The sequence below is a fragment of the Megascapheus bottae genome, chromosome 1 (genome assembly GCF_031878675.1).
Source record: "Megascapheus bottae isolate mThoBot1 chromosome 1, mThoBot2.hap1, whole genome shotgun sequence".
Classification (NCBI taxonomy): Eukaryota; Metazoa; Chordata; class Mammalia; order Rodentia; family Geomyidae; genus Megascapheus; species Megascapheus bottae.
The window spans coordinates 81,126,895-81,198,983 of NC_143509.1; the positions used below are offsets into that span (position 1 = coordinate 81,126,895).

The 72,089-nt window shown below is 34.6% G+C and overlaps 1 protein-coding gene across 1 annotated transcript; it reads left to right on the top strand.

The window, feature by feature from the left end:
* The first annotated feature begins 11,458 nt into the window (after window positions 1-11,458).
* On the top strand, window positions 11,459-39,460 carry LOC150069529 (calmodulin-regulated spectrin-associated protein 2-like). Its single transcript, XM_090331113.1, is given in 9 exon segments — window positions 11,459-11,465; window positions 14,048-14,138; window positions 14,448-14,508; window positions 23,158-23,343; window positions 28,934-29,598; window positions 29,600-30,137; window positions 30,139-30,715; window positions 34,182-34,229; window positions 39,363-39,460. Coding segments are annotated over 9 exon segments (2,271 nt in total).
* Window positions 39,461-72,089: the final 32,629 nt, after the last annotated feature.

The following is a 72,089-nucleotide window of genomic DNA, read 5'->3' on the forward strand; positions in this document are numbered from 1 at the left end:
CAAATCATTGAACTTAATTGTCTATCACTATGCCACTTTACCCACAATCATTCTGGCTTTTTAATATTTTAGAATAGACACTTAATGCTTCCTTGGGCTAGCTTAAAACTTCAATCCCCCAGTGTCATACTTTTTAGTAACTTAGATTATACTTGTGAGTCATGTATACTTGGCCCTCCTTTTCTTTTTGAGAGTTTGTAGTAGATGATTTTGTATCCTTACGTAACATCATTAGCATTAGGAGGTTTTTAGTTTTTGTGCTATTTCATTACTCTACATTTTGTGTGTTCATGTACAACACATGTATACCCATTTTGACATCTGTACTTTTCTTCATTTACTTTTTCGTCTCCCTCTCTTCACACTCTTTTCACAATCAAATCTTTCTGCTTAGGTGATGATATTTATTAAAATTTTGCAGCATACAGATAATTATTTTACTCTAAATTTGAATTTGGGACAACTCTTTTTCTCTCATAGGCCATTCTTTTCATTGTTTTACTGATCTTTCTATATACTATTTAGATTTTTCAAGTAAACTTTCTGCATTAAGTGTTGTAATTATGAGCTTCATATTTTCACATTATTATTTTTTGTATTTGGGTATTGACATTTGATGAGATGCCAGTCTTATTTATATTTAGTTATGTGGATATATTTTCACTGTAGCTTCTTGAGCATATTTTAAGTATATATTTTGATACAAATTGTTAGTCAAGTATTTGAATTTTCATGAAGGACAATTATTCTTTTCAAAAGATTTTTTTCTTTTGTCAGTCCTGGGCTTGAGTTCAGGGGCCTGACTGCTGTCCTTGGACTTTCCTCAAGATTAGTGTTCTACCCTGAGAACAACTTCTGGTTTTTTCTATGTATGTGGTACCAAGGAATCCAACCTAGGTCTTTGTGCATTTTAGGCAGGCACTCTACCATTAGGCCAAACTCCCAGCCCTCCAAAGATTTTTATAGTCTTATAAAGTTGTTTCAGTTCAAGATTCCTATGTATGCACACAATGCATATCACTCAGTTTTCACCCCTTCCATCATTCTCCCACTCTAGCATTCATAACTATTCGAGATACATTAAGTGGCAAATTGAGAAGTTTTGTTTTATGCACTTGTTTCATAGAGCAGGAAATAAGTTTTACCTTTATCTTTAAATAGCTTAAATTAGTTCAAAAATGTTTTGACATAAGTGGACTCTATTTGATTCCCTCAAGTGCAGATGCACATAAAGGTTTGAGGTAAATTATACTGTTTAGAAAGGAATAGTGGGAAGATATTAGGTAATTAATAGCCAAGATAGAGAGGAATATATATATATATGTATGTGTGTGTGTGTGTGTGTGTGCGTGCGTGTGTGTGTGTGTGTGTGTGTGTATGCACACATTACTGGAGTGAGAAAATGAGACTGATTGCCCTGGTAACTTTGTGGATAACTTTATGAAATACGCCTTAATGTAATATTGAAGCATGAAGAAAATTAGACAAATTAATCACTAATACTGACCAGTGAAAATTGAGAATTTTTTCTCTGCATCAGTATTTACCTGATATTTCAAGACAGCATGGGGTGGAGGCATACTCAAAGCTAATTATTTTGTCAGAGAGGGGTCAGAGAGAGAGGGAGAGCTAGAGAGATAGACAGATAGAGAGACAGACACAGAGAGAGTCAGAGAGAGAAAGAGAGAGATACACAGAGACAGATACAGAGAGGAAATTAAGGAAACAGCATTTTCAGAAATATAAAAATTTAGCATGGCTAAAATACTAAATTAAAATAAATTAACTCCAAATGGGTCAAAGGGCTTGAGGTAAAAGTAGATACACAGAAAACTTTACAACGAGGAATAAGAGATACACTAGTTCTCCTTGGACAAGTCCAAACGTTCTTAATAAGGACCCGGAAACAAAACAAATCACAGAAAGTCTGGATAAAAGGGACTGCATTAAACTGCAGAGCTTCTGTATAGCAAAGGACATTGATAGCAAATCAACTAGAAAGTCTATAGAGTGGGAAAAGATCTTCACTATCCATACAACACACAAAAGCCTCATATCTAAAATATATCAACAGCTCAAAAAATTGAATCATTCCAAAACTTATCTCCAAAGAAACAACCATGTCATTAAAAGATGGGCCAAAGACTTAAAGAGAGTCTTCTCTGAAGAAGAAATAAAAATGGCCTATAGACACATGAAGAAATGTTGACATCTCTGGTCATAAAAGAAATGCAAATCAACACAACTCTAAGATTCCACCTCACTCCAGTTAGAATGGCCAGGATCAAGAAATCTAACAACAACAGATGGTGAAGGGGATGTGGCCAGGAGGGATCACTACTATACTGTTGCTGGGAGTGCAAACTCCTTCAACCGCTATGGAAAGCAGTATGGGGGTTCCTCAAAACACTAAACATAGAGCTCCTCTATGACCCAGCAATTCCACTACTTGGCATTTACCCAATTGTCCAGAAACAAGGACATACTAAATCCACTAGCACAACAATGTTCATTGCAGCAGTATTTATCATAGCAAAGATATGGAACCAACCCAGATGCCCCTCAGTTGATTAGTGTATTAACAAGACGTGGCATTTATAAACAATGGAATTCTATGCTGCTGTCAGAAAGAATGACATTGCCCTATTTGTAAAGAAATGCAAAGACTTAGACAAAATCATATTAAGTGAAGTTAGCAGACTCAAAGGAATAAAGGCTCAATAGTTTCCCTCATTTGTCATAATCAGTAGAAACCTTGGGATCGCCTAGCAGAGATTTACAATAGAACAAAACCTAGATACATAAGGCCATATTGGATGACGCTAAATGAAAGGACCTCCAAGATATAGAAACAAAAACCATATAATGAGTGAATGTTGTCCTTAATGTACTATGTTAACTCTTATCTCTTTTGCTGTCCCTTGGTTATCACATATTGCTACTGTATTTCACCTTGATATCTGATATACTGTATATATGCTTATTGGTCATTTGAAATAGGATAGGGAAGGGGGCAAAATAAGATGAGGGGTGGGGGTGAGGGAGGGAAATTGGGACCACAACATGAGAAAGGGTATCGATGTTTGTGAAGTAATGCACCTTCTATCTGGTGAATATAATATAACCCTTCTATTAATCACAGTCAGAAATATATGGGAAAAATTCACAAAGAGAAAAAAGAAAAAAAATTAATCTTGATTTTAGCATTAAATATCACAAATAATAATGATATAAAATCTATTGCTCTAGCAGATTTCCGTCATCAAAACTATAACCTACTGAGGGGCATCTGGGTTGGTTCCATATCTTTCCTATGGTAAATAGTGCTGCAAAGAACATCATTGTGCTACTGGCTTTAGTATGTCCTTGTTTCTGGACCATTGGGTAAGTACCAAGTAGTAAAATTGTCCCAGCGACTTTCTTGTAGCTTCATAGCTTCCAGGTGCTGAATTTATACACAATGGAATTCTGTGCTGCCATCAGAAAGAATGACATCGCCCCATTTGTAAGGAAATGGAAAGACTTGGAAAGAATCATATTAAATGAAGTAAGCCAGATTCAAAGGAACATAGGGTCAATGGTTTCCCTGATTTGTATTAATTAATACAAACCTAGGACTCTCCTAGCAGAGGATCACAATAGCTCAGACCTTGGATACATAAGGCCATATAGGATGAGGCCAAATTAATGGACCTCCAAGACATGGAAACAAGAGCTTAATTATGAGTGACTGTTGTTCTTAATGTATTGTTTTTTTCTCTTCTCTTGTGTTGCCCTTTGGTTAATCTCATATTGTTACAGTATCTGACTTTGTTACCTGGTATATTATATATATATATATATATTTATATATATACATTAAAATAAAAATTAAAAAAAACTAAAACAAAACAAAACAAAACAAAAAAACAAAAAACTGTTACCTAGATATTTGGTGTGTTAAGGAAATTAAAATTTCAAGAGACCCTGACAATATAATTAAAGATCATTTCATTCTAGTATAAAACTAGTTCAGCAGGTTCTTACTAGGAAGTTCACTATGAGAGGACACTGAATGCAATTAAATGATATTGACATTTGGTTTAATTATATAACACCAATATTTCCATCAGATAACCCAGTACTTTCGAGTTATGTGTAAATGATGTTAGCAATTTTACTGTGTAAGAAATGTTTCAAATTGTTTCATTAATTTAATGCTGAAAAGAGATCTAAGAGCAAAATCTAAATTTTTTTGGTCACACTGATATCTTTCTCTATCTCTCCACTCTCTACACACAGTTTCTCTGAGCTCTCTCTCTCTCTCTCTCTCTCTCTCTCTCTCTTTCTCTCTCTCTCTCTCTGTCTCTCTGTCTCTGTCTCTGTCTCTGTCTCTCTCTCTCTCTATATATATATATATATTATTTTAAAATGCTTGAAATATCAGCTTTGAAAAGGTAACTTATAGGTCAAATTAATATCTCTTGAAGTATATATATATATATATTCTATTTCTCTGATTCTCATGAGTAATTTTTAGAGGTTTATGCTTAATGAAACAACAGATTTGGAATCACACTTTCCATTCATGACAAAACCTAAAATTTAATTCAAGAGTTGTTATGAAAATGACAGAAAGGATTTTTCTTGTTGTTTTATTGATTTCCCTTTCAGTCTTATTCTAAAATGTCTAGCCATACTCTAAACAGGAGAATCTCAAAAATAATATTGTAGAAGTTTTCATTTTATAACTTGGAACTGCCATCATATATAAAAATGAAATCATTAGAGCATTAGGGAGAATCTTTGCAATAATATTTCAGACAATCTATTCCTACATATTTCTCTTCTTATTTAATTTATTTGTAATAATATTTTTTTTGCCAGTCCTGGGCTTGAGCTCAGGGCCTGAACACTGGCCTTGGACTTTCTCAAGGCTAGAGCTCTACCACTTGAGCCTCAGCACTACTTCCGGCCTTTTTTTTTCTATGTATGTGGTACCGAGGAATCGAACCCGGGTCTTCATGCATGCTAGGCAAGCACTTTAACCGCTAGGCCAAACTCCCGGGTGTAATAATTATTATAACTGCAAATGACTCTGGCAAACGTTAAATTGATGCCTATCAGTGACTTTCAATAAAGTGAGGCAGTTATTGTTTCCATCTACTTCCTTAAAAACTAAGTCATATTTTATTTGCTTAGAGTATGTAATATTTTACTTATATATAAATATACCTTATACATTATATATGTATATACAGAGATATATGATAGTTGTCCAATGTTTCTAGTGTTCTGAAGAAAATCATCTTTAATTATAAATGTATATGTGCACATGTATGTGATTATATGTATTTGTATTTATGGCATTTATAACACAATTATACCTTTGGAACTCTTTAGATGGTTAAGAAATTAAAGAAATTTCAAGAAGTTAAAGAAAAGCTGAGAAGGAATAATCGTTACATACATTGCATCTGTGTACAAAGATCTGATAATACTGTAATAATATTTGGTTATTTGAAATTGGATAGGGAAGGGGGGAAAACAAGATGAGGGATGGGAGTGAGGGGAAGGAAATGGGGACCAAGACTTGAGAAAGGGTATCAATGTGAAGTAACGCACATTCTGTCTGGCGAATATCATGTAAACCTTCTATTAATTACAATAAAATATATGTACATAGTATGGGAAATATAAACACAACTACATACTCATAAAGACTTATGACTCTATAGATATAATATTTTATTACATTAATTAATAGGTGTCTATGATATATAAGACCTTATCCTAATTTTGATTATGTTTTAAAAATTAAGAGCCTGTGATTGTATATAGAAATTCCCTTCTTGAATACTTGTTTGTTAAACATGTCATTTGAAATATGATGTAAAAATCAATGTTAAATTCTTTAATAAAAAATTATACATGAAAAGAAGATCTCATAAGAAGTCTCAATTAAAGGTGTTGATCATTAGGAGTTTGGTGAAAGGAGGAAAAACAATAGACAGGGTTTTTCTGCTCAGAAGAAAAGTAACAATCTTATAAATGGGATGATGCGGTGAAATAGATGGATAGAGAGGGATGAGTTTGTTTTGGATATATTGTGTATATTGATGAAATAGGCAGAAATGTATCATACTGATGTTGTGTGCTAGAAACATAGGAAAGTGATAGTTTGATTACTCAAAAAAAAGTTTAGATATCCTTTCTGTGGGCCAGAACTGTCATCAAAACCCTGTAACCTATTATGCAAGTGGCTGCTTCAGTAGCTAAGTCCTAAAACTATATGGAAGTATGTGTGGCTGACAATGAAAAGAAATAAAAATCAATGCTCTTTCTCATTGTTCTTTGCAACAGTAGTCAGGAAATTTGCAACAGAGATCAGGGAAGTAAAGAATATTTAGTATGAATTTAGGTATATTTTGGAGATTTGCCACATAGGTATGCAATCCTTAATTTCCAAAACATAATCCTTAAATAATAGCATATGCTTCTTTGGGGGAAATGAAGCTAACAGGACTTTTTCCACAGTGAGCAAATCTACACATAGCTACTAGACTACTGCATCTAGGCTGAATGCCAAGCTCAGTGCTGAGCCCTCAGGGACATACTGGTGAACAAGCAGCTCACAGGCTGATAGCAAAAAAGAAATCATGAAATAACCAAATAGGGTGAAAAGTGATGAGAGTATGGTAGGAAAAAATTAAAGAATACTATATCATCAAGACACCTAAACCAAGTGTAAAGATCTTTCTGAAAAAAAATGTAATGAGATCTGAAGAGTTTTGATGCAACATTCAAAATTTCATATGGAATAATAAAAGACCCTGGACAGCAAAAACAATTCTTATCAGAAAATGCAGCAAACTTTAAACTTTATTACAGAGCTATAGTAAAGAAACAGCACAAGAACAGGCCTGAGGACAAAAGGAATAGAACTGAAGATGCAGAAATCAATCCACAGACCTACGGCCACATAATCTTTGATAAGAGAGCCAAGAATGAAAGAAAGACAGCCTCTTTAACAAGTGGTGCAGGCAGAACTGGTTAAGCACCTGTAGAAAAGTAAAGTTGGATCCTTCTATGTCACCTTGCACCAGGATTAATTACAAATGGATAAATGACCTCGAGGTAAAAGCAGATACCCTGAAAACTTTATAGGAAGGAATAGGAGAAAAACTAGGACTCCATGGCACAGGATAAAACTTTCTAAATAAAGACCGAGAAACACAACAAATTAAAGAAAGTTTGGACAAATGGAACTTCATTAAACTGCAGAGTTTCTGTGTGGCAAAGGACATTGATAGCAAGCTAAATAGAAAGCCCACAGAGTGGGAGAAGATCTTCATTAGCCATACAACAGGCAAAGGCCTCATATCTAAAATATATCTATAGCTCAAAAAATTCAATCTCTCCAAAACAAATTTTCAAGGAAATAACCATCCTATTAAAATATGGGCCAAAGACTTACACAGAGACTTCTCTGAAGAAGAATTAAGAATGGCTTATAGACACATGAAGAAATGCTCTGGCCATAAAAGAAAGACAAACCAAAACAAATTTGAGATTCCAACTCATTCCAGTTAGAATGACAATGATCAACAAATCTAATATCAGATATTGGTGGGGATGTGGCCAGGAGGGATCCCTACTACACTGTTGGTGGAAGTGTAAACTCACTCAATCACTCTGGAAAGCAGCATAACGATTACTGAAAAGACTGTACATACAGCAATTCCATTACTTGGCATTTACCCAAACATCCAGAAATGAGGACATACTTAAGCCATTAGCACAATAGTGTTCACTGCAGCACTATTTATTATAGCAAAGACATGGAACCAACCCAGATGCCCCTCAGTAGATGAATGGATCAAGAAGATCTGGTAATTATGTACAATGGAATTCTATACTGCCATCAAAAGAAATGACATGGCCCCATTTGTAAGCAAATAGAAAATTTGGAGAAATATCATATTAAGTGTTCCAAAGAAACATAGCTCAAAGGTTTCTTTCATTTGCAATAATTAGTACACATCTACCACTCTCCTGGCAGAGGATTACAATAGTTCAAAACCTTGGTACATAAGGTCTTATAGGAGGAGGCTAAATGAAAGGAACTCTAAGATATGTAAACCAGAGCTTTATCTTGTGTGATTTTTGTTCTTAATGTACAATGTTATTTCTCTTCTCTTTTTTGCTCTTTGGTTAATTCATATTTTTACTGTATCTGACTTTGTTACCTGGTATATTGTATATACATTTATTTGTTTATTTGAAATAAGAATGGGAAGGGGTGGAAACAAGATGATTGGGAGGGGTGGGGGAAGGGAATGGGGCAAAAACATGAGAAGGGAAATCATTTTGTGAGACTACTCCTGCTACCTGGTGAAGGTAACTGCAACCCCTCTATATATTACCTCAACAATCCAAAAAATTAAAACAAAACTCCAAACAAAAAAATCCAAAAAAAGAAAAAAAAAGAAAATAGCAGAACAAAGGCCTACAGCTAAATTCCTTGTGTCTAAAACAAAACAAAAACCATCAGAGATGTCTGATAAGTTGCTTGAGAGAGAGTCAATCATCTGGGGAGTGACAGATAATGCAGTCTGTCAGGGAGCTTGGAAAATGACTGAAAGGGAGCTATGTTACTTTCCAAAGTCAGTAGTCTTTAAATTAAGATAGGGAAATCCTAGAATTCATCTTGTGTGATTGTTGTTCTTAATGCACTATTATTTCTCCTGTCTTTTTTTGTTCTTATGGTTTATTTCATGTTGCTACTTTGTATCTGACTTTGTTCCCTGGTATATTATATACACTTTTCTTTGTTTATTTGAATTAGGAAAGGGAAGGGGGAAAAACAAGATGATTGGGAGGGGGTGGGAATGGAAAGGAGGGTCAAAAACATGAGAAGGGGTATCAATGTTCAAGAAGTAATGCACCTATTACCTGATGGATGAAACTGTAATTCCTCTCTGCATTATTCCAACAATAAAGTTTAAAAAAAAAGAAAAGTTTAGATATCTCTCAGTCAGTCAAATGATAAGACAGCAGTGTCTCTGGAAAATTGCATTGTACTTTTATATAGGATGATGTTCTAAAGTTGGTTGTTGATTATGGTGTGAATTGTATAGCTCTCAGATCACACTTACAGCTATTAGACAATCTATATTAGACTGACAAATAGTATGATGTATAGATTATATTTCAGAAAAGCTGTTTGTTAACAAAATCAACTGCAAGGAAAATTGAAACAAAGGCTCAATACAATTATTTGCAGTTTTGTAAGTGACTTCCAATTGTATTATATAACATTCTTATCTATAACTGTCAATTTGTCACTATAATTTACAGGACAACAATGTTACAAAAATATTATCAAAGCCAGGATCTAAGATAACAAAGCCATAAATAAAAAGCCTATTTTATATGCTTATATTAATCTGAAAACTGTGATCTGATAATGTGTGGTCAGGATAATTTTGAACATGAAAAATATGTAATTTCTTAGGTGGAAATATGTACATAGACTTCTCTTTTGGTAATCAATAGAATAATTACTCAGATGAGATCCCCTAAATTGGCTCCTTTTCTCTATACATAAAAACTTAATATAAATTAGTAAAGAAGCTTGGGTTAACTTCATTATAAATAGCACTATTGTCTTTGATTTTGCATATCATCACAAACACTCATAGACTTACAGAGCTATCTCTTTAATGTTACTATCTATAGGTGTCATCATTTATTATATTTCATAATGTAATAATAATGTTCAGAATATTTAAGAGTTTATTATTTTCTTTATCGCCTGAATAGTGTCTTGTTACAAAGCTTTTACTTTCATGCACTCTCTGAAAAGACTTACAAATTTCTTAGTATTTGTGGTGGGATTCCTCAACTCAAGTATATGTATGTGTTACCAGGTTTTGGATGATGAGGAATAATACATGGTTTATTTATATTTCCTTTGGCTACATTAGCAGCAGCTGGCAGCCTGTGGCTTTTCTGTAGCTTTTGATTTTTACTGTTATTTGGTGACTCATGTCCATTTTCAAGATGAGAATTACTCAGGCAATACTTGATGAAATGGAAAGAGTTTTCCAATGACTGATGATTGGAAAAATGTGCAAATATGTTGTTGGATTCAGTATTCTTATTAAAATGACTATTATAACACATGAGATAGAATGGAATGAAGTTGTATAATTATTGTCAATTGTATCAGAGTTTTAAAATGAAGAACTTACTAGTCATGTAATTAGAAAACCTTATTCTGTTTCTATTAACAAGTTATTATTTATGAATATGACCAACAATTAGCATGGAAATTGCTATGTCTAAACTTTAGTTACTTTAATATAATTGAGAAGCTTGTGAAAGACCAATAGAAAATGGGAAAGGAAATACAAATTATAGCATACAAGAAAAAAAACTCCTCAAACAATTTTATTTGGATTTAAAACTGATAATTTCTATTTTCTGGAAGAACTGAGACTCGAACTCGAGATCTAGACACTGCCACTTAGATTTGTCACTCAGGACTGGCACTGTACCACTTGAACTATAGCTATAATTCCAATTTTCTGTGGATAATTGGAGATAGTCTCACAGACATTCCTGCTTGAACATTCCTGCTTTGGATGATGATTCTCACATGTTAGCCTTCTGAGAAGGTAGAATTCTAGGCATGAGCCATCATCAATAAGCTATGGAAACATAAAAAAAATCTTAAAAGTAATCTTTTGTAATCATCATTAATAAGAAAGTATCTTACTGTCAAAATATATGATACACAAAACTATTCAGATAAAATGTCACACTAGAGATGATCCAGCCCAGAGTCAGTACACAGTTCTAGCTTTACCTCTTTAAGAAACATTTTAAAATGTAGTTTTACTATACCATGTATTATTTTATTTACAGTATTATAGCCTTTCTTATTCTGTCAGATTATATAATGGTTAGAACAAATTATTTATACAAACCTAAGAGGCAGGAAGGAAATAAAAGTGATAAAAGATAAAAAATATTCTATAAATTATGTAAACATGCAAAGAATAATATTGTACTGATAAAATGTACGTTTGGCAGCATATTTGCAAAACTAAAGTAAATCAACCTAGTTATTTGAAATTACATAATTTAATGCCCCCAAAGGACACATTAAAAACATCTACTTCAAGTGGGGTGCCAATAGCTCATGCCAATAATCTTAGCTACTCAGCAGGCTGAGAGATAAGAGGATCATGGTTCAAAGACAGCCAGAGCCCAAAAGTCCATGAGACTCATATTTAAATCACCATAAATGGGTTGTGGCACTGGATGCAGTGCTAGAGCATTAGCTTTGAGTTGAAGAGCTCAGGGACAGTGCTCAGGCCCAGAGTTTATTTCCATAACTGACAACAACAACAACAAACTTGTATTTCAATGTATAAAACCAAGAGAATATCTTACTTCAGTTTTAACCGCGATGAACAGTAAGACAAGTATTAATAGGGATTTACTTTTTGTTGACTTTAAAAATCACCTACATTATTTCTGTAAAAAAAAAAGACATATTCATTTATTCTGAAATACTTGCCATGTACTTAGTACATGTAATATGTTAATTGTAGAAGACAAAATACAGAATGTAAAGAAAAACAATTAAATTAGACATAGTTGTACCAGTAAATCCTGAAGGGACATACAAATGCAGTAGTGTTTTACTTCTTTAAGTTCAAGTTTACTCACTAACTAAATGATCCTTAATGTTCATAAAATCAAGTCAAATTTGTTGGCAATTGTCAATTTTAGGTAAAAGCTTAGAGCCAATGGCAATTCCTTACTGAAACTCATTTGTAGCTGTTTTCATAATTGATAAAAGAGGCTTTTTTAAATTTATTTTTGCCAGTCCTGGACCTTGAACTCAGGACCTAGGCACTGTCCTTGGGCTTTCTCATACTAGAGGTCTACCACTTGAGCTACAGCACCATTTCTGGCATTTTTTCTATGTATGTGGTACTGAGGAATTGAACCTGGGTTTTTGTGCATGCTAGGCAAGCACTCTACCACTAGGCTATACTCCTGACCCTGAAAAAGAGGTTTTGAATACTACACACAATTTTGCTAAGAAACACTCTCCTTCAAATGATGCTGCAAAAAAAATGATACTGAAAATCAAAGAAAAAACAGAAAGATTAGAATCACATGAAATTCTCTAGTTACCAAGTAAATTAGTAAGTAAGGTTTAGAGCCTTACAATTATGTGTAATCATAGATTTCTTTTCAGCGAGGCTACAAATAACTAGAATACTTTCATTGAGTGTTTCTTATGAAACCTAGAGTTTGGTTAAGTTAGGTTCATTCTTCATATTTCTAATATATATTTATATATTATAAATATATAAATACATTATATAATACATGTTATAAATATATGTACACATATATGTATATAAACATATACATATATAGAAATGTATACATATACTCTAATATGTATTTTTAATGTATTTGTACACAATGGAATTCTATGCTGCTGTTAGAAAGAATGACATCACCCCATTTGTTAGGAAATGGAAAGACTTAGAAAAAATTATGTTAAGTGAAGTAAGCCAGACTCAAAGGAACATAGGCTCAATGGTTTCCCTCATATGTCATAATCAGTAGAAACCTTGGGCTCTCATAGCAGAGATTTGCAATAGAGCAAAACCTAGATACATAAGGCCATATAGTATGATGCTAAATGAAAGGATCTCTAGGATATAGAAACATAAGCCATATGAGTGATTGTTGTCCTTAATGTACTATGTTATCTCTCATCTCTTTTGCTGTCCCTTGGTTATCTCATATTGTTACAGCATCTCACTTTGTTATCTGATATATTGGATTTATTTGTATTTGGTTATTTGAAACTGGATAGGGAAGGGGGGAAAACGAGATGAGGGGTGGAGGTGGGGGGGAGGGAAATGAGGACCAAGACATGAGAAAGGGTATCAATGTATGTGAATTAATGCAACTTCTGTCTGGCGAATATAATGTAACCTTTCTATTAATTACCATAAAAAATATATGAAAAAATATATAGCCCCAACAATGTGAACATTCAATTCAATAATGTTTTCCTAATGTTTCTGAGTAACATTAGAGAATATTTTCTGGCTGTAACCGAGGACATTAAACCACTTCCTCCTAGTTGTGGAAGATAAGAAGGGGATCCTAGTCAAGTTATGAGATTTCTCATACAACTAATTCTATATATAGTAATGCAGGGCTCAAAGTTGTGTGAACCTAAATTATTGAAATTATTTCTTCCCTAATACCAGGAAAAGCAGAAAGATGGGCTGTTCTTGATAAAAAAGCAATAACCATGGTTCGTGAATTCTAAATTAAGTGAGTCTCATTCTAATACCCTTAGCTCATTGCATTAAAATCTGCACCTTACGAACTGCAGGCTCAAATGACATATTAGGGTTTTATTTTATCTTCAGATCTTATCAAGGTTGAAAGTAATTATTTTCAAGTTGAAAGGAGAATTGAGTGATGAAAATTATGAATTCCCATTTATTAGGGGGAGCCTTTAATTGCCACCTTCCTAAGTGGCCTGGGAAGTATGAAAAACTCTAGTGCATATGCTAATTAAGACTTGAAAATAAAAACACAATTCGATTATGTGTTTTAAAATATTTTATATAGAATACGTGTGTTTATGTTTATATACACAATGATCTTTGCACTACTTATATATGCATTTAATATTGTACTTGTAATATAAATATTCATATTAGACTTGTGCTATTGGTATATACTTGTGATCATAATTACATAGGACTCCTTACAACTTACAGTCCAGCACGAAGCAAAACCCTATCTGATAAAGATCTAGTAAAATTCAGGACTAGAGGTATAGCTCATCTATAGGAATACCTGAGCACCTTAGCTCAAACTCCAGTACTATCATAAAATAAATTAAAAACAAAAAGGAAGAAGAAAAATCACACAAATTACAGGCAAAGAAGTATTACTTGTCAAGTTTCTTAGTGAGTTGTCTTTCAGTCCCTTGTTTATCTATATTCAGTGAAGATAAATGCCTACACAGCCATAGACACAGCCATAGTCATTAGTCTGCCGAAAGGAAACTCCACACAGTTCAGAAGATGGTTTATTGGGTGAGGAAAGAGCAGACTCCTGCCACCCAAGATGGAGTCCGGTGAGCAAGAGAGCTTAGGGCAAGAAGTAAGAAATTATACAGGAGAGGGGTATAGACACAGAGGAAGTGGATGTGATCTCAGAGGATGAGGAAATACCTCAATGGGGACCTCCCACTGCCCCCAGGCATACCTGTTGCCAGGGTTACAGGTGCTGGGTGGGGATTTCCAGGGTGCAGGGGAAGAGTCAAGGGAAGAAGTCGTTGCTTCCAGTCAGGCCTAACAATAATGAATATACCATTTTCATTTAATGTTTTTGTGTTGAATTAGTAAAACAGGCAGTGAATCATATAAGAAACTACAGCTTCTCCTAGATATACCTAGGTCAAAGGTAATCAAAATTGTTTTCTGAATAATAAATATTTAGGGTTTCAAAAACTATACCTTGGCAACAATTAGGAAATTTTGTCATAATGACCAATACACATATATATATATATATACATTTATATATATATATATTCTTAATATAAGTTACATCTATGAACATATGTGGTTGTGGTCCCCATCTGTCCAGCTCTATCTCTAGAAAAAGTCAGTGATGTGGATATATTTCTTTGTACCACAGTTTTTCAACTTTCTTTTATTCTGTCTAAATTTAGTTGGTCTTTAAAATATAACAAAATATGAAACTACAAATATCTTGATGGTATGAGATATACAGACTATAAATGTGACTTTTATAAAATTTACAAGATTAAAGTTTAGTTTAATACAAAAATGGACAAAAGACATTATTGACACTGCACAAATAAAAAAAGACAAATCGTTGATAAATATAGAAAGTAACAAGTAGTGAAACTACTTAAGTAGTTTTAAGCTAATTACCATGTAAGTTCATTATCTTAGGTTTATTTTTTTTTTTGTAATGAATGCACTCATGTTACAATCTTTCCTTCCACAGCAAAATTCTGGTAAACAAACATAATACCCATTATTATTTCTCCATTTACAGTCTTGAATTTTATTTTTAAGTTAGTTTCTTTTTGTGCCATTCCTCTGGATCTAATTCTGGGCTCTCTCCCTGAGCCTCTTTGTTCTGTGTCTACCATAAGAGACACAGCTCTACCTAGAGCTTTTGTGTGGTTATTTGAAGAAAGGGGTCTCACAGACTTCCTTGTATAAACTGGCTTCCAATACAACCCTCAGATTTCAGCCTCTTAAGGGGCATTACACACACTAGCCACAAGGATCTTGTTACTTCTTACATATTCAAAGTTCTGAAAAGAGATAGTGAGATTCTTAATTAAATATGCAGAACAATTTCACTTGATGATTTCTTTCTTTATTTTCAGTTACCATTTTAATAACCACAACAGTTATTAAAAGGCTGTTTCTCAAGGTTAGCACTCTACCACTTGAGCCAAAGCACTACATTTGGCTTTTTCTACGTAGTATCAAGGAATCGAACCATGATCGTCATGCATACTAGACAAGCACTCTACCACTAGGCCAAGATCCCAACTCCTACAACTAGATTTTTATTTATTTATTTATTTTTTTTGCCGGTCCTGGGCTTGAACTCAGGATCTGAGGACTGTTCTTGGACTTTCTCAAGGCTAAAGTTCTACCACTGAAGCCACAGTGCCATTTCTGGCTTTTTCTACGTATATGGTACCGAGGAATCGAAACCAGGTTTTCGTGCATGCTAGGCACTAGCGCTAGACCACTCCCGGCCCCCACAACTAGATTATTTAAAGGTGTTCTAAATGGTTTTTTATTTTTTTTTTAAGATATGTAACCTAAATCATAAAATCAAAGCTGATCTGGGCCCCAGTGGTGGAACGCTGGCCTAGCATGCAGGAAGCTCTGGGTTCCACTGGTACCACATACACAGAAAAAGCCAAAAATGGTGCTGTGATTCAAGTGTTAGAGAACTAGCCTTGAGAAAGCTCAAAGGACAATGCTTAGGCCCTGAGTTCAAGTCCCACGACTGGTTAAAAGAAAAAAAAATGAAGGAAGGGAGGAATGGAGGGAGGGGGGAGGAAGAGGGGAAGGAAGAAAGGAGAGAAGGAAGGAAATCAGTTTGTTACTGTAAGGTGTAAAGAAAAACTTCAACCAAACTCTCTCAATTGTCTGTATTTATCAGTGACTCATTTAAAGCTGTTAAATTGCCAAGACTAAGACTCCAGAATAGGTAGAAGTTTAAAAGAGATATCAATCAACTATTGGTAGTCCAGTTCTCAAGAGAAAGAGAAGACAGTATGGCCTGAAGGAGAAAGATTAAGAGATTTACTTATTGAACCTGGTTTTCTAAATTTAGACATTATATTGAATGCTGATTTACATTCAAATCAAATATTCACCCTTGAAGAAAAGTCACAAAAAATAGCTATGTGCATATGATTATGTAATGTAATATTTTATAAAATGAACTCCAAGGAAGAAAACAATATTTTAGTTGCTGTCATTTCTGATTTCTGTTTTCTTTTATCTAGTTAGTTAAATTTTCTTTGCTAGGGGAGTAAAGTGGGGTGCAGAAAAGGTAGAACAAAAGTTGGACAAATACACCATTATACTTACTAGACACTATGTGTATCTTGTGTGTGTGGATGTGTGGGAAAAACTGGAAGAGAGAGAAGGAAGGGGAAAGATAGTTCAAAAGAATTGCACTCATTACCTGACTCATGTAACTGTAACCTCTCTGTATATCACCTTTTCAGTGACATAAATACAAATTCATAAAATATAAATTATAAAAAATAATTATAAATTTAAAAATAAAATATAAATTAATAAAATAAAAACAATTCTTTGCAATAATATGCAAGCACGTGAATGTTTGCAGCTGGTGTATCTGAACCACTGTATTTAACATTATCAGCAAGTTAGCCATGCATGTGCTGACATTTTGAGACACAGGTAAAACCTGTGAAAACTTAATAATATTTCCTATTTCACCACAATATTTCTAGTATTATGGCTTATATTGAAGGGAATCTAATGACATGACTTATAAGCTTAAATACATAAAACATATTTATATATGTTCTTATATTTCCATTTTAGGCTTGGTACATATTGAGGATAATAGAAATTATATGATGTGGCAGATGACTTTATTAATGTCTTTATTATTTACTTTTGCCTGTATTTCTACATTTTTCACACAAACTTGTAATGCACTGCTATTCTGATCTTGATCTCTATTAAATATTTTTCCTTGGTTACTGGGATCAGAAGAAATATCTTTAAAAAGCTATTTGTGTTTTTAGTTCCTTTGTGGGTTTTTTTGCCATTATCATTAAAAGAATATATATCAAATAGACTGCAAGAGATGAGATCCAGGGAGAGCAATCTAATTGCCCTCATCATCCAGCCAAGGCTTATTAGATAAACCAACAGCTATTTGACCTGCAGACATGTGAGCAAGTCAAGTCAACAGCAGCAGATACATATATCCAATTATCCAGGCTTACCAACAGCTTATTCCTTTTTAGATCTCATTGAGGTTTTTATTAACATAAAAAGGACTATGGTGTTAAATGATTAATGTAAACAATAATTAGCCATGATCTAAATATTGTGTATAAATTTAGTTTTCTGAAAGGAATACATCAGGAATAGATTTGGATTTAAATAGTAGTGGTAGTCATAAATAATGATAGTTATTTATTTAATATGTTTGTGTAATATGTATAAACAATGCTTTCCAGTTTGCCTTAAATGAAAAATTGATCAACCTTCTGTGTTATATCTAAAATCTTTCATTAAAATCTTAATTTTTCATTCAAATAAATTTTTAAATTTCCATCGTACATATTAATATAATATGTCAGAACACAGATTATATCACACATATATATACATATGCACATACATATGTATTGTCTTAACTGTACAATTAGATTATCAGATTAGTAAGATTCCCTACCCGTAATCAAGTTGGATATTATAATTTATATTTCCATGTAGTACAATCTAAATATTCCTTACTGGTTAACATTTTTCCCAGCTCATTACATTGGCATTTCAAGAAGCCGAGAGATTCTGAGACTATTTTCAAAATAGTTGTAGCCAGAGCTGTGTTTGGATCTGGGGAGTCATTAACCAATCGATAAGGATATTTTCCCCAGTAATTTAATAGCATCAATCAGTTTACAAGGATGTTTCCTTTTGATATGTTCACATGTTCATATGTTCATATGATATAATTCATGCCCTCATTGTGCTCCCTTAGCCCCTCTCTCTTCTTTCTAAACCAATCAACATGCTTCATATGACCCATTTTCATGTATATATAAAATATATTTTCACCATATTTATCATGCTTCTTCCTCTGGACTTTATCCTTTTCCTCTTGAGCCTCTTTGTGCTCAATGTTAGTGCTCTACCACTTGAGCAACAGTGCCACTTCCAATTTTTGAGTGATTGGGTCTTACAGGAACTTTTCTGTTGAGTTGGCCTCAAAATGCAATCTTCAGATCTCAACCTTCTGAGTAGTTATCATTACAGATGTGAGCCACCAGCACCAGTTCAAATATTTTTTAATAGTTTTATTGTAATTAATAAAAGGGTTACATGATATTTGCCAGATAGAAGATGCATTAATTCACATACATTGATACCCTTTCACATGTCTTAGCCCCTTTACCCTCCCCCCCACCCCCCCATCTTGGTTTTCCCCCTTCCCTATCCAATTTCAAATAACCAAATACAAATACATCTAATATATCAGATAACAAAGTGAGATACTGTAACAATATGAGATAACCAAGGGACAGCAAAAGAGATGAGAGATAACATAGTACATTAAGGACAACAATCATTCATTATACGGCTTTTGTTTCAATATCCTGGAGGTCCTTTCAATTAGCTTTATACTATATGGCCTTATGTATCAAGGTTTTCCTCTATTGCAAATCTCTGCTAGGAGAGCCCAAGGTTTCTACTGATTATAACAAATGAGGGAAACCATTGAGCCTAAGTTCCTTTGAGTCTGGCTTACTTCACTTAATATGATTTTTTCTAAGACTTTCCATTTCCTAACAAATGGGTCGATGTCATTTTTTCTGAAAGCAGCATAGAATTCCATTGTATACAAATACCACATCTTGTTGATCCACTCATCAACTGAGGGACATCTAGGTTGGTTCCATATCTTTGCTATGGTGAATAGTGCTGCAATGAACATTGTTGTGCTGGTGGATTTAGTATGCCCTAGTTTCTGGATGGTTGGGTAAATGCCAAGTAGTGGAATTGCTGGGTCATAGGGAGCTCTATGTTTAGCCTGTTGAGGCACTGCCATACTGCTTTCCATAGTGGTTGAACGAGTTTGCACTCCCACCAACAGTGTAGTAGTGATCCCTCCTGGCCACATCCCCTCCAGCATCTGTTGTTATTCGTTTTCCTGAGACTGGCCATTCTAACTGAAGTGAGGTGGAATCTTAGCATTGTTTCAAATAATTTTATTTAAACAAAATTAATAAGAAAAATAATCTACTGTGCATCCTTGTAAATAGACTCAATCAAAATATCTTTTTCCATTTAACATCTGGTTAAAAGGGTAGCTCTCATGTGAAGTGCTGTTTTAACCATGAAGATTATCCATAAAAGAAAGAAAAGAAAATATCATTCAATATCTGTCAATTAAAAAAATATGTAGTCACTACTACATAAGCTCCATTGGTAGACTCATGCTCTTCTTGTGTATTATTCTGTTGATTGTGCAAAGCACCATAGTATGCAGTAGAAATAATAAATATTCAATACATAGGATAATGTAATTTCTCAGTAAAAACTGAGCATTTTAAGATTTACTCGCATTCTTTGAAATTCCTTTCTATTTACTGATATTGTGGTATGTTGAAAACCTAGCATTAAAGAGTTTAAGGCTGAAAGATTGATTACAGCCCAACCTAGACTATATCACAAGTTCTAAAACAGCTTAGGGAAAAATGATATTTTGGTAAAAAAAAAATACAGCGAGTAAGAATTTGTCCTTGAAGCTCTTTTACTTTTGAATGCTGTAAAACAAACAAGCAGATCCTGTTTTCTGCATCTTTAGGGTAGTATTAACAAAGTATTTTTAACACTTGGTAAATAACGCAGTAACATTCTTGCCCATGATTAGTTTAGATTGATTACAAAGTTTCATTAAAAATCTGGGAGAGTTGCACAAGTATATAAGAAATATGATCAAAGAGACTGGCATTCCTTCACTAATGGTTGTTCCCAAGGAGAGAGCATTTCTTCTCAGCCTGTGCTGGTCATGGGTGAACTCTGCTCTTAATGGTCTGTGAATAGCATCATGGGAACTCTCCTGGGGACAGGCCTAGTTGCTAATAATTTCTACCATGCAAATGCGTGCATTGACCTACAATGGGGATGAAAGTACAGCCTTCTGGAGCTGTTTGTTGCAATTAAACTCAGAGTCCAGGGTGGATAATTTCCACTGTAAGAACCTAATGCTATGTGCTGCCTTTGTCTCACATCCTATAATTTTTACTGCCATTCTCCTTAAACTGCCAGTGTCAAGTTGCGTCTTCAGGGTTTCTAGCACAATGTGTCTACGTTGTCACATGTTTGAAATTAAGCAGTTCATAACATAATAGGGCTAATGGGAGGACAAGGGAACTTTCCTGTGCATTAATGCCTGTTGTTTTTTAAATATATACTTTCACTAGAATTGTGATAGATGGAGGTGGAAACGACAGCTGAATAGTGCCATATATGAAATGTAACTTGGGAGTCAACTAGAAAGGAAGTTAGAGTTCATTTCTCATACCTAGTGCATTTGCTATTGTGCCTCCCTGAGCTGCACTAATATGAAGTATCATGAGTGTGTATTTTGAGAGATCTAATCAAGTGATAGCCGACCTTTCTAATTTAAACTCTAAACTGGAGAATGAAAAAAACCTGGGCACTAGTAAGACAAGATTTAACATGTGAATGAAAGTTGTTCTACTTATAGATATTTAATTTTCTTTCTATTTTTGTCATTTTTCATGTCATATAAAATATATTTTATATATCAGGAAAATTAGGAAATTAAACAAGCTGAAATAATGCCAATTAGATACTAAGAAGTCTGATGAGAGAGTAAGATAAGAGAAGGGAAAAAGGAAAGAAAAAACGAAGGAAAACCAAAAGTAAATGCATAAGAATGGCATAAAATCAATGAAAACTAGAGAAGAGAGAAATCTTAAAATTTGAATTGGAAGAATTTCAGAAGAAAAAATATCTGAGAATAAATATCTTCATAAATAAAGAATTGGGGTCACAGTGTCAGCTCCCGAGTCTGCACTGTGTCCCTGGCTGGTCAGTTCTCCATCTACTTCCCCAGTAAATTCACCTTTTTATATGAGACTGTCTCTGTGTGGTGGACTCTGGTGGGACGTGGAATCCCCACCTAGAGGTGTGTGGATCTCCTCCTCTTGACCCCATAACATTTTTCGTGCGTTGGCCAGGAAGAGTTCTTAACCACAGGGTAATGCGTGGGTTCGAGTCTCACTGGTGGATGTGGAATCCCATCGATAACGTTAGACCCAAGAGAGTCTGTGATTATCCTCGAGGAATTCTTAATCATTTTTTGGGGGAAAGTTGCTTGGGTGAAAAGTAAAGGCCTTTGGAGGAATTAAAAGGCAAAAAGAAAATGTGGCACCTATACACGGTGGACTTTTACACAACCATTAGAAAGAATAAGGAAATGGATGGACCTAGAACAAATCATGTTATATGAGGTAATTTCATTGGATTTCCTACTTGAGAACGAGTGGCTGAAAGCATGGATGCAGAAGCCTCAACGCAAGGGATCAAGCTTGAGGGAACTGGTGAGCAGGCCTACTGGCTCTGTCTTTCATGGCCTTCAGGCCCTTCTGTCGTATGCTGATTTTGGCCTTAGTTGCCATCTTTTCTTGCCCTATGTGTACTATCCCAGCCACTTTGGGGGGATTCAACACCCCCCCCCACCCAGCAACAGAGTCACCAGCACTCAGTGAATTGATCAAGGAGTCATTTTACTAGCATCATAGTCACTGCTCCCTACCTTTGGGCCAGTAGACAGCAGCCCGGGGCCTCAGCGGGGCTGAGTTTTTTAAGTCCTCCCACCCCCAAAGGTGATCAGAACTATACTCAGGTGGTTGTCATTGTATGACATCACCTTACCATGCCCACAGTCAATAACCACAAGGATTAAACCATACGCAGGTGGTCGAGCAGTTAAGTATTTTTACAAAAACAAAACCAGAATTTGGTGGCTAAGATTGACATGTTATTACAATCTACGGTATGCAGACTATCGTATTCTCTATCTCTTCTAAGACCATGGGTTTATTGCAAGACATGGACTTCGGCCCAGAGATAAATTAGGGGTGAGAGAGGGGCTTCACATAAGTACCCCAAAAGTCTGATGGTAGAGTGGGAATGGAGCTAGCTTAGTGCTTTGGTGTACTGGTCTATGTAATAACCTGGCAGGCTTAGCTGCCAAGTTTAAAACTCAGCCCTGCTGAAGGTCAGGGCCGTTCTCTAGCAGCCTGAAGGTATAGAGTAGCCGCTGCACTGCTATTAAACTGACTCAGTTCCATTGACTAAGTGCTGATGACTCTATTGTTGGGGGGGTTGGGACGCCCCAAAATAGCTGGGATATTACAGTGTATGGTCACTAGATCCTGGACTCACATTTCCTCACACTTTTTTTTTCCCAATCCTGGGGCTTGAACTTAGGGCCTGAAGGCTGTCCTTGGGCTTTCTCATGGCTAGAGCTCTACAATTTGAGTTAGCCTCACATTATAAAACAAATTTTAGAGACTTGGTGAAGATGTCGCCAAGACAATAGGGACGCTGCCTAGCTCTCTCTCACAAAAAGAGAGAACCAGGGAGTCCCACGAGCCAATTAGCTTAAGAAATCCACAACAACAAACTCAATAAGCAATGGAGAAGGACTCAAACTGGAAAAGAAATCCAGATAAAGCTCACATCCAACTTTCTCAAAGAGCTTGGAATGCGAGGACCCCTCCCCCACCCCTTGCCGCCAGCTTAGCCACGAAAAGCTCTGACGGAAGGCGCCAGGCCACTGCAGAAACCAGCACAGGACCAGGCCAGTGAGCCACGGAAGCAGCGGAACCCAGACATGGAACACAGGCGGCGGAGGAGACCAGAGAGCAGTGAAAGACTCCCCACCACCGTGGAACACTCGCAGATGGAATACAGAGGCATGAGTAACACAGCTGGTCCCCAAACACATCTGGAAAGCAGAGCTCGTGCCAAGCAATAGAACTTAACTCAGACCCCAACACCCTGCCAAGAAAGACTGGCAGGAGCAGGGGGCCAAGGAATTTAGAATCCTGTCCCTTCCCTCAACAGCCCCTTCCCTCAGGCCATTGACTGTAGATTGACAGACGGGCCACCTAAGACCCAGTACCCCACCAAGGGAGGCAGAGCTGTCCCAAGTCCCACCCACCCAACGGGCTCAACTCCCAGCCCTCTGACTGGAGACTGACAGGAGGGCGGACCCTAACACTCAGCACCCCACCAGGGGAGGCAGAGCTGTCCCAGCTTCCACCCACCCACCAGGCTCCTCTCCCAGGCCACTGGATCTGGAGAGTGGAGGGCGCTGGGACCCTGCCTTACAACAGCGGGTGGGGTGTGCGGGAAAATAGGAGCCAGCATCTGTCCCCCCTCAATTCTTGAGCGGGGCATCCTCCAACTGGGAATCCTGAGCAAGGCAGCACCGAAGGGCCCCCCATAGTCACAGACTCTCTGACAAAGCAGTGGAAACACAGCAGGGATCTGAAGGGCCGACCAGCAGCCAAGCTTGCCTTCTGAGAATCAAAAAGGCATGGCTCCACCATTGGAGCCCACATCCTCAGCTGGGCACCGCCCCTGGGAACAGAGAGGTCTCCTGCTGGTCCTGCTGAGAGCCCCCACTGTGAGGCCACAGGGTGGGCTGAGACCTAGTCATGTAGCAAAACATAAGTTTTATTCTAATACTTTCCAAACTTTGTACTCAAATACCCTACCTACTTATCAACTAAGGTCAGTTATCCTTACGCTATACCTTTTCTTCATTACTATAATAATCTTACACTCCTACGTTAATCCTCTTGTACCTCCCCTGATCTCTCTCATTCTATTTTTCTATCTCTGGTCCTCTGTTCGTTTTTAAACCTTTATAATGCATGGACCAACACTTGATGGCTGTTGAGCAATACTGTATATCTAAGTGTTCAATCATACTCTAGGCTCACAGGGACTTAAAGACAATAGGGATTGGACTGAGAGGCTTATTGTTTTGGGTATAAATCGCTTATCAGTGGTTGTATTAGACTGGTCTGTAAGTGCACAAAAAGAAAGAGTGATAACACCAATCAAAAATTGTGAACATCTAGTGTCTGCCAGCTACAGAGGTCTAGGTTGGTTATATCTGAAAAACTATAATCGTGTTTAGTATTAATCTCGCTCCCATTTTCAAATGGGCAGAACAAGAAACTCAAGAAAAATGTCAAATCAAGAAACAACATCCCACACCCAATATAAACAGAAAATGCAACAGTCACTGGCAAACCTAGAGGAGACTCTTCCAAGTGCTATACAAATGTAATTGATAAACATCATTAATGAAATATGTGAAAATATAAAGGAAGAGATAAGGGAGGAAGCCATAGCTAAACAAGAGGAAACCATAAACAAGGTGATAAGTGAAAAAGAAGAAGCCATAAAGGAGGCCATAATAAAGGTTTTTCAAAGAAAGATGGATGAATTCATAGAATCCACAAATAAAAAGGTGACCAACCTCCAGCAAATGTCCAAAGAAAATAAAGCTACTGAGCTAACCACTCAAATTGAAATCAAGGAGGTAAAGAAATCCATACATGATCTAAAAGAAGAGATGCAAGGCATCAAAAATGAGCAATTAGAAGCAAGGGAGATGAAAAATAAAGTAGATAGCTTTGATAGGAGGTTAGACAATGCAGAGGAGAGAATTTCTGGGGCTGAAGATAATTTAGTTGTTATAGAGAAAGAACAGAAAATGAGTCAATCCAAATCTAGGAAATATGAGAGAGCGCTTCAGGAGGTCCAAGATACAATTAGGAAGCCTAATTTAAGGCTAATTAGTATTGAGGAGGGTCTGGAAAAAGAGTTCAATGGTATTGGAAATATACTTCAGGGAATCATCTCAGAGAACATCCCAAATATCCAGAAGGAGAGGCCCATCCAGATGTAAGAAGCTTTCAGAAACCTAAACAGACCTGACCAGAAAAGAACATCCCACCGCTACATCGTAATCCAAACTGGATCAATAGAAACCAGAGAAAAGTTCCTAAAGGCAGCCAGGAAAAGGGATCAATAACCTATAAAGGCAAACCAATAAGAATAACCCCAGATTTCTCAGCAGAGACCATGCAAGCAAGAAGTGACTGGAAGCATATATGTCATGCCCTGAAGTCAAATAACTACCAACCAAGAATACTGTACACAGCTAAGCTCTCATTCACAACTGAGGGAACAATAAAAACATTCCATTCCAGGGAAAAGCTGCAACAATATGTAGAAGCAAAACCAACACTACAGAGAATTCTCAAAGATGTTCTATACATAGAAAACCAAAATAACTGCAATATAGGGAAAGAAATGGCACCTAAACAGCATACCATCTAAGGACCACAAGAACTGTCAAGATACAGGCCCTAATAAAAGCTTTTAAAAATGGTAGGAACTAAAAAATATCTCTCAATCCTAACTCTAAATATCAATGGACTTAACTCTCCAATTAAACGGCATAGACTGTCTAGTTGGATCAAAAGGCAAGATCCATCGTTCTGCTATCTTCAAGAGACACATCTTACCCAAAAAAACAATCATCTTTTGAAAGTGAGAGGTTGGAATAAACTCTATCAAGCTAACAGCCCCCATAAACAGGCTGGAGTTGCCATCCTCATATCAGACAAAATAGACTTCAAACTAAAATTAGTAAGAAAAGACAAAGAAGATTACTACATACTACTAAAGGGATCTTTCCTTCAAGAAGACATAACGATCCTAAATAGCTACACACACAATCCCGGAGCTCCGAACTTCATCAAGCAAACTTTACTTTCACTGAAACCATACATAGATCGAAACACAGTGATTGTTGGTGACTTTAACACACCACTCTCATCTATGGACAGATCAACAAGGCAAAAACTCAACAGAGAAACTTTAGAACTGAACAACTATATAGACCAACTAGATTTAACAGATATCTGCAGAATATTCCACCCAGCAACAACACAATATACATTTTTCTCAGCAGCACATGGAACATTTTCCAAAATAGACCACACCTTAGGCCATAAAACAAACCTGGACAGATTCAGAAACACTGAAATTATTCCCTGCACGCTCTCAGACCACAAAGGCATCAAACTGGAACTGAACACACATCTCCACCAACGAAAACGCTGTAACTCATGGAGACTGAACAACACATTGTTGAATTACCAATGGGTCATCGAAAAGACCAGAACAGAAATCCAACAGTTTATGAAATTTAACAATAAGGAGCACACAAAATGCCAACTGCTTTGGGACACAGCAAAGGCAGTACTCAGAGGAAAATTTAGTGCTGAGTGCCTACAACAACAAGTTGGAAATATCACAAACCAACAAGTTAATGTCCCACCTTAAGCTCCTGGAAAAAGAGCAACAAACCAACCCTAATCCTAGTAGAAGAAAGCAAATTATTAAAATCAAAGCAGAATTAAATGATTTGGAATCCAAAAAAACTAAAGAAAGAATCAACAAAACAAGGAGTTGGTTCTTTGAAAGAATTAACAAAATGGACAAACCCTTAGCAAATCTTACCAAAAAAAGAAGAGAGCATATCGAAATAAACAAAATCGCTGGTGAAAATGGTAATATCACAACAGAAATTACCAAGACCCAGAATATCATGAGGGAATACTTCTCAAACCTTTATGCCAAAAATTTGAGAATCTAGAAGAAATGGATGAATTCCTAGCCATTATTAACATACCCACACTGAACCAAGAAGAACTAAGCCAACTCAACAGTCCTATTTCAAGCTCTGAAATAGAAATGGCAATTAGAGAACTTCCACCTAAGAAAAGCCCAGGGACAGATGGATTCACAGCTGAATTCTATAAGGTCTTCAAAGCAGAGCTCACACCAATACTCCTCAAGCTCTTCAATGAAATTGAAAATGAAGGTTCCTTACCAAACGCATTCTATGAAGCCAGTATAACCCTCATCCCCAAACCAGACAGAGATTCATCGAAGAAATAGAACTATAGACCTATTTCTTTGATGAACATTGATGCAAAACTTCTCAACAAAGTACTGGCCAACCGTCTACAACAACTCATCAAAAAAATTATACACTATGATCAAACTGGATTCATCACAGGGAGGCTGGTACACCATACAAAAATCAATTAACGTAATTCAACACATCAACAGGAGCAAGGACAAAAATCACATGATTGTCTCAATAGATGCAGAAAAGGCATTTGACAAGATCCAACACTCCTTTATGTTAAAAGCTCTGGAGAAACTAGGAATCCATGGAACATTCCTCAATATAGTAAAGCCTGTGTATGACAAACCCACTGCTAGTATTACATTTAATGGTGAAAATCTAAAGCCATTCCTTCTAAAATCAGGAATGAGACAAGGATGCCCACTCTCTCCACTTCTCTTTAGCATAGTATTAGAATTCCTAGGCAGTGCAATAAGGCAAGAAGCAAGCATAAAGGGGATCCAATTAGGAAAAGAGGAAGTAAAACTATCCCTCTTTGCAGATGACATGATTCTGTATTTAAAGAATCCTATAGACTCTACTCCCAAGCTCCTTGAGCTGATTCAAAACATTGGAAGGGTAGCAAGGTATAAAACTAACCCTCAAAAATCAACTGCCTTCCTCTATGCCAACAGTGAGAGGAATGAGGCAATAATCAGGAAAGCAAGTGTTGGGAGCCAGAGTGGAATCAAACTGTACCTTGACTTGCATCAGAGGATGGCTTTATTGTCTTATTGTTTTCTGGCCCTATTCTATGTAAATGACCTGTGAATTACCATATGAATGTAACACCTGGAGGTTCCCTGGGTCTGGAGGAGGGAAGAAGCGGGAGTGAAAAAAAAAACAGGCAGTCTTTACCTGGACTGCGGACATCCCGGACCCGGTGTGTCTGTCTCTCTTCTATTTCTTCCTAGTCCTTGCCCCTGATTTTCAGGAACCCCAATCTGCGAACCCTGGTTTGCTGCCGGTTGGCCCCGGCATCTGGCGCCCGAACAGGGACCCTGAAAATCTGGGATGAAGGTGAAGGACCCCTCCCTGTGGTGAGTAACACATCGTAGGACTATTAAGAGAGGATCTTAAGAGAGTGTATAGTCAGGAGTAAAAATTATGGGTCAAGTTAATAGCCATAGGTTATATCTACCGATCTTAACAGGCCTACTTGAAGCCCACGGAATGTGGGTGGATAAAGGGGTGCTTCAGAGCTTCCTACAGTTTGTCGAGGAGGCATGCCCGAGGTTTATAGAGGAGGAATTCCAAAAAACCTGGCAGCGGATAGGAAAAAGAATTCAAGAATATTATAATGTATATGGCCCCGAAAAGACCCCAGTAGAAGCTATTGATGTATGGAATTTAGTAAGTGAATGCATAGATCCTCAACATGAGAATGCTGAACTTAATCTTGAATTAAGGGAACTTTATGAGTTAAAGGACCCTTCTGAAAAACCTGAGGCTGAGCCATATGCCGCAGCCCAAGAGAGTCTAAGTGAGATCTTGAAAAGGGAACAACAACCAGTAGATATTGAGTATCCTTAACTCCAATCTCAAGCTAAATCAGTCGAGTCCTGACAATGTAAATGACACAAAAGGTGCCTTGAGTCCTGTGACTGACACTACAGAAGTAGACACTGGAATTCATGTTCCTTCTGAAGACATTCCTGAAACAATGGACGAAGACTCTTCTTTGCGGGATTACACTGTCAGCTTGGACTCTGACATGGATGACGCATCTAAATTTCTCCAGGATTATGACATCAGAGCCAGCAACCCCAGGGAAGCCCTGAGTCCTTGTCCAAGTACTGTAAGTACCAAGTCTCAGCCGGGAAGCAGTGCTTCTTCCAGTTCTGGTGTTAAAATGACCAGCTTTGCTGAGCAGAAATTCAGGAAACTGAATCATACCGATGGGAAGAGTAGTGGAAGCAGTTCTCAGAAAACCACACCAGAGGGCTCTGAGCTGAATATCCCTCACGTGGTTGCCTGGGCCCACATCCCTGAGGAGTCCAGCCTTCCACCAGGACGGGATACCACGCAGCTGCTGGCTTCAGATATGGTGCATCTTAGGATGAAACTGGAGGAAAAGAGGCGAGCAATAGAAGCCCAGAAGAAGAAAATGGAAGCTGCTTTCACGAAGCAGAGGCAGAAGATGGGAAGGACAGCTTTCCTTACTGTAGTGAAGAAGAAGGGAGGCAGCAGGTGCCGAGGACGAGAAGGTCTACACGGACAGAGTGAAGGAGAAGGAAGCACACAAACCAGATGGACAGAGGAGCAAGTCCCTGGCTGATATAAAAGAAAGCTTGGAGAATCCCCCAGCCAAGTGGCTGAAGTCCCCAACCACGCCGGGGGACCCTGAGAAGCAGTGGAACCTTGCAAGCCCCTCAGAAGAGACTCTCAGTGAAGGGGAGATTCTAGAATACACTTGCTCCATCGAGAAGCTGAACTCCTCCCTGCATTTTCTCCAGCAGGAGATGCAGCTCCTGTCCCTTCAGCAGGAGATGCTAATGCAGATGAGGGAGCAGCAGTCCTGGGTGATTTCACCGCCACAGCCCTCGACACAGAAACATGCTCGGGATTTCAAGACTTCCAGGCAGGCCAGCCTATCATCCACCACAGCACCCTTCTCATCTGACTCTCCCCGCCCTACTCACCCCGCCCCGCAGGCCTCCAGCAGGAAGAGCGCCTCCTTTTCTGCTAAGAATCAAAGGACTCCCAGGCCCAACGAGTTAAAAAATAACTCCTTTGAATCGAACCCTGACACCCCCTCGCTCTGTGGATAGTCTTCCCCGACTAAGAAGGTTTTCCCCAAGTCAGGTGCCCATTCAGACTCGGTCTTTTGTGTGCTTTGGAGATGATGGGGAGCCTCAGTTAAAGGAACCCAAACCCAAGGAGGAGGCTAAAAAGGAGGACTTGGAATGCAGAGGGGCCTCAGGACCACAAGAGCATAACCCCGAAGAAAAGGAGCTCAAGCCTCGTGAGTCCACGGTTTCTGAAGTCCTATCCCAGCCTGTCATGGAGACTGTGTGTCTGACAGCAAATGAGGACCAACTGAAGCAGCCCACAGACCCCTCGCCTAAGCCCACCTTCCCACCCACCGCTCCTAAAAATGTTAACCTGATTGAAGTCTCCCTGTCGGACTTGAAACCCCCTGAAAAGACCCATGTGTCCATTGAAAAATATGATGGAGAAAGTGATAAAGAACAGTTTGCTGATGATGATCAGAAAGTGTGCTGTGGCTTCTTTTTTAAGGATGATCAAAAGGCAGAAAACAATAAGAAAATAAAGCCATCGTCTGATGCAAGTCAAGGTACAGTTTGATTCCACTCTGGCTCCGAACAAGCAAGTACTTTCACAATAGCCTCAAAGAAAATAAAGTACATAGGAATTAGCTTAACTAAGAATGTAAAGGAACTTTTTGATGAAAACTTTAAAACCCTAAAAAAGGACATTAAAGCAGAACTAAGGAAATGGAAAAACCTTCCATGCTCCTGAATTGGAATAATCAACATTGTGAAAATGACAATCTTGCCAAGGGCTATCTACAAATTCAACGCAATACCCATAAATACCCAATGGCATTCTTTAAAGAAATAGAAGAGGCAATTCAAAATTTCATATGGAATAATAAAGGACCACATATAGCAAAACCACTTCTTAGCAGAAAGAACAGCACTGGAGGAATTTCAATTCCAAACTGTAGACTCTATTACAGGGCTATAATTATCAAAACAGCTTGGTACTGGCACAAGAACAGGCCTGAAGACCCAGATATTAAACCACCGAACTATGGCCAAATAATCTTTGACAAGGGAGCCAAAAAAATAGAAGGGAAGAAAGACAGCTTCTTCAACAAGTGGTGCTGTCAGAACTGGTTAAGCACCAGCAGAAAACTAAAGTTAGATTCTTCTTTGTCACCCTGCACTAGAATTAACTCCAAATGGATCAAAGACCTGGAGGTAAAAGCTGACACACTGAAACCTTACAGGAAGGAATAGGAGATACACTAGGCCTCCTTGGCACAGGTTGAAACTTTCTTAATAAGGACCAAGAATCACAACAAATCAGAGAAAAGCTGGATCAGTGGGACTGCATTAAACTGCGGAGCTTTTTTATGGCAAAGGACATAGCTAGTAAATTAATTAGGAAGCCTGCAGAGTGGGAGAAGATCTTCACCAACCAAACAATGGACAAGGGCCTTATATCTAAAATATATCAACAGCTTAAAAAATTGAATCACTCCAAAACTAATCTCCAAAGTAACAACTATCCCATTAAAAAATGGGCCAAAGACTTAAAGAGAGTCTTCTCTGAAGAAGAAACAAAAATGGCCTATAGACACATGAAGAAATGCTCAACATCTCTGGTCATAAAAGAAATGCAAATCAAAACAACTGTAAGATTCCACCTCACTTCAGTTAGAATGGCCAGGATCAGGAAAACGAATAATAACAGATGCTGGAGGGAATGTGGCCAGGAGGGATCACTACTACACTGTTTGTGGGAGTGCAAACTCATTCAACCACTATGGAAAGCAGTGTGGCAGTGCCTCAAAAGGCTAAACATAGAACTCCCCTATGACCCAGCAATTCCACTACTTGGCATTTACCCGACCATCCAGAAACAAGGGCATACTAAATCCACTAGCACAACAATGTTCATTGCAGCACTATTCACCATAGCAAAGATATGGAACCAACCTAGATGTCCCTCAGTTGGTGAGTGGATGAACAAGTTGTGGTATTTGTACACAATGGAATTCTATGTTGCTGTCAGAAAAAAACAACATTGATCCATTTGTTAGGAAATGGAAAGACTTAGAAAAAATCATATTAAGTGAAGTAAGCCAGACTCAAAGTAACTTAGGCTCAATGGTTTCCCTCATTTGTCATAATCAGTAGAAACCTAGCGCTCTACTAGCAGAGATCTGCAATAGAGCGAAAACTTGATACATAAGGCCATATAGTATGAAGCTAATTGAAAGGACCTCCAGGATATTGAAACAAAAGACATATAACGAATGAATGTTGTCCCTAATATACTATGTTATGTCTCATCTCCTTTACTGTCCCTTGGGTATCTCACATTGTTACAGTATCTCACTTTGTTATCTGATATATTGAATTTATTTGTATTTGGTTAATTGAAGTTTGATAGGGACAGGGGGAAACCAAGACGGGTGGAGGAGGGTGGGGGGGAGGTAATGGGTACCAAGACATGTAAAAGGGTATCAATGTATGTGAATTAATACACCTCTATCTGGCAAATATCATGTAACCCTTTTACTAATTACAATAAAAAATGCAAAAAATAGTAAAAAATAAAGAATTGAATCAAATATAATAATGAGAAAGACTAAAATAATGCTATTTTAGATATTTTATATTCTAAATAAATTCCAATTATTCTTGGCACATTATTTATATTTCTAAAGACCTACGCATTTTACCATTCTTTTTTATTGTATTTTATTGTTATGGTAATGTGTAGCTGTATGTTACAGCTACATTTGTTAGGTAGTGGGTTGTTGGGGCCTGACCTTCATCTCTGAGTTCTGGTCATCATTCCAGCTCAGCAACCATTAAAGAGCTTTGGCCAGGCATTCCTCGCTTTCCTTGCATACCTCTCTTAAGGCATCTCTGTGTACATTATCCGACTGAGCCTCCCCCTTACGCCCCCCACCCCAGGTCTTGTGCACTTTCTGGCACTAATCCAGCCCAGTACCTAAAAGTTTGCCCCGGACCCTTAGTGATTGCATTGTGGCCCTCTTCCTATTGGCTGTCTTCCCAGTTCCCACCTTCTCTTTCCCCAACAGTATATAACTAATTGCCTGACACAATAAACCTGAGATCTGCTGCGCTTTCATGGCTGACACAGCTCCTGACTCAGTGTGGTTTCTTCCCCGGTAATTGGGGGAGGGCTGGGTCATTGATACTTACCATCTCGCTCTGCTCCAAGGGACTTCAGGCTGGCCCTGGATGTCCCTCCCTATACACATGCTGCTCCACAGAAGCAACAGTGGGTATGTTACTTCTTTTTTTTTTTTTTTTTTGTCAGTCGTAGGCTTGTGCTCAGGGCCTGAGCCTGTCCTTGGGTTTTCTCAGAGCTGGAGCTCTACCACTTGAGCCACGGCAGCACTTCTGGCTTTTTTCTATATATGTGGAACCAAAGAATCTAACACAAGTCTTCATGAATGCTAGGCAAGCACTCTACCACTAGGCCAGACTCCTAGCCCTACATCACTCCTTGAACACTGATACCTATTTTCATGTTTTCCTCCCACCATTTTTCTCCCCATCCCTCCCAATCATTCTGTCTAAATACAGCTATCAATACCAAGTACATCCATTTTGTCTCAATACAGCTATCAATAACATAATTCATTCTGTTTTTGATGCATAAACAATTAAGCAGTACTAAAGTTGATCCCATTCAACTGTGCAGTACATTTTAAGCATTTTCCTTCTCTCGAAAATCTTCCTGGGAACTTTCTTCATATCAAGTCTTTCTTTGACAAAATATCTATTAAAATTATTTAATAGAAATATATGCATATTGAACTCATAAACACTTGTACAACAGAGCTGTCAACATTATCCATTGATTTTCCTTACCTGTATTTTAGAAAGATTTTACTTCATAATGAATACAATGGTATATTAGAAATTGTACAGTCATATTTTCTACCCCAATGTGCTTTTTAGCTGGAGGGCAGGGTATCTAGGTAGAATTCATCTTGCAGATGGCAACTGAATGATTTTGTCTCTGTCTTCTAGGTAAATTTGACCAAGGAATCAGAATCATTGCAGAATGGAGAGTTACAGGTAAGCGTATTATCTAATTTCATTTTCAGTTCTGCATTGTAACAGTTCCAAAACACACTGTGACTCCAAATGTTTTCTACCAAAAAATCTTTCTTACACTGTAATGCCTTCGACTGGCCTCAAAGTGACATTCTCCTTTCTCAATGCTTATTTAAACTTAAGGAGGTAGTTTCTCATTTCACTAGTCTCCCATGATTTAACATGCTTACACAGTCATGATATTTTGCTTTTTTGTACTATGTAGTCCTTATTAATTTATCTTCTAGTAGGTTGATTGTAACTTATCAGGACACAAATGCTATATAACAATCAATTAGTTTTACCTGTTGAATTGCATGATAAGTTGGGATTAACTAACAAGATGGGGGGGGGAAGTCCAAGACCAAATCCAACAAGAAAAGAAACAAAATAGTTTTCCCTTTTTAATTTTATAGTATCATTGAGAAAAGAAAACCTTATAGAAGTGTGTAAGCAACTACGCTTAATGAATTATTTTAAAAGAAAAATTGATAGAAAAATTGTCAAGGTCTATCGAGGTTAATTTAAATGTTACAATTCAGTATAGGGGAATAAGTATATGAGTATTTGATTTCAAGAAACATTGCCAAGTCTATCGAGGTTAATTTAAATGTTACAATTCAGTATAGGGAAATAAGTATATGAGTATTTGATTTCAAGAAACATTGCTTGCCAGTAACAGCTACTTTTGTTGTTATTGATGGATGATGGTTGTGGTGGTAGTGGTCAGGGAGTTTTAACTCAGGGCCTAGGTGTTGTTCTTGAGGTTTTTTTTTGCTCAGAATTAGGGGTCTATCACTCTGAGTCACAACTCCTCTTCTGGATCCTCAAATCTTAGACTCTTAGGTAGTTCAAATGGATTACAAGATTGAGCCATCTGCCCTCATTTCTTTTACATTTCTTTTTTTTTTACTTTTGATATCTTAAATGTAACAATATGCAGACATTTGGTTGATATTTTCTAGTTGGTAAGACAGTTGAGAAATACTTAGAATACACATCAGTCCATCCATTTATCCATCCATCCATTCCACAATTTTTCTCTTGCTTTCTATCTCTTATTTATCTCTCTTTTTCTTTAATCCTTTCTTCCTTATCTTCTGCTTTTCGTTCTACCTCTGCTCTCCATTTTTGTTTTTTGTTCTTCCATTCATATTCGGAAGCAAGAACTGAACATGTCTTTTTTTTTTAAATCTCAGATCAACAGTAATTAAAATCACTGTAATCTCACCATGCCTAATGTGTCCAATCATTCATTTTGCTTTCTCCCAGTGACTGTATCACTCCTCTGTTTTTCCTTCTACAAAGATTTTTTTATTGAAATCTGATATTTATGCTATCACCATGTGAAATTATTTATTGCCCTTTGAGTTTCATTTACATTAGTTATGATGTAGGATAATAGCTATGTTTTTGTTTATATATTAAAAAGCAAAGTCTAACTATGCTTGGTTGAAAAAATATTTTAATATAGTAGACCAAACATCCAAAATTTCATAAAAAATCTATTTTCTTTCAAACAATCATGTATTACAACTTTAAGTCCACTAAAATCAGTTTTTGTAGGGTGATAGGATTTCCAAAAAAATCAGGTGAAGGCTAGGAGTTTGGCCTAGTGGTAGAGAGCTTGCCTAGCATGCACAAAGACCCGGGTTCGATTCCTTGGTACCACATGCATAGAAAAAAGCTGGAAGTGGTGCTGAGGCTCAAGTGATAGAGCTCTAACCTTGAGAAAGTCCAAGGGCAATGCTCTAACTGGAGTGAGGTGGAATCATAGAGTTGTTTTAATTTGCATTTCTTTTATGCCCAGAGATGTCGAGCACTTCTTCATGCATCTATAGGCCATTTTTGTTTCTTCTTCAGAGAAGACTCTCTTTGTCTTTGGTCCATCTTTTAATGGGATGTTTGTTTCTTTGGAGATTAGTCTTGGAATGACTCAAGTTTTTGAGCTGTTGATACACTTTAGATATGAGGCCTTTGTCTGTTGTATGGTTAGTGAAGACCTTCTCCCATTCTGTAGGCTTTCTAGTTAATTTGCTAGCTATGAATTTGTAGATAGCCCTTCGCAAGATTGTCATTATCACATACATGAGGATTTATTTTTTTATTTTCTATTTATATCACTGGGAAATTTCCTTCAAAATTTCAGATATCTCAATAGAAAAATAAATGTCTTCCAATCATGTATTGTTCAGTTTAAATAAATTCATAGGGTATTATGAAAGAATTTAGAATTATAGCTTGAATTATTTTTAAATAAAAATCAGGATCAAGAAATCCAGTAACTACAGAGGCTGGAGGGGATGTGGCCAGGAGGGATCACTACTACACTGTTGGTGGGAGTGCAAACTCCTTCAACCACTATGGAAAGCAGTATGGCAGTGCCTCAAAAGACTAAACATAGAGCTCCCCTATGACCCAGCAATTCCACTACTTGGCATTTACCCAATTGTCCAGAAACAAGGACATACTAAAGCCACTAGCACAATGATGTTCATTGCAGCACTATTTACCAAATCAAAGATATGGAACAAACCCAGATGTCCCTCAGTTGATGAGTGGATCAACGAGATGTAGTATTTATACACAATGGAATTCTATGCTTCCATCAGAAAGAACAACATCACCCCATTTGTAAGGAAATGGAAAGACTTGGAAAAAAATCTTAGTAAGTGAAGTAAGCTAGACTCAAAGGAACATAGGCCCAATGGTCTCCCTCATTGTCATAATCAGTAGAAACCTTGGGCTCTCCTAGCAGAGATTTACAATAGAACAAAATCTAGAGACATTAGGCCAAATAGTATGACACTAAATGTAAGGACCTGCAGGATAATAAACAAAAGCCATAAAATGAATGATTGTTTTTCTTAATGTACTATGTTATCTCTCATCTTTTTTGCTGTCCCTTGTTTATCTCATATTGTTACAATTTTTCACCTTGTTATCTGATATATTTTATATGTGCTTAATTGGTTATTTGAAATTGGATAGGGAAAGGGGGAATCAAGATGAGCAGAGGGAGGGGGATAGGGAAATGGGGACCATGTCATGAGAAAGGTGTCAATGTTTGTGAAGTTATGCACTTTCTATCTGGTGAATATAATGTAACCCTTCTATTAATCACAATAAAAATATTTAATAAAAAAAGAAAATGATCCCATTCACAATAGCCCCCCAAAGAATAAAATACTTAGAAATTAACTTAACCAGAAATGTGAAGGAATTATTTAATGAAAAGTATAAAAGCCTAGCAAAAGAAACTAAAGAGGACACAAGGAAATGGAAAGACATCCCATGCTCATGGTTAGGGAGTACCAATATAATGAAAATGGTTATACTGCCAAAACTGACATACAAATTCAATGCAATCACCATCAGAATCCCAAAGACATTCTTTACTGAAATAGAAGATATAATCTAAAGGTTCATATGGAAGAAGAAAAGACCTAGAATATCCAAAACAATTCTAGGCAAAAAGAGCAATGCTGATGGTATGACAATACCAGTCTTCAAACTCTACTATAGAGCCATAATAACAAAAACAGTCTGATATTGGCACAAAAATAGAACAGAAGATCAATGGAACAGAATAGAAGTTCCAGAATTACAACCACATATCTATAGTCAACTTGTATTTGGCAAAAGAGCCAAAGATATACAGTGGATCAAACACAGCCTATTCAATTATTTGTGCTGGGAAAACTGGGCAGCCACATGCAGAAAAAAAATAAAAAAAAAATAATCCTCATGTAAAAGGACTAAGCAGAGGGTCAAAGAGAAAAAAAAAATGTGCGTACTGCTATCTACCATAGCAAAGATATGGAACAAACCCAGATGTCCCTCAGTTGATGAGTGGATCAACGAGATGTGGTATTTATACACAATGGAATTATATGCTTCCATCAGAAAGAACAACATCACCCCATTTGTAAGGAAATGGAAAGACTTAGGAAAAAATCATATTAAGTGAAGTAAGCCAGACTCAAAGGAACATAGGCCCAATCGTCTCCCTCATTGTCATAATCAGTAGAAACCTTGGGCTCTCCTAGCAGAGATTTACAATAGAACAAAATCTAGAGACATTAGGTCAAATAGTATGACAGTAAATGTAAGGACCTCCAGGATAAGGAAACAAATGCCATAAAATGAATGGTTGTTTTTCTTAATGTACTATGTTACCTCTTATCTCTTTTGCCATCCCTTGGTTATCTCATATTGTCACAATTTTTCACCTTGTTATCTGATATATTTTATATGTGCTCAATTGGTGATTTGAAATTGGATAGGGAAGGGGGGAAATCAAGATATCGGGGGGTGAGGAGGAGCGAAATGGGGACCATGTCATGAGAAAGAGTATCAATGTTTGTGAAGTTATGTACCTATTATCTGGTGAATATAATGTAACCTTTTGTTAATCACAATAAAAAATTATAAAAAAGAGAAAAATGTGTATGCTATAGTTTGTATTTTGCACAATCATTAAAGATTTATTAAACTGCATAATTTCATGAGAGTATGCAGCAATTGTAATCATTTGAAAGTGTTTTGGATGAATTGCCTGTGGTGTACTACAAGATGACCTAAGCTAGTAATGATGAAAAAATCTACCAGGAACTGTATGTTGCACCAAAGAAGTCTTTATAATTTAAGATGCTTTTGCCCAATGTGTGATAGGTTGTTACATAATTAGAAGACAAGAAACGTTTTAGTCCTATTAAAAATGTGCAAGTGATAAATGCTTTAGGAATAAGCAGAAAATACTTCTGATTATATGATACATTTAATTTCATCTCCAGTTGAAGTGAATTAACTGAAATGAATGAAATGTGATTTGTAAATAGTATACTAATTTCCACTGACATGGCTGATCTTATAGAATTATAAAAAGTCTTAGTTTTATTTGTTCATATTTATCATTCTTAGAATGAGCTACATTTCTTCCGGGACCTTTTCATACCTAAATTTTTAGTGAATCACTTTGTAAATCTTGCTTAACATTTTATTTTCTTTTCACTTCTGGTAGTAGACAATGCTAATATGATTCTATGATTACATTCAATTTTGTAGGATTTTATATAAATCATGTACTCTTGTGACAGTTGAATTTTGATGCAGTTGTCAGTGATGAAGAACAGTCCTATTTGGAACCATTATTAGGACCCAAAACAGGAAGTCACAACACAAACTATCTGGATTTTGTCATAGAACTGTGATCTGTTGCAGATAGCCAACTTGACTCAGCAGGGATTGAGTGCTTAGTGGTGGGCTACTAAGTTACGAAGCCAACTTGAATTGTGGTTTAATTTCTACCAAGCCATAAAGTTAGGTAGGGAACATTCCATCCTCAGATAGAGGTGATAAAAATGAGCTTGTGTCACAACAGCTCTTACAACAGACACAGATTAAAGGACGACTCATGGTCCTCACTATTGTTCCTCCAGTCATTTTTTCCTCCAGATTGTTCCAACTGTCCCAGAAGAAAGATCATTTTCTGCCACCAGTTTAGAAAAGTAAAATCTAGCTTACTGTGACAGCCATTATCAGAAATGGGAAGATACAATACTGCAATCCTTTTCTGAGATATTGCTAAAGGAAAGATGTTAATGAAATGTTTCTACTAGGAAAAAAAATCAGTATTCTTGTTGGTTCTTCATTTTGCTTTAAGGTTAAATGGACTGATAATGTCCAATAGTTTGTGTGGTCAGTGACTTAAAATAGCATGATTGAAAATTTGGTATGAAGAAGAAATGGGGAAGAGGTATGTGAGGGTTTTGTATTTGTGTTTGATGTGAATGATTATTAATGGACACAAAATAGGATTTAAATAACTCATTTGTTAGAATGACTTTTTGAAAATATCAGTCTCTTTCCAGCCATACTTCTTACCATTGAAAAAGCTCATGAGCAAAGAGACCACAGTTGCAGAGATAGGGTCATTTCTGGGCTCAGCAACATGTTTTCTATTCAACAAGGTCAACCTGGCCATTTCCACTGCTGAGTGTCCCATCTGTCAGAAGCTGAGACACTGTGAACCTCAGAGATGACACCATCCCATTACTGATCAGCCAGCTACCCGGTGGCATGTTGATAACTTAGAACAGCTTCCACAATAAAAGGGATGGCATTTTTTAAAATCCTCTACTACAATAAATACTCACACTGGAAAAGGATTTGTCTTCTCCACATGCAATGCTTTTGCCAGAAAATACCATCTGTGAAATTACAGTGAAACTTAGGCATAGTTACTGCAATTTATAAAACATTTCTTCAGATGAAGGAACATGCTTCATCATGCTTCATGAGCTAGAGGCTCATGTCAATGCAGTGAATGGATCTCACCAACTCACCATTTTTGAAGCTGCAACCTTGGTAGAATGATGGAGTGATTTGTGGATGAACATGTTGTATCTGAAAATAAGAGTTTCATGACTTGCTGGGTTAGACTAATATTTAAGAAGAGACTGTGCATGCTCAGAACCGTGATCTAGTCTGTTACTATTTGCCTGAGCCCTGTGAGATGAGCCAAAAAGTTTTAATACAAAAGGTCCCAATTTCTATTACCATTCCCACTCACTACCAAATATATCTTACTTTTACAAAGAAGAGCTGTTTTAATACAAAGACAGAAATGGTTCTAGCAAACATTTTATTTCCATGGAATCACTTAAATGGAAATAAAACTCTTAGTTGTCTACTTTGTAACTTAAGCACTTACCAAATAAGGAAACATTCTAAGATGATAATGTACCAAAAGGTAAAGAATGAGTAATAGATTAGGTGGATAAAAATGTCTATTAAAGTCTAAGTGCCAGTGATTGTATATAGATATTCCCTTCTTGAATAATTGTTAAATATGTCGTTTGAAATATGATGTAAAAATCAATGTTACTAAATTCTTTAATTAAAAAATGTCTACTAAATTGTTTAAAGAAACAAGAACTAAATTTTTGAGTATTCCTCCTCATTTTAAAGTACCTGTTATGCATTTCTTAACCTATGTATGAGTATGTGTATATATTGAATATTTTGGTTTGTATGCTTTGTTTATTCCTTATAGTACAATATAACATTTATTGAGTTTATATTTTTGTAATCATTTTTATACTATAGTATTAATTTATGATATATAAAAACACATTTCATAGGATTTTGATATAATAGTGAAAAGAGTTCAAAATACATCAGTTCTAATGAACAGTCTATAATCATATTACTATTTTATTCAGAGATTATAGATGGTATGAAGATGCATACCTTAGCACTTGGTATAGTTAATTTTAAATGGTAAATTGACTTTTTCTTTTTTGTCTTTTCTCATTTCTCTTTCTTTGTCTCACTCTGTCTCTCTGTCTCTGTTTCTCTCTTACTCTTCATCTGAAGTGAATTGATCCTTGATTTTTGTTCCTTTCTTCTTGATTCCCAGGATTCATACTTGTACTGAAAATTCTAAGCTCCTCAGTTCTCCAATTTTCAAGACTATATTACACACTAAGATTCAATCTATGAGAAGAATTGAAATGTGTGTAAATTCTTATCCTCCACGATAATATTGGCCAATCAATACATAATTACACACACATACACACTCACACATGCACATATTCACTGATTTTGTTTCTTCATTCTTTTAATACTGCCTAAGCCAACTATAAATCATTTTGTCTGGTTTTGGGTTCTTTATAGATTTGTCTAATAGAAATAAAAGGATTAGGAAGCCATTTATATATGGCTTTGCATCAATAAATTAGTGCTAATACATCTTGAATAAAACTAGAGGGAGGAGACTTAGGAACACTGGATATTTTGAAGAAAAAATATGTATTCTTTTTAACATGATCACATATGTTTATATAATTTAAATATGAATAATTTAGATATGAAATGTGTTCTTAGGCACAAAAGTCTTAGACACTGCAAATTTACATTTAGAGCCATTGTACATTGACTAAGTTTAGTGTTTGTTACTTCAAGTCTAAAAATATATTATATTCATAAAGTACTTTGTTAAATATTAACTCCTTTGTACAACTACCAAAGATAAAAAAGCAAATGTCAAAAAACCTGATTTCTGAAATATATGACTTTTTAATCTGCATTCTGTACACAATTATCAACTACTAATGCCTATAAAAGGTACAATTCCAAGACTGTTGGTTCTTCCTCAATGAAAATTCTGAGAAGTTATTTATCATGTTGGTTGGTGTCTGTATTCTCAACTAACTCTGTACACTTGACTCTTCATTGATTACATAGCATTCTAGATACAAGACTAATGATTAAACAAGAAAGGTAAAATAGACAATGCACTGAGAAAACAAGTTAAAGGAGAAGCTTCCATGTCTTATGTCAGAACTATATTTCCAGTTCACTTCTAGTCTATGAGTCCTCTTGTAAAGCATGGCTGTCAGCATATGCTGATTCAGTTGTATCCTTGATTGCAAGAGTACATGCAAAAGGACAAAAAAGGTTATGCCCTGCAGATTGCTTCTAAAAATTAATAATTTCTGATCCTACATTTCCAGACTTTTAACTAAAATTGAACCTTTAGTAGAAACAAATACTAAGCAAATGTCTGAATAAGTGAAAATAATGTGTGTGTGTGTGTGTGTGTGTGTATGTGGGTGTGGGTGTGTATAAAATGTAAAGTATCAAAAAATAGAAAGGGCCAATTGATATTACTTATTCTTACCTCTGCTTTTCCTCACAAAATATTTTCTATATAAAATTTTAATCTTTTATTGAATTTGCTATTTGTTTTATAATATATAACAAATCTGTCACATACTTTGTCCAGTAATATCATTTGTATCTTGGGGATTAAACTTATACCAATTAATGTTAGCTAAGATGTGAAATAAATGGACCAACATTCCCATATGGTAGCCTGGAATATGTATGTACTCTCAGTGAATCTCGTATTTTATCCCTTAACATGGGAAAATAAAGAACATTAAAATTTATTAAATTTTCTTTTTTGCCAGCACTGGAGTTTGAACTCAGAGAATGTGCACTGTCCTTGGACATTCTTAAGGCTAGTGCTCTATCACTTGAGCCACAGCACCACTTCTGTGTATGTGATGCTGAGGAATTCAACCTCTGGCTTCCTGCATAGTAGGCACGGGCTCTACCAATAGGCCATGCTCCCAGCTTAATTTTCTTTTACTAAATAAAAAATTGATGAGAACATCCTTTTGATTGAAAATTTTTTTCCTATATAAAAAGGAAATACTAGCCCACACTTGTAATCTTACTTACTGAGGAGTCTGGGACCTGAGAATCTTAGATCTAAACCAGCCCGGTAGGGAAAGTCTGGGAAACTCTTATCTACAGTTTACCATTAGAAAACTAGTGGTGGAGCTGTAGCTGCAGTGGTAGAGCAGTAACGGTAAGGAAAAGGAGCTCAGGAACATTGCTCAGGCATTGAATTCAAACCCCAAGACTGACAAAAAAAGACGTACTGAAAAAATATTCATGCCTTACTTTAATTTTTTGATAAATTTCATGAAACAAAAAAATTTAAAAGGTAGAGTACTTGAAAAAGATCCAACTACGTCTGCGTATCACCTGAAGACATTTATGGGACATTTTTGCTTTTGAAAAATTGAACAATATTTATTTACTGTTGAGTCTTTAAGAACAATAATGAAATGGTGATATAGGAAACAAAATAATCTCTAATAAACAACAAGATTTTATCAGGAAACGTTTAATAAGCAACACTATCTAATTAAGTTCAAGTAATAAAATGAAGCAATAGATTAACTTGAAATAATTGTTTGAGCTATACATTGGTAAGCTCACCGCTACATTCCTAGGTTCTCAAAGGCTGTGATCGTATGATTGATCATTGCAGCCAGTTTGGGAAGGAAATTTCTACAGAAACTTATCCTCAATGTACTAGAAAAAAATGGAACTATGGTTCAAGTGGCAGAATATCAGCTTCAACGAAACCATGATTAAAAGGTGCTGAGTTCAAGTTCCAGTACCCAATTGTCCCCTGCCCCCTCACAGGTTTCGGTTTTGAATTTGCTATCTCAATCTAAAACTATTTGTTTATTTGATATTTCTTTTCTTTGATGCATTGACTAATGGTTAGTATTGAATATTTTAAAGCTACTCATTCATTACACAAATAAAAATAGAATAGCTAAAGTTTTGCTATTTTTATTAAGAGACATATGAATAAAGAAGAAAGTTTTTCAGCAGAATACAAAGTTTTGGAGATTGAAGACAGTATATAGAGAGAGGAAGTAACTACACAAACACACGCACACACACACACACAAGCATGCAAGAATAATGAAAGGCATTTGCAAGAATTTCAGTTTTTAATTAAAAAACCAAATTTGCAATTGATGTATAATACTCATATGTCAAAGGAAAATAAATGATATTAAAGAATGTGGTAAAAAATGTGTAGGAACGTAAAGAAGAAAATGGTAGGGACAAATAAAACTTGTTTTTTTGTTTTTGTTATCATAAATTTAACTAGATACCGTGGAGAACAATATATTTTATAACTATTTTAAACTTTATTTTTCACAGCTTTAAGGAAAATCTAGAATTTAATTATTTATAAAAGGCCTCTTAATCATATAATATTCTTATATATACCTATATAACTCTTTGAAATAAACATTTTAGAAAACAATTACAATAATTTAACTGTCATATTTATAAAGAATCTGTTGTGAATGTAAAGAATGGTTTCATGAAATACATAATGGAATGACCAACTTGATAGCAGGCATATATCAACTAATTCTCAAAAGTGTAACCATATTTAAGTATAGAGATTACAAAAGTCCAATTTATGTTTTAATGGTCTCCCTCAGAAATGAATTTTCCAAATCACCTCCATATGTATGTATAAGCATGAATACTGTGTGTAAAACATTAGGAATCTGATACATACACATGTATATATATATGCATATCTATAAAATGTTCTATGGTTTGTCTCCCTCATTGCCAACTATATTCTTTCTGAAAACCTTACTTCTTTAAAGCTTATTTTCTAGTGAATTAATCTGTTTAACCTTGAAGACAATAGAATGTACACACATAAATTCATGCACATGTATAAACATATGAAGTCATCCACACGATCTGTATGAAATATTCAGTGTTGTTAGAAATTCATTTTTTCAAGTTAATTGTTCATATCAAATAATAGAGCTGGAACAAAATAGACAAAAATTTGTATGAGTCACTTAATTGTTTTATGAATAATTCACAGGTGGGCAATTTTCTCAGTCATTTTTATTTTCAACATTCTCCACTTATTAAACTTCACTGTATCCTTGAAATGGTTCACGGAAAATATTTCATCTTTTCATCATAAAAGTAGTTTGAGTTTTAAAATAATAGTATATATATACATATATATATACTGTTAGAAAAATAATTATATTCACTTATTCCACTTACTTTAAATGCCAAAAGTTCTTTGCTAAGATGAGCAATACTGATCTGCCTACTCTATCAGGATGTATCTTGAGAGAAATAGAAATGTTTTAATGCAAATCTGTTGTCAGGAGTATGGAGGTGGTATTCTTAAAATAAAAACTCAGATCCAGTTATTCAAGTAAAACAGAATTGTTGGATACACTAAAAGAAGGCGTTATATTTTGTTTTTATTTTAGTGTAAAATAAAACAGCCTAAGCATAAATGTGTGTGTGTGTGTGTGTGTGTGTGTGTGTGTGTGTGTGTGTGTGTATGATAGACCTGTGGCTTGCACTCAGGGTCTGGGCACTGTCCCTTACCTATTGTGCTCAAAGTTAGAGCTGTACTACTTTGAATCATGAGTATAATTTACTATGTTTCATAGTTAATTGAAGGTAAGAGACTTGGGGATTTGGGGTCTAGGCCGGCTTTGAACAGCAGTACTCAAATTTTAGCTTCCTAATTGCCAGGATTACTGGTTTGTGCCACCAATGCCTGGCAAGTATAATTTTTCAATTTCTCATGTAACTGTTTAAAATTATAAGTCAATAATGCAAAATAATATAGTAATCAAGTATATTTAATATGATTGAAAGACAAAAATGTAAGTAAAACAGAATTATAATCACCATGAAGATTCAAACCCAGTCTTAAATCAAGTCGTGGAGTTCTAACATAATGAAATTCTATGCTATCAGAAGGACACATTAGGATATGAAAAAAGTGAACATAACTTCTAGTAAAAGGAATCTATTCATAGGAATAGACTTAGGAATTATGCCTATTGCTATGATTTCTAAATGGCCACAAAAACTGAGATGTTGAAAATGGCTTGAAAGAAGTATTTCGTCTGTATGAATTCTTCAGAAAATCCTCTGAAATAAAAATGAGTTTTAATGACTATGTCAAAAGCTATGAATTCACTTAAAAGCTATTCCTCCAAAATTGACTTATAGTCAAACCCATGTTTGCTTCCTTGTTTTATTCTTTTCTTATTTTTATTTTATTAAAGTACTTGTACAAGGGGGGCTCAATTTCACATTGTACTACAAGTACAATGTATCTTCAAAAATGTCATCCATTTTCATTCTTCCTTGTCTCTCCCCAACCAAACTATCCATCCCCTCAATTTACCTTTTTTGGTTTTCATATATGTGTGCTGAATATTATGACTGCACTTGCCCACCATTTTCCTATTGGTCTGTCCCTTCTTTCCTGGCTTCACCCTCCTCAGTACCAACAATACATGTTTAAGCTTCATGCTGCTCATTTTGTTGTACTGTAATTTAATTTTAAGAATGTATCCCTGTTTTGGTTTTTCTTATGTAAGCACTAACGGCTGTCTAGTATCATCTGGCCTAATTTTACAGCTCCTAACTCTTAACATGATGTAATGGATTTTCAAGGTATGCCCAAGCATTCTGGAACATGATCAGAGGATGAAGAATGTTTGGAGTTACAAATGGTTTGGAGTAAAATGGAGAGGTCTAAATGTATTACGTCCTAATATTTTATGTATTCGTAGGAATATAAAACAGGGGATTGTGGTGGGGGGGTTGTGGAGGCAAAATGGGAGAAAAGCAAGGGAAAGGAGCAACGATGTTGAACAAAAAATGTACTTAATACCTTATGAATAAAGCCCCTCTGTAAATCACCTTGACAATAAAATTTTAAAAAAGAAAATAAATAATTAGAGCACTTCAAAAAAAAAGAGAAAAAAATTTCAAATAAGCTGGCAAACCTTTAAATACTAAAGTCTTTCCTGGTGAAAATCACTTTGCAAACACTGTTCCAATGCACACACACACACACACACACACACACACACACACACACACAGACTCACAAGCACACGCACAAAACCCAGAAGAACAAAAGTATGTGTAAACTATTCCTGTGCATTTCTATGGTAGTATGTGTGCCAGCCAGCTGCGTGCTAACCAGTTTCAGAGAATGTTTGCTCATCTTAGTGCAGTAAAACTGGACAGTGTGTCGCTTAGATCAAGACACATTTTCTTCTTTTTTTCATCTATTTTTTATTGTAATTAATAGAAGGGTTACATGATATCGTTTGAGCTTCTCTGATGTAATAGAATGCCAAGACAGGCAGCTCCGTACTTGTATTAACATGCAGAGCCCAAACATGAAGACCAGTGAAGCCTCGACGGGCCAAACACCCTATGAAGAGAAAATGAAGACCAGTGGATACTGATTCCTTCCTAATTTTCCTGGATGAACAATCACATAAAACTGAGCATAAGGTAGTGAAACCACCGAAAAGCTGTTTGCCAAAAGCAATCACATTTTCATACTGAGATTTTCCTAATTTCTGTTTAATTCCTTTGCCCTATTTTTGTACACCATGGGATAATGTTGGAAATAAACTAGTGCAGACAAGTGTTGTTTCTTCGGCCTATTTTCAGGGAACTCAGGCTAAACACACACACACACACACACACACACACACACAAACAACCTTATTAATGGAATTTTTAGTTGCTCATAATTAAAGAGAATTTTTATTGCTTTAAAAATGTTGGATGAGGGGCCGGGAGTTTGGCCTAGTGGTTGAGTGCTTGCCGAGCATGCCCAAAGACCCAGGTTCGATTCCTCGGTACCACGTGCATAGAAAAAAGCTGGAAGTGGTGCTAAGGCTCAAGTGGTAGAGCTCTAGCCTTGGGAAAGTCCAAGGACAGTGCTCAGGTCCTGAGCCCAAACCCAGGACTGGCAAAAAAAAAAAAAATGTTGGAGTAGCAAAAGAGATGAGAGATAACGTATTACATTGAAGACAATCACTCATTATATGGCTTTTGTTTCTATACCATGGAAGTCTTTTCATTTAGCGTCATTCTATATGGACTTAAGTATCTAGGTTTTGTTCTATTGTAAATTTCTGCTAGGAGAACTTTTTCTGTCACTTGGTTATCTCATATTGTTACAGTATTTCACCTGGTTATCTGATATATTATATACATGCGTTATTTGGTTATTTGAAGTAGGATAGGGAAGGGAGGAAAACAAGATGAGGGACGGAGTGGGGGAGGGAAATGGGGACCAAGACATGAGAAAGGGTATCAATGTATGTGAAGTAATGCACCTTCTATCTGGTGAGTATAATGTAACCCTTCTATTAATTACAATAAAAATATATGAGAAGAAGAAAAAAATGTTGGAGGAAGCAAGGAGAGTGCCCTAGTGGTAGAGTGCTTGCTTCTCATGCATGATGCCCTAGATCCAATTCCTCATTACCGCATACACAGAAAAAAAAAAAAAGAGCAGAAGTGGCGCTATGCTTAAGTGGCAGAGTGCTAGAATTGAGCAAAAAGTGTGCAAGCCCTGAGTTCAAGTCTTAGGACTGGCAAAAAAAAAAAAAAAAAAAACCACAAAACTGGAAACTTCATTTCCTTTGGGGGAATACGGTAAATATGGAAAGATACTTCTTTTGAAAGACAAATCAGACTACTGGCACATGGTTTATCTTTCAAGAAAGAACTGACTTTCCATAAGTAAACATACTATATGCAAGAAAAAATATTGTAAGAAAGGTGAGGAGACCTGTTTCCACAGACATTTTACAATACATTACTTGGTGCATGGTTGCACAAGTAAAAAGTATTTGGCAAGAGATTTACAATAGAGCGAAATCTAGAGACATTAGGCCAAATAGTATGACACTAAATGTAAGGATCTCTAGGAGAAGGAAACAAAAGCCATAGAATGAGTGATTATTGTCTTTAATGCATTATGTTATCTCTCATCTCTTTTGTCATCCCCTGGTTATCTCATATTGTTACAATATTTCACCTGTTATCTGATATATTTTATATATGCTTAATTGGTTATTTGAAACTGGATAGGGAAGGGGGGAAATCAAGATAAAGGGGAAGGTGGGGAGGGGGGGAGGAAAATGGGGACCATGTCATGAGAAAGGGTATCAATGTTTGTGAAGTTATGCATTTTTCTATCTGGTGAATATAATGTAACCCTTCTATTAAACACAATTTAAAAAAATTAAAAAAATATTGGCAAAAAATCACAAGCCTTGGGGCAGGGAGCGTAGCCTAGTGGTAAAGTGCTCGCCTAGCATGTATGAAGCCCTGTGTTCAATTCATCAGTACCACATATGCAGAAGAAGCTGGAAGTGTTGCTGTGGCTCAAGTGAAAGAGCAATAGCCTTGAGCAAAAAGGTGTCCAAGGACAGTGCCCAGACTCAAAAATGGAAAAAGAAATCGTAAGCCTTTCATTTAGACATTTCTGCCTGAATCATAAAAAAAAAATGCAGCATGGGCATCAAATTTGTATCCATCAAATACATAGTTCTACTAAGAAATTAAGACACGGTGAGCAAAAAATGGTGATTTGCTACCCAGATCAAATTATACACATTATTTTTTTTTCTCCTTGATTATAGGGCCTGGATTCCACGCTTGAACTTCTTTTACTTCAGACTAGCACTGTACTACTCTTGAGCCACAACCATACTTTCAGTTGTCTGATGGTTAATTGGAGATTAGAGTCATCACAACTAGATGAAACTAGATGTAGTTTTGAAATTCAAAACTAAATGTTAGTCTTCTGAGAATCTAGAATTACTGACATGAGCCACCAGTGGTAGGATTAATCACTACATTTTTAAGAATGAAAAAAAATAATGTAAAATTATTATTTCAGATACAATTTTATAACATTTATCCCATATTGAAATACTACTGTTAGTGATATAGTGAGGTAAATAAAATAAATGCCATGACAATTGATTATGTTAGTTTAGGTAAACTTTTTGAAAATGTGGCTAGCAAAAAACCTAGGGCAGCTGTTTTACCTCATGCCTGAAATCCGAAATACGTGAAAGGCAAAAAAAAAAAAAAAAAAATCATCATTTAAGAACAGCCAGGCAAGTCTTGCAGACACTTCATCTCATTAGTAATGCCTCATTGTGGGTGAGAGTTGACCATAGATGTAAATCTATTATTGAAGCCAGGTTGGCAGGAATAGATACTATTTGAAAAATAACTGAAGCCAATATGGCTGGGGGTGTTGGCTTTTATGATAAGGAACCTGAGTATGGAGCTCCATGAATTCAAATCCCCGGACTCAGAAAAAAGATAAGATTTCTGTATCACAGTACTAGAAATACATAATCTAAAAGACACATGGAAAAACATTTGGAATAATAGTGTTAGTGACTTTGGCTTTCTTGTAAACATTTAACTCGAGACAAAAAAAGAACAATGTATAGCCATACAATAAATAGTGATGCTTTTGATGGGTTACACATAGGGTGTTTGCTCACTTTGTGCCCTTATTACTTTCTAACACATAATTTCTCAAGGGTTTGATCATTGCTGTTGATGTCCTACTTGTAATTCTCTCTGTATTTTCTCTAAGACTCTAGAGAAAGTTGCTGAGCTAAGCAAACATCTTTCTGTCAGAGGTTCTGAAATAATTGGAACACATATAAATACTTTAGAAAAGACTAGGCAAAGAAACTTTTCTATCTCCTGTAAATTTAATTTTGAATACAACAGTATTCTCATCAGAAAGATATCTCATTCTCACTTTTTTAGATTTTTATCAGCAATTTGGAATAAGAATCACTTAAAAAGCAGGAGTCCTTACAACTGTTTTCAGAAATAAAAGTAATTACTAGGGATGATAATGAATAACTTCATCAAATATTAGCCCAAAAATCTCAAAATAAAATAAAAATTATCAGACTGAAAATTGCTAAAGGGCCAGATATGGTGTTGTATGCCTGCCTGTCTTTCAATTCAATTATTTAATAAAAACATAGGAGGGCCAAAGGAGACCTGGACTCCTTAATAAAACCAATATTCTGGGGGCATAACACAAGTGATAGAATGCACAAATCATGGTACTAAATACCTCTGTATTAAATAATAACTATAAAATATATGTAGTTCCAGGTAGGTATTCCTTAAGGGAATAAATTTTAAAAATGCTCAATGGAAAAATACATACTAGTCACAAAATGAAATACCATTTACCAAGTAAAAAATTATATTATCAAAACAAATAATGGCAACATTGATAAAGATGTGGAGAAATAGAAATCCTGCGTTCTCCTGATGAAATAATTTATCAGTAATGTCATCATGAAACTCATAGCATGCAGGTTAACAATTTAAGATAGGACTACAATATAAATAATCATTTCTAATTTCAAAAACATACCAAAATCATATAGATATACTATACTATTAATTTTGGCAATATTTCCCACATCCAAGAAATACAGGCAATGTATATACCAACCAACTCATGATTTGATAAAATAATAATAAGACACTCATGAGTTGGTTGGTATATACTAAGGCAATTTTATATCTTCTCTACAATTTCAACTTAAAACTGACATCATATGGGAAAGATTATTTTCTGTTTCACACTCTTTCAAGGATTCAGGAGTGGGAAGGGATGGAGGGAGAAAAATGAGGGAGAAGTTATCAATGCTGGATAAGAATTGTTATAGTTTTCTCACTTTTATGGGTAACTGTACCCATAAAAGGGAAATCCCTAGGCTAGGTAGAAAATGCCAGACCTAAAAAGACAAACAATGCGTGTTATATTCATCTGTAGATTCTTTACCGTATCTCCTAATATAAACTGATAATGGACTGCTAATCATCACATGTCCAGGAGCTTACGGGCTGTGAGTGAAGGAATCTTCATCAATCAATATCAAATTTCAGTTAAATAACAGCAAGAATTTTTGATATCCCATAGCTCAGTTTTCACTATTGAAAACTTTAGTGTATACTTACACAAGAAGAAAGGATGTTTATAATTTTTCTTCATGCACAAACAATGCTTCTGGAAACTAATAGGTTTTCAGTGTTATAATCATTAAAAACATAATAAAATTTCAGATTATATATGCATTGGTATGTTCGATTTTTACATTCTGTTTACAAATAAAGAGAATTAAAACAAAACAGAATTAAAAATATAACTAGAGACAAAATGTATGTGGTACCATTAGAAACAATCTAGTTATTGATATATTATATCAATCTAGATATTGATATGAATAATCTCTTGACTTCTATTTAAACTCTTCTACCAAATAAAGTATCTTTGCAGACATAGAGCAAACAAAGTAATTCTACTTCAGTTTGAACGAATGCCCTGTAGATAGTACTAGACATCCTCAAGTACATTTAATATCAATTTAGAGTAAATTATTCCAGTCTTTATGTATGCAATCAGGTTTATAAGATGTACATAAATTAATAATATTCTGCTCTTGGAATAATGCTGGTTGATTTCTTTAGAATCATTACTTCATTAATATGCTTAATATATAATATCGTTGGGTTGTTTGTGAAGGTTAGTCATAGTCTACCTGAACAAAATATGAATAAATGTTCTGTTTATAAATTAAATATTTTATCTCTTGATAAAACTGTATAAAACACTATGATCCTCAAGATATTGATGAATTTATCTCAATTTTCTATTAACCTGTTAGAAATCTGTGCATGTTAGTCTTGAATTTTAGCTCTTAGTGTTAGTAGCAAGCATGATCGTACTGAACATCAACTTGCTATATTTTTATATACAATTATTCTAATTAGAGTCTATTTCTTTTCCATGTCTGACTATCAAAAAGTATTTACATTTTAAGAAAACCAATACAAATGTGCCATTGTTTTTGAAAGTTCTTCAAATTTATCATTCTAGGTGTTATCTCTTATATCATTAATACCTTTGTAAAGTCCCTCTGCTTTATACCTTGGTGTTCTTTTTGCTTTGTTTTGTATTTCATTAGTTTGTTTTAGAGATCTGAAATCTAAAGAAAGTTTCAATAGTATTATTACTTTCCTTATTTATCTATCTTCTTATTTTGTAATATTCTTTTTTTTTTTTTTGCCAGTCCTGGGCTTGAGCTCAGGGCCTGAGCACTGTCCTTGGACTTTCTCAAGGCTAGAGCTCTACCACTTGAGCCTCAGCACCACTTCTGGCTTTTTTGTATGTATGTGGTGCCGAGGAATCGAACCCGGGTCTTCATGCATGCTAGGCAAGCACTTTAACCACTAGGCCAAACTCCCGGCCCCCTTATTTTGTAATATTCTTATCTCAACAATCTAAAAATATCTTGAAGTGTCTCAACATTTCATTAACTATTTCTGCATGGTTTCCTTACCATTACTTAGTCCTAAAACATTGTTCTATGTGCAAACCTTAGTAGTAGTGTAAATCTATCAACTAAAATAAGGATATTTTCTGAAATTAACATGTTGCATAAGTCATGGTTTCCATCTACACATCACACTCAAAAAATTTTAATGAAGGCTTATACACTGAATAGATTTTATCTAGTGGTCCTTTATGTATAATAGCACAATCTATTTTTTCAAGATTTGTATGCAATATTTAATTTTTTTTTTATTTTTAAATGCTGAGGTTTTATGTCAGAGAGTACAGGTTTACAGGATGCCAGAAGTGGACAGATCCAGGGAAAATAGAAAAAAAAATTCTAAGATTTCAGCTCCAATTAAGTAGCACAATGCCAGTTGCAGGGGTAATTCAAGTACCAGCTATGAACAAGAGAGCTGAGCAAGAAACCCTGAGTTCAAATCCTAAGCTAGGACACCACACAAACACACACACACACACACACACACACACACACACACACAAGTCTACTTTGCTTTTCTTACTCTTTTAAGCATTTGTTAAGAAAAGTGTATCACTTTTGCATCATGCTAGAAGCCATGTTTGTTTATTTGCTATCCTTGTTTAGCAGTGGTACCATTGGTCTAATTGATCTGTTCTGCCAAGGGTCTTAAATATTGTCAAAATACAGTATAATTTATTAGGAAAAATATTTGAATGATAAGCTATTCTGGTGTTTTGATTTTTGCCAGTCCTGGGGATTGAACTCAGGGCCTGAGCACTGTCCTTGGACTTTCTCAAGGCTAGTGGTCTACCACAAGAGCCACAGAACTACTTCCACCTCTTTTCTATGTATGTAGTACCGAGGAATCGAATCTGGTCTTTGCACATGGTAGGCAAACACTCTACGACTTGGCCAAACTCCGGGCCCCTTATTCTGTGTTTTAATAATGTTATGTTTCAATGAAAACTACTGTTTTCCACTTTAATAAACTCTAGAACAATGTGAAAACTTTATACGAGTAGAATTAGTTGATCTGGTTTTTAGAGATAGGAATAGGAATACAATTCAGAGAGTAAAAAGGATATGAGTAACTCTGACCACTAGAGCATCACTTCCCTAAATTTTATGAGAAATTCAGAAGCCCACATTGGGGACTTGTTTCACTAGACACTATAGGAAAAATGAATTGCACAGCTTGTGTATGGGGACAGGAGGGAAAAGCCCATAGAGAGTGAGGGAAGGAGAGATAATGATTCAAAGAGAATTATACTCATTACCTGATTCATGTAGTAGTAAACCCTCTAATGTATCATCTCTACAATAACAAAAATTAAAATGACACATTCAGATGTATCTACAGCTTATGCTCTGTCAAAAGGGATAAATATTCTAGCTCTACTTCTGTAGAAAAATCTGTCTGTCTATCTGAATGTTAATTAGTTTCTCTGTTAGAATCAACATTACCAACTGTGTATCCATTTTATTCACTCTTAGTGTATAATTACAATGAATAGCCATAAAAATCCTGAAAGCTTACAACCTCAAGATCATTTTCTTTGTTACATCTCCTACATTTTTGTTTGTTCTGTTTTGATTTGAAAAAGGAGAAAATAGCATGCATTTACTCATCTCATTTAATTCTCTAGATATCTTATTTTATGCAAGGTCTGTGATTATTTAGTTAGCAATTCTCCTCGGCAACCAGTGCAAATAGTTGCAGGTTCTGGAAGCTTATGAACACAGGCTATAGTCCTAGCTTGGCTACTTATTAGCTGTGTGCTATTTGGCAAGTCTCTGGAAATTTTTGACCCCTAATTTGTTCTATTATTAATGGATTATAGCAATTCCAGAATACTCCTGATTGCTACAGGAATTCCATTGGATTATGTATATACAATTGTATATACTAACTAGATATTTAACCATTATTAAGACAGAAAATGAGAAAAGTGTCTTTTAATAGTCATTTATTTTTTGACAAATTCTTGGTTCCCACAATGTACCAATGCATAGACCACTAGACTTTAGTTAAATAGTTATTTGTCTAAATAAAATTAAATGCACATACATCAACTAGTAGGAGAACTCTTTTAACAAGATAATCAGTTCATAGTTCTTTTTTCATGTGGGTACTGTAAACCAAAGAAAACTTGAGACTTGCTCCACACAAATATTATACACTTGTAATTGTGCTAAAATTAGTATAAATACAAGTTAATGTTGTATATTGTCAAAAATGCTTAATGTCCAAGGTAAAAATTAAATATTTTAACTAGCACAAAAAGTAGTCCCTTTTTCCACCTGCCTTACTACCTACCATTCTGCTATTAAATATTATTGCATTAAAAAGACGCAAAATTAATGAAGTCATGTTTCACTCCCTCCCCCAGCAGATACACATTGTAATGTGCTGTTACACAATGTGTAACTCTAATAGATCATGTCACATAGTCTGTCAATGAAAGAACAAAGGGAAACAAGAATAACACATGTGGACTTTTAATGTGGCTTTCAAAATTTTATTCCATGCCAGAATTGATCCTTGAATGAACACTGGGCACCTAATACTATGTTACTTTCCATGCCTGATGATGAATTTGTGGTCTGATGTTTCCTTTCAACTTTTGCTTAGCCAGAGTAATTCTCAGACTATTATTATTATTTTCTAAAAGTTAGTTCTGAGGATTTAGTTTCAAGTGTAATGCTTGAGTTGAAACTCAAAGTCAGCTCTTAAAAAAACAAACAACAAAAAAAAACATATAAGATGACTCATCCCTAAAATCCTAGATACTCAGAAATTTGAAATCTGAGGACTACATTTCACAACTAACATGGAAAGGAACAGCTGTAAGACTCCTATCTTCAGTTAATCATCAACAAGCTGGAAGTAGAACGGTGGCTCAAGTGGGATAGTATAAGCCTTGAGTAAAAAAAGCCAAGGGAAAATGCACAGTAACAGAGTTCAGGACCCACTGCTAGTGCATGCTCACACACACACACACACACACACACACACACACACGCACACATGCACACACATATACTTTATGAAATAGTTTACTTACAGAGATTTCATCAGTCATGAATTTGTATAACGAGTCTTCAACAATATTCTTACCATTACAATGCTAGAATAAAAAAAATCCTAAAATGTAAAAGATCAGAATATTTATTTTGATGTAAATATGTTAGAAAGTAATGAATAATTTTATAAAAAATACCATTTACCTCATCTTCACAACTCTGTTCCACTATGAGGACTGGTAAGCATACTGTTTGCATATTTGGATACAAGTTATATTGTTGAAATGGAAATCTGTTAGACTGCTTCAGATCAGACTATTCCTGATTAAAAAAAATATTCTTTCAAGTTCTCCCTTGAAACTATCGTATCTTAGTTTAAAATATTTGTGTATATTTGCATGTCATTCCATAATGTTTACTTATTTATTTTATTTATAAATTAAATCTAGTTTCCACCTGGGAGAGAAAACTTGCATATCTTGCCTCTTTAGGCCTAACTTAACTCACTTAGCATGAGTTTATCCAGTTCATTTCATTTCTTTGCTAATAGTTAAATATCATTTTTTGTATGAGAGGACAGGAAGAATCTAATGAAGTTTTTGTGGCCCTAAGAGAAGGTAGGGAGAATTATATCAGTGTGAAATTAATACTACTCATTCCAGTACATTAATAATATTTCATAATCCAAATGTTTCGAACCTTTGTTGCTAAACATTTCTGAATTTTAACAAATATGTGTCTACTATTGTACACAAATAATACATATTTTCAGCATCATCTCTACAATAACAAAGACTGGGGCCTGGGAGTTTGGCCTAATGGTAGAGTGCTGGCCTAGAAGCACAAAGAAGACCAGGGTTCCATTCCTCAGTACCCCATACATAGAAAAAACACACCGGAAGTGATACTGTGGCTTAAGTGGTAGAGCTCTAGACTTGAGAAAGCCTAAGGACAATGCTCAGGCACTGAGCTCAAGGCCCAGGACTAGCAAAAAATAAAAATAAAATAAAATAAAATAAAATAAAATAAAATAAATAACACAGACTGAAAACCCATTCTCATGGAACTCTCATCTTGACCCATTAAGACGTTTATGAAATTCTCTAAAATATGCTACTAGTTTAAATAAAACATAGTATCATGCATATTTGGCAAGAACAGGATGATTGTTTACATTGACCTAAATTATAAACATAAAAATACTGTATTTACACTAGTTCTCCTTGGCACAGGTTGAAACTTTTTTAATAAGGACCAAGAAACATAAAATATCATAGAAAGTTTGGATAAATGGGACTGCATTAAACTGCAGAGCTTCTGTATGGCAAAGGACATAGCTAGCAAATTAACTGCTACAAACTGAAAAATACTGTATGGCTCTGTATTAATATATTTTTGCAATAATAGAGATTTAACTGATTTATTTCTAAGAAATGTTGGTGTAATTAAACAATGAACTATTGGTTGGTAAATCCTTTTTCTTTCTTTATCTACTTTAGTGATTCATTACTTTTATTGCATATGATAAAATTTATTTTGCAATTTTATGTGCACAGATGGACCTGCATGCATTTGCAATGCACAATTTAAAAAAATAACAGAAATATTTATGGAAATAAATCACAAACTTTTAATAATATTTCTCTTTATTTTGTGAAAATATTCGTATACATTTATTCATTTTAACTGACTTGTGATTTGCCTAATTTTCTAGTTTATGATTAACCATTAAAGGAGGAAAATAAACAGAAATGTCTGATAATAAATACTTTGGTACAGGTAAACCTGCCTCACAATACAAAGGAGAAATAAGCACTGAAAAAGCTGACTCTCTTCTTGAAAGAACAGATAACATAGGAGAATAATTTGAAAAGGTAAGATTGTCTATATCTATTCAGTTTGATAAATCTACTTTATGTTCACATGATATTAGTATCCTTACATAACCTCTATTAAGTAGAACTCAATGATGAAATAAAAGGAGTAATAAATGCAATTCAGAATAATTCAATATTATTCATTTGAATACTAAAAATAACCAGTTACTCTTTATACACTTTTCATGAACTCTTAAAAGAGTGTGAAACTCAAAACAATCTTTCACATATAATTAGTTTTTAAATGCTTCTTTAAATTACTTCATGTCAGTTTTAAACTAAAATTAAGTTGAAATTGTAGGAAGATATAAAATTGCCATAGTAACTCAAAATTCAAAAATGAAATATCCAGCAAGCATGAATTTTGATTCTCATGGAAAAATATATTTCCACAAGATTTTTTAATGTTTATATCATTACCACTAATAATAAGAAACAGAAGAAAATAACAGTCCCTAATGTTTGTACCAGCCAAGTTTCAAATGGTTGCAAGTGGACAAATACTGGGTATTGTCAAATAACTGGTATCAGGATGGTGATGGTAAGAATAGCTTTAATTTTAGTTTCATATTACAATTTATGTCTCTCTTGTGACAAATGAAATGTGCCAAAGTTGCTCTAATTTCTCATAATGGCTCTAGTCCTTTCCACAATGTTGATCCTATTTTCTATTTTTTTCTTTATCACCCTTGATCTTCACTGTTAGACTTTTAAATCACAGATCTATTCACATGTCCCTTATGTTTCTGTTCTTTCTTTTCTGGTTTGGTTTTGTTTGTTTATTTTCTTTGTTTTGTTTTTGTTGTTTTCCCACTCAATATCGATGTGGCTTTTGAATGCTTACAGAAATTTTTAATGGTGTCAAGGTAAAGTAGAGAGGGGTTACAGTCACATACACAAGATAGCGAGTACATTTCTTTTCGAACAGTGTTACCCTGCCCCATGTTTTTCTCCCACTTCCCTCACAAATTCCCCTGACTAAGTTGTAAAGTTCGTTTCCAACAAATTGTCTTGTGAATATTGCTGTTATCTCACCATTTGTCTTTTTTTCCACAATTTTGTGTCCCCTCAAATAAATATATATACAATACGTCAGGTACCAAAATCAGATACAGTGATAACAAACCACAGGGGGGAAATGAAACAACATTAAAGTAAAGCCTCTTGTTTCCATATCTCAGTGTTCATTTCACTTAGCAGAATCTTAAGTGACCATATGTATGTACTTATTGAGCTATGAATGACATTGCCAAAATAATATTAAATGAAATAAGCTAGAACCAAAAAACATAGACTTTATGGTTTCCCACATTTGTAATAATTAGTATATGTCTATGATTTTCCCATCTCTATAATAACAATAAAGTTAATAATACTAAAGACCACTGTCATACTGTTTAGCATTTTGTTTCATTATTTGCTTGAATATAATGCAATAGTCTTCCATTCCACTGTCTTCTACTTTCAAACAAGCAACAGATATTAAAAAATATGCTTATCATTTATAAGCTATTTTAAGATGATCACAGCTGTATCTTTCTTTCTAAGTAAGGAGAATAAAAATGTAAAAATGACAGATTTTTTTACTGAAATGTCTTGCACGTATGATTTTTTTCAAATCCTTAAAAAATTACGTAATTTATTCAGAGTATTTTTTTTTTCCTGGAAGAGCACTGGAGGGATAAACTGAGCACAACTGCAGAAGAAGCAGCGTGAGTGCATGCCATCTATGGCTAAATGCTCTTGAGAACTTATCTTCAAGTTTTTTTTTTTTAATGTTCTTAAACAAAATTGTTAGGTACAGCTGGCAACACATGTAAATGTAGGTTTTTCAGTATAAACTGTTTCTCCTTCCTTGCAATCTTTCCATATTAACAAAACATGTTTTGATTCAACTTTTAATATTTTTCTAGTATTTTCAGTCTTCAAATATGTACTGTAATCTATTTCCCATTAATACTTTCATCGTTCAAAGCATTATTGATTTTTTAAAATATATAAAAATCATGTATAAAGCACGAGTGTTCTTTATGTGTTAATTGGTATTTTTTTAAAAATCTTTCCCTGAATAATGGGTGAATTCTTACTGTAGTGTTATCATCTGTAATTTTATATATATGATTGTATGAATATATTCATGTAATACAAATATAAATTTATGCCACACCATATATTCATTTCATACTATGTACATTAAGTATATATAATATATCAATGATATATAAACATATATATATGTATGCATATTCTGCACTTCAAATAGTAACCAATTTATATGAGTATATCCTAATTCTGGAAGTACATTCAGAAAATTGTAGAACTACTTGACTGTTGTCTGTTCTTGCAATGTTAAATTTAATAGAAGAAAATTATTGGTCTGTATTTTCAATCATGTTTTAGAAATTCAGCCTAACAGTGTTTAATCAAGACTTTAGCAATAATTTCTCTGTTTTATGAAATGTATACCAAAATGAGAATCTTTTAAAAAATAGAATACAATAAATTTCATAATGAGTAACTTGAATATTTCAACAAAACATATTTTATAAGAAAAGGTGCTGGCCATATCTAATATAATGGCATATGCTAAAGATATAATAGTTTCTTCAAAAATAAGATAAATATTGATGAGCCATTGAACTGTATTTCAACATTTTGACATGTAATTTGTGAACACGCTACTGTTTACTTGTACGTGAAACTATCACAACTTGTCAAAAACAAAAATGGCTTTATAGACAGTGTAGATGATAAGGAGAATTAATAATTTTATGATGATACTGGAGTGTGAATCCATACTGTATTTTTTTGCTTTGTTTTATTTTTAATAACCGCTTTATTGTATTAAGTAAAATAAATGATTTTTGGTTGACACTGTGGATCCTTTTCAGTGACTATAATCATTGTAACATGAACACTTTTATTGAGGTTTTAATATATTTGAAATCAGATCCAATATTAATGGAATGATGACTTTGGTTTGACAGAAAGATACTCATACAGAAAATTAACAAAGCGTTTTTCACAGATAAGAAGGCACATCACTGGGGTGTGTGTGGGGGGGGAAATGGGTACCAAGACATGTGAAAGGGTATCAATGTATGTGAATTAATGCACCTTCTATCTGGCAAATATCATGTAACCCTTTTACTAATTACAATAAAAAATAAATAAAAAAAACTTAAAAAAAAGAAGGCACATCACAATAATGCACATTTTTCATTTTTCTGAGAAACTAGTGAAAACTTGGTTATAATAATGTTTTTGCTTGTAAATGTAGTGTTCTGTCCTGTTACTAAGTCTGCTTTTGGCTCATAAGTAAAATAGCATAAACTAAGAAACTTTTAAAGAAATACATGTATATCTCATAGTTCTGGAACCAAAGTAGTCTAAGAACAAAATACTGTTGAGGCTTTTCTTTAGGTTTCATAATTGTACTTCTTAACCTCTTCTCAGAGGTTACAATAGGGCAAAATCTAGATACATAAGGCCATATAAGATGATGCTAAGTGAAAGGACCTCCAATATATAGAAACAAGAGCTATATAATGCATGATTGTGGTTCTTAATGTACTATGTTATTTCTCATCTCTTTTGTTGTTCCTTGGTTATTGCATATTGTTACAGTATCTTACCTTGCTATCTGATATACTGTATAGATGTTTATTTGAAAAAGGATAGGGAAGGGGGAAAACAAGATGAGGGGAGGGATGTGGGGAGAGAAATTGGGACAAAAACATGAGAGGGGGTAGTAATGTTTGTTAAGTAATGCACCTTCTATCTGACGAATATAATGTAACCCTTCTATCAATTACAATAATATGTACACATATTTAAAAAAATCCAGAAGTGGTGCTGTTGCTCAAATGGTAGGGCACTAGCCTACCATTATTTTAAAATATGGAACAAAATCAGGAAAAATTAAACCTCTGTGTCACCTAGCTAACTCTTAAATGATAACAAAAAATTCTGGTTTCAGGGGCACATGTTTCCATTATATCATGATGTGAACACTGTAGAAACTTTGTTTTCTAATAAAAGACCTCCACAAGAAAAAAAATTGATGAGGGTTTCTGTTGTCCACTTTATTAGTACATTCATGTCATCTCCAAAGTGCCTATGTTTTACTACCATCATATTGTAATATAGATTTAAACCCATACATTTTCAGATACATTAATTCTATCTCTAGGGTATCATTGAAATATTATTTTACATTAGATTATGCCAGGCTTCTATTTTTTTATTTTATTTTGACAGTGATATACAAAGGGATTGCAGTTACATTTATCGGGTAGTGGATACATTACATCTTGAACATTGATACCCCTTCCCATATTTTTCTCCTGCTTTCCCTTTCCTGACCCTTCCCACTAATTTTATTTTACCCCTTACCTTCCCTATTTTCAAATATGCAAATGAACATATATACAATAAACCAGGTTGTCATGTTTCATAATGTGGCAGTTAAGGGACCAATTGCTAAAGATAATAATCCATTTAAAATGGATTTCATCTTTTCGTGAAACAGAGACAAATATTTAACCACTTTAATATTTTATTTTCAGAACCCTAATTGCCACTTTATTTTTATAAAAAGTGACCATATGGAGTGACATTGACACATGCTGATGAAAATCATATTAATTTTTTTAAAATTAATCTTTTAGAAAATTCTACATTGTATGTATTGAAATCTTTTTATATTGGTAATGATATTCAAAAAATATTCTGAGTGAAATATCTTGATTTTTCTATTGGAGCTATCTATCAAATAAGTAGCATCCATCAAAGTTACAGTGAGTGGGTTTGACATATTTTGAATCTTCGTAATGGAGAGTAGATACAAGAGAAATTTCTCTATCAAAAATGTCCTTAATTAACTTGTCCCTACCAAACTCTCTTGACTTGAAATTCATTTTCCAAAAAAGCAACCATTGATGTATTAAATTCTGGAATGCATATATTTTAAACACATGATTTTGTTTGTTTGATGTCAGATAGTATACAATATTATAAATCAGCAATATAGGAAATGAGGATCAATTAAGTCAAGGATTCCTTTTCCTTCATAATTCTGAAATGGCACCCATGGGAACTGGAAACATATTTTAAAATACCATAATTGTGTAATAAATGTTTGTAACTTTTATTTTACCTGGAAGTATGAAGAGAGGGATTTTAATATATTTAGACTTCATAGAATGTAAAGCTAAGCCACACACCGGTGGCTCATGCTTGTAATCCTAGCTATTCAGGAGGCTGAAATCTGAGGATAGTGGTTCAAAGCCAGTCAGTGAGCCTCTTATGTCAAATTAACCACCAGAAAACCAGAAATGGCACTGTGTCTCAGGTCGTAGAGCTAGACAAGCTGAAGAGCTCAGAGGCAGCTTCCAGGCCTAGAGTTCAAGTCCCACGATCCCCAAGAAAAACAAAACAAAACAAAACAATAATGTAGAAATAAAGAAAGAGGAAAGTGGAGTAAGATGAATCTTCAGTAAAAGTAGAAAGATTTATTTAACAGAAGGAAAGAAATTAAACATTTATATCCTATTGAACAAAATTAGGACCTTATGGCCCTACAAAAATTGTATTTATCCATTATTATATTAAGATAGCTACATATTTTGCTTAAGAAAAGAATTTCATTAGATTATACATTATTGAATTTTTTCTACCTAAAATATTTCCAGTGTTCTCTTCAAATAGGTATGGGAGTTAATCTTTAAGTAATCTAGAATAATTAAATCAATAGTGAATCAGAATTTTCACACTTCTTAAAAAAATTGTAGAGTGAATGAAGTTATTTGTAAATTACAGGGGACATTATAAATATTAGTAAAATAAAACTTGTTCTAATACCATGTTCATATAGCAATTGTAAGTGGTGTTTGAAAGTATTTACAAGAAACCATTTGGACTTAAATTATCAAGGTCCAAAAAGATTAATCCAGATCCAAAGTACATTTGCTAATATGCATAAAAATAGAAAGAATATTTCTTTACTAAGTTTCGTATTCCTCGGACATTCCAACAAAATATTCAGGAAAGAGAAAATGATCTAATGAAATATAAATAATAACCATGCTTTATTCTATTCAAGTAAGGTGTGCAGGCATACACACCCACGGGACATATGATTTTTAATCAGAAATGATAGGTAAAAGTTGGCATTGCCAGGAGCAAAATACATTTGAAAGCTATGGTCACGCTGTGTAAAAGGAAAAATATCCAACTTTTAAAAGAAAGCTGTTAAAATAACTTTACTTTCCACTGCAGGCTCAGCTGAAATACTTTAACTGAATTTCTATTGCAAAAATAAGTGCATCAGAAATTTCTGATACATCCAAGTGGTGGCTTAAAATGCCAAATAAATTACCAATACATGATCTAAATTTATTTTGATATAGTTACAAACTGAAAAAAAGCTGAAAGCCCAAAACAGAAACATAAATAAATAGGCAGAGAAATGATAGATAGTAGATGGACACACATGGATGACAGATATACCATTTACATATTTATAAAACCATTTTTTGAAAACTAATACTGACCAAAGCTAGAATTATTTGAGAGTTGCAACGTTTACCTCCTAGAAAACAGAAATGTGAGAAATATCAACTGCTCATTAGATATTTTGCTACATTTCTGGAAATGGACATATATAATGGCTGACATATATATGGATTGCCATATACATATATATATACATATATATATATATATCTTGGATTCTGAATCTACTGAATTTATATATATTTACATATATACATTTATTTATATGTAAATATATATGTGTATATACATAAATATATACACATATATATGTATATATACATAAATACAGTAGATTCAGAGTCCAAGATACATTTGTGTACAGTAATAATTCCAAATGCAGAACATGTATACCACTTTTTGTGTTAATGTGTTATAACAATAATGGGTCATACTTATGGACAAAAATGAAGTGTAATTAACATTTCCATTTGATAATAAGTAACATAATATTACACATAATTAGAAATGATAAGGTAGCCAATACATGCTAATAAACAATTACTTTGCTGGTAAAATACTAGGTATTAACACTTTTGAGAAAATACATTTTTGCAAAAAACATTAGATAATCTTGAATTTACAAAATGGAGAAAGAAGACTAAAGAATGGAGTGTAGTGTGTGTGTGTGTGTGTGTGTGTGTTTGGTTGCTATTTCCTGGTTTCCAGTTTTTATAGAGTCAAAGGATAATTTCCAAATCTGCTACAATATAAATAAAAAGATGACAGAATAAACATAATTTAGATGTCTCTGTGTAGCTTAGTAAAAATCTCTCATAAGGAAGATAAACATTTTTAAAAGTATTGGCACGTAGTCTATTATCTTACAGTAGAAGATGTTTATTAAATGCCACTATATTTTGACAATATTTGGTCATATTATTGCAGGCATTTATTTTGTTTCCTATTTAGCCAGTACTAGGATTTGAAATCCGGGCCTTCTCTGGCACTTTGCTTCTCTGGGACTCTTCTATTTGAGTAATGCTTTAGCTCAGCTTTCGCTGTTCATTTTTCAGAACTTTTCTGCTAGAGTTGGCTTTGAGCTGTGATCCAGAAATATCAACTTCCTGACTAGTTAGAATTGTAAATATGAGTCATCATCGCTGCACTCAACAGAAATTTATAATGAATGTAAGGAAGAAAATATGACTCTAAACTGAAAAAGTAAAAATAAAGGACATTGCTAATAATTTTAATGGATGAGAAAGAGGAAAGTGAGAAAATAATTGAAATCTTGAATAGTTTCATCATGGTAAAGCTATTATTTTAGTTTTAAAAAGTTAAAGAATAGGATGGCACTGTTCCTCAAAGTAGTAGAACATTAGCCTTCAGCTGAAGAGCTCAGGGACAGCACCCAGGCCAAGTTCAAGCCCCATGACCACCACCAACAACAAAATGTTAAAAGTATTTCCACATAATAAAGCATACTTTCCATAAAATTAATAACATACATATCACCATTTGTTTAAAAGTGAAATTAATACCTGTTCAATTGTATAAAACATTTTTAATAATTTGGCCTACAAGTATTATGAGGTGAACAACCATTATCTGATAGCTCATAGCTTTCCTTGATCATTGCAGGATTGCAGAATAATGAATTACACATAAAGAAATTTTGAATTAATTCTTACCAATTCGCAGTAAGTCACTTTTTTGCAAAGAAATTCTCATGAATAAGGTACAACAGAGCAAAAATAATGCATATTTATCATATATGAAAATGTAACAGAGGGAAATATTAAATATTCAAATAAGATTAGACTGGATTCTACCATATGGTTATACATTTTTTATTAAAGTATCTGATGGATAATTCACAAAGTTTAGAGCATAATCCAAAGCAGAAAATACATCTCAATTTTAACAAATACAATCATGAAGATTAAGCACTAGCATGTGGACATTTTATAAGCATTGTAGATGTTCATTTTGCTTTATATCTGGATGTAAAATTTGTAATTACAATTAAGATTATTTTATTAGCTATTATAATGAAGTATAAGGTTTCTATATGAACTACCAGGCTTGGATTTTGCAATAAATTAAATAATTAAACCACAAGCGTAGCGAAGCATTGTTTAACTGTTGTTCCTTTATTATTCATTTGAAGACCTTTGTTTTTATACACATCACTTTAGGTCACCTCATGGCAGGATCTTATTCCTTGGCTTTTGGCCAGTTCCAACCTTGTCCTTTGCAATACAGTCCTCTGACTGGCTTCATTCTGTTTTCCTGTTTTTTTTGTTTCCTGGGCATCTTCTCTTTTCAAAGTAGTGTAAATGTAATGGAAGCTTTGTTTTCTCTGAGTCAATGACACATTTCCCGAAAGAAAGTCCTGAAAAACACAAAGGAAGTTTCAGTTCGTCACTTTGGAATAACACTGAAAGAGAACAATTTAACCTGAAGTGCTAGACATAGATAGAAGACATTCTTTAAAAGTTCATAGGGGAAGAATGCTGGAAATCAACACCAGGAGAGCTGATTGGGAGAGTGGCCTATCTTTCCACCATTTGCAGTGAACAGGCATGGACTGGAAAGACAGTTAATACTATTAATAGGAAAATAGTCAAAATGGTTGAAAGTTTTGAAAAAAAAATGCTTGATGGAATAGTGGTACAAAGAGTGAACAAATTCAGCAGTGATACTGGACATTATGTTGGGACTAAACTATACAACATTGAGTGGGGATGTGTTGGGAGTGAAAAAATAGTGAGAGAATGAGGTGGGGATAACACTGCAAAAAGAAATGAACTCATTATCTAATTTATGTAACTAGAGCCCTCTGAGCATCACTCTTACAATAAATATTTTTAAAAATGAACCAAATTTAGCTTTATATATTCTATTATACACAATAAGGGTCCTAAATCAATTCCCATTGCAAATTTCAATTGATTAAAATATAACATATGAACTTTGTCAACTAAGTAAGAATAAAATAAAAATATTCTACATCGAAAATGAAGGAGATTTCTGAAGGTGAGAACATTTATGGCTTCAGTTATAGAATCTGATAGCAAACTTAAAGAACTCTTGCTTGTAGAGATCAGAGGAGATGTCCTAGTTAGGAAAAATGCTCTAATGCAAAAGATCACGTTATGGACTTGCTGCCATATTTTAGAACCTGTGTTCTAACTTCATACCTTACTTACATTAAAGGTGATCTTAGAGAAAGATATTTTTTTAAATGATGAAATCATTTGGGAAGGATTTGAGATAACTGCAAGAATAGTAAATTGAATGACAGTAAATTAGGAGTAATTATGAATTCCTTAGGAAAGAAGAATAAATCATCCATGGCAATATCTTCTCTTAAAATAATAATGATAAATGTGTAGATGTTATACTTTTACTAAGATATGATTGGCACACAGGAAAAAGGTTCAATTTTATTTATTGTTGTATATCTTACTTAGGCTATATTTAAGAAAGAATCCTGGTCTGCTTTTATCCTTCATCCACCAATGACATTTGAAGCCTCAATCTTTTACAAGTATGAAAACATGATGTAAAAGACTTCCTGTATTGACTAATTCAAATTGTCTGGTACATGTGAATTCAGTATTTTTCCTTACACTGCAGTTAACTGCCTGTTAAAGTCAAAGTGATATATAATGAGGTAGATAGCCAAAGTGAAGGTGTCATTTCATTTATGACTTAAAGTGTATAACAAATCTTACCAATGAAACCATATTTCTCAATATCTCCACAAAATATCTTTTCTCTCATGACATCCTATTATCATTTTAGTCTAGATGTAAAAGAAAACTTACTGAAGTAACAATATGTGGACTCCTTATGTAGGGAATTGAAACTTTTAATTCATATTTTACATTTTTTTTTTGCCAGTCCTGGGCTTAAGCTCAGGGCCTGAGCACTGTCCTGGGATTTTTCTCAGCGCTAGAACTCTACCACTTGAGCCTCAGCACCACTTCTGGCTTTTTCTAAGTATGTGGTACCAAGGAATCGAACCTGGGTCTTCGTGCATGCTAGGCAAGCATTCTACCACTAGGCCAAACTCCCGGCCTCATATTTTACATTTTATGATAATTATATGGGTTAATGCTCCTGGCTAAGGCTTAGTATTGCTATCCCAATTTTGTTGTTGATTTTTCTTATTGTTAGATAGAACTTAAGTACATATTTTAGGAAGATTAAAACTGTCGGGATTTTGTGCTTGCTTACTTTTGTAAAGTATATTTTAACAATTGAATGTGTAAAAATATGGTTTAGAAATTCTCTTGCAAGAAAAATAATCATGTTTGTCATCAGTACAAATTCTGCAGATAAATCATTTGTAGCTTGAAATCCAATATTCTGATATTTGATTGTAATGAATGTACATTTTTATTAGCTTAATAATGTCAATTTTTATTCCAGAATTTACTTTAAAAGCTCCCTATAATCAGAAGTCTAATCACTGTGAGCAAACTTCTTCTGATCTTTATTTAAATATGCTTCTTTTTGAATTATATAAATATATAAATATTATTATGCATAGATATTGTTTTTTAGGGTAAGAAAATGCATTCAAAAAGGCATTAATTATGCTAGTGCATTTTAGTGTGCTATGTTTACATATGCTTTTGGGTGTTATGTTTGGGTGTTAAAGCATTTTCATCTTATGGATAGTTTAACATAATACTATGAAAAGAAAGAATGATGAAACATGAAAATTTGCAAACCCTAAAATTTTATGAAATCTCTAAAATTTATACACAAGTAGAATGTTTAAAGTGTATGTGGAGTTTCTAATTATATGAAATATGTAATTTTAAAATTATTTTGACCCAAATAAGATGAACAGGAAATAATTGTATTATTCTAATTACTTTTCACTAATAGAGAGGTCTGCATAAAGTGATGACCCACATTAAATTCCAGTGTCAGTTATAAATATCATATTGAAAAGTCCCATTTAGCATAAAAACTCAAAGAAACTAAGCCTTTCCTTTTTCTTATTTTTTTTTAGTTTTAATTTTTGCCAGTCCTGGAGCTTGAACTCAAGGCCTGGGCACTGTCCTTGGACGCATATTACTCAAGGCTAGTGTTCTGGCACTTGAACCACAGCAACACTTCCTGCTTTTTCTGTGTCTATGATACCAAGGAATTGAACTAGACTTTCATGCATGGTAGGCAAGCACTCTACCAATAGGGTAATCCCTTCAAATGGTTATTTTTACTTTTAGAAACCAAACTCTTAAAATGTGTATGGGTTATTTGAAATATAATTTTAATATGCAAAAATCATTCTTTAATTGACTTACACAATTTGTTTTTAAATAAAATGGACATGGAATACCAATCAATTTGTTTCGAGCTTTGCCTTGTGTTACCTTTTTCTCCATGTATTGGGACTTGGTTATTAGCACCAGTAGCAAAATAATTTCAGTTCCTTAAAATATAATATATTTAACTTTTATATTCCTCCTTTGCATTTCAGATACATATTCCTATATTATCCCCGTTTCTTTCATTGTTCTAACCCTTGCTTATAGAACTGGATATAAAGGAACCAAAAATGTAAATATCACTACTGAGAACCAAATGTGCCATCATCCATATTGTTAGCATACAACCTTGGGTTTTGTGATACACGTCCTCTCTGCATCGCTGTGCTTTCTGACAAAACTGACCTCATGATTATTTAAATGGCTGTGTCTGGGCTTGAAGACTTTACTCTTTTTGTTATCATTTCCTACAAGTGAAGTTTCTTAAATCAGAAAGCTAATTCCTATAGTTTGGGTCTCATGCGGAAATTTGGATCTTAACTGTTTTGTAAGCTTTGAATTTTCAGCTATCCTTTCTTTGTAATATGACTTGGTTCTTACAAAGGCAAATTTGAGTGTTCAGATGACTTTTCAATACTGTATATGACTCACGTTTGTTTTTGTTGCTGAAAATATCTACTTACAATGCTTCTTTCTACTGTCAGTCAGCATGCCTTCTTTCAGCCACTTTAAGCATCTCTCATTTCCCCTGCTTCCCTTTCTGGTAACAGCAGAGTGAGTTATGGCTCTTTTTTCTTTTAATTACCAAATGGTTTCCTTATTGACACATTCATTTTAAACTCATGTAACGTTGTATAAAAGAAAACCAATCATCTAGACTCAGAAAATACATGATGGTTACCACTCTGCAGAAGTTTGATTCCTTGCAGAAAATATGTATTTTTCTATACTTATTGAGGTCAAGCCTAAAAATCCACATTTGTTTGTAGTGTTCTCTTTTATAATCTTAAATGGAACAATGGTGCAGATCCAATCAGCTTGCTAAAATTCCTTTTCCAGAAGTTCACTGAAGTAGAATGTAATCTTACTTTTGAAATATGGGGCTTAATGTGGGAGTTTGGCATACATGTTAGAACATATGGCTAAAATATATAAAGCTCTTATGTCAAACCCCAGTACTTTCAAACAAACAATAAAAACAAATGAAGTACTAGAAAATAATAAGTGAAAGATATATTTTTTAAATATGAACTGGTAGAATAAGAGCATAATTTTGATCAGGGAATTATGAGTAACCAAGTTTAAGTGACAAAGATCTTTATTTTTGTAACATGTCATGAGATTGATAATCTATACTGGAAGGAGAATTTCAAAGAGTAGATCAATGGCAACTCATGAAGGACTACCCGAAAGACAAAAGTTAATGAAGATTGAGATGTGGTGATGAACAGCTCTGTTATAAACATCCAAACAAAAATCAGGCCCTGAAAGTACTAGAGTAATTTTTCTATGTTCATGAAATCAAGATGATATTAAGCTCAGGTAGTTGGCTTTTACAGAATT